The sequence below is a fragment of the Schistocerca serialis genome, chromosome 9 (genome assembly GCF_023864345.2).
Source record: "Schistocerca serialis cubense isolate TAMUIC-IGC-003099 chromosome 9, iqSchSeri2.2, whole genome shotgun sequence".
Taxonomy (NCBI): Eukaryota; Metazoa; Arthropoda; class Insecta; order Orthoptera; family Acrididae; genus Schistocerca; species Schistocerca serialis.
In genome coordinates this window covers 209,645,957-209,697,149 of record NC_064646.1, presented here as the reverse complement: position 1 = coordinate 209,697,149, position 51,193 = coordinate 209,645,957, and the positions used below count along the sequence as shown (strand labels likewise).

Genomic DNA, 51,193 nt, shown 5'->3' with positions numbered 1-51,193 from the left:
GCAAAATTACCAATGACGGACAGAGCAAGGAGGACTTCAAAAGCAGACTAGCAATGGCAGAAAGGAATTTCTGACCAAGAGAAGTCTACTAGTATGAAACGTAGACCTTAATTTGAGGAAGAAATTTCCGCGAATGTACGTCTGGAGCACAGCATTGCATGTTAATGAAACATGGACTGTGGGAAAACAGGAACAGAAGAGAATCGAAGCATTTGAGATGCTGCGCTACACACGAATGCTGGGAATTAGACGGACTGTAAGGTAAGGAAAGAGGAGATTCTGCGTAGAATCGAAGAGGAAAGGAATATGTGGGAAACAGACTGACAACGAGAAGGGACAGGATAATAGGACATCTGTTAAGACACCAGGGAGGTACTTGCATGGTATTAGAGGGAGCTGCAGAGGCCGAAAACTGTAGAGGGAGACAGAGATTGTATTACATCCAGCAAATAATTGATGACGTAGGCTTTAAATACTACTCTGAGATAAAGAAAAATAGAAGTGCGTGCTAGTATTTTGCAGCCCTAACTTATTAAAATGATAGTTCGGTAACTTTCACACTTGTCGGCAAGTGCTTTCTTTGCAATTGAATTTGTTACATGTTTTTGTACTCCGTGGGTATTTCGCCTGTCTCATATATCTTGCACACCAGATGGAAGAGTTTTATCATGGCTGGTTCGCCCAAGGAAAAAAATAGTTCTGACGCTGTGTCGCCTATTCCCTGGGCCTTGCTTCGAATTATGTCTTTCAGTGCTCTGTCAGATCTTCCTTGCAGCATCATATCGCATATCTCATCTTCATCTACATCCTCTTCTATCTCTATGATACTGTCTTTAAGTTCATCTCTCTCGTATAGACCCGCTATATACGCCTTCCATCTTTCAGTTTTCCCTTCTTTGCTTAGGATTGGGTTTCCATCTGAGCTCTTGATATTCATACAGATGCTTTTCTTTCACCAGAGGCCTTTATAATTTTCCTGAAGGTGGTATCTATCTTTTCCCTAGCGAAATATGCCTCTAAGTCCTTGCGTTTGTCCTCTATCCACTCGTGATTGGCCATTTTGCCCTTCCTGTCAATCTACTTTTTTAGACTTTTGTATTCCGTTTCCCTTGCTTCACATGCAGCATTTTAGTGTTTTCTCCTTACTTCATTTAAATTCAATACATCGTTTGTTATCCAAGGGTTTGTACTAGTTCTTGTCTTTTTACCTATTTGATCCTCTGCTGCCTTCATCTCCTACAGCTACCCATCGGTCTTGTAATGTATTGATTTCCCCTGCTCTTGTCAAATGTTGCTTAATGTTCCTTCTAAAACTCTCAACAGCCTCTGGTTCTTTCAATTTATCCAGATCCCATCTCCTCGATTCCAGGCCTTTTCGCAGCCTTAAACTACAATTCGTAAACAATAAATTGCGCTCAGTCACCTTACGGTGCGTGCCGGTTGGTACCCCGTATCACTACTAGTCATTTCCTTTCCTGTTTCACTCGCATATAGGATGAGGAAAAAACGACTGTCTATGTGCCTCCATATGAGCCCTAATTTCTTGTATCATATTTTCGTGGTCATTATGTGCAATGTACGTTAGAGGCAACAGTTCTTGCATCAGTACTGTAATTCAGCTTCAAATGTCGGTTCTCTAAATTTTCTCAATGGTGTTCCTCGAGAAGAACCTCGCCTTCCGTCCAGGGATTCCCATTTGAGTTTACAAAGCATCTCCGTAAGATTTGCATGTTGTTCGAAGCTACCAGTAACAAATGTAGCAGATCACCTCTGAATCGTTTCGGTGTCTTCTTTTAATCTGGCGAACAACACTCAAGAATAGATCGCACTAGTATCCTATAAGCGGTCTCCTTTACAGATGATCGACACTTTCCTAGAATTCTCCCAATTAACGGAAGTCACCCATTCGCCTTTCCTACTACAATTGTCACATGCTCATTCCATTTCATGTCGCTTTGCGACGCTACGCCCAGATATTTAAATGAGGTGACTGTGTCAAGCACGACACTACTAACGCTGTATCCGAACATTGCTGGTTTATTTTTCCTATTAATTCCCATCAACATATTCTCCTACACTCACTTAACTTCGATACCTCACCTTAGACCACAGAATCATCAGCAAACAACCATGGGTTTCTGCCCATCCTCTCTGCCGACTCGTTTGTGTATATGGGGAATAATAACGGTCCAGTCACACTGTCATGGGGTACTCCTGACGATTCCCTTGTATCTGTCTCTGTCCAACACTGTATAATCTATCTGAAACTTCCCGGTGTCTCCAGATCTCTTGCACGTTTACGATCGTCTTTCATGATTCCTACACCAAGTGTTAGCGATGATTAAATTACGCCCTGTGCAAAATGATACCAGGTGGCTTGCTCTTTCATACGTTTCCCCCAGACCATCTTCGCCTACCGTTTTTCTTTCTCTTCATTTTCCTACTATCGAATTACAGACTCCGATCACAGTTAAATTTTCGTCTCCCTCATCTGACTATTTTTATGTCATATATTTCTTCAGCTAGTTCCAACATAAAATTGTGCTAATGCGGAAGATGTTTGCTTTGTGTCTATTTTGACTTAATAGTGTGTTCACTATGATGTTAGCTGTTAGCTTCCTCGCACACATATTTTTTATTCATTATTAAACCCACTCCTGCGTTACCTCTATTTTGTATTTATAACCCAATATTCACCTGATCGGAAGTCCTGTTCTACCCACCACCGAATTTCACTGACTCCCGCTATACCTAACTTCAATCTATCAATTTTCCTTTTAAAATTTTCTAATGTACCTGGTCGATTAAGGGATCCAATATCCCACTCTCCGATCCGTAGAACGCCAGTTTTTTTTCTCCTATGACGACACCTCCTGACTAGTCCACACCCGGAGATCCGAATAGGGGACTATTTTACCTCCATAATATGTTACCCAAGAGGACGCCATCATCATTTAACCACACAGTAGAGCTACATGCTCTCGGGAAAAATTACGGCTGTAGTTTCCCCTTGCTTTCAGCCGTTCCCAGTACCACCACAAGAGTGCCATTTTGGTTGATGTTACAAGGCCGCAGACTGTACCCCCTGGAAATATTGAAACTGCTGCTACTCACCTTCAGGAACCACACGTTTGTCTGGCCTCTCAACATATACACTCCACTGCGGTTGCCCCTACTACACGGCTGTCTGTATCACCGAGGCACGCAAACCATACCACTGACAGGTAGGTCCATGGTTCGATCCTTTGTAATGTAATAAGCCTTAACATTAATATCATCCAAAGATTTACACCGAATATCAAGAAGCTAGAGGAGGAAATTATAAAGGATTCATACACCGATAAACAGCAACATTACAGGAAGGGAAGAAGTGGCAGAAACTAAATTCACAATGCTGAATAAAATTTCGATAATTCTTCAAATCGCTGACTACCTAGTGTTCTGGCTTGCAAGTATTCATAACGATCAAGAATTTATGTACAAAAGATTTGTATGATACAGTAGTGGGTGGTCCGTCACATTAAATGGGGATCAGCTAGAAAAACTGGTACAAATCACCATGCTGAAATTTAGATATCGATCCCTATAGTCGCACTACTCAGTTGGGGCGCTATGATAAACTTCTGTGATGATGATTTGATCGATAGGATCGCATTTCTATTGCACAAAAACGAAAGCTACGCATCTCAGAAAATTCAAAACCTTACACACCACCACAAATCACATACACTGATCAACCACCGACCAACTATCGATATAAATCCATCCAAGCACCATCATCGTCACCTAGCGAGGAATTACTGCAAGTCAGACACACGCACGGTCCATGTGTATCAGTGAGAGTGCTGTCTGTGTGTCGAATGGGCCAGGTGTGCTATCTATCTGAGTTTGATCGAGGACAGTTGGTGATGACCCGGAGGCTCAGCTTGAGCATTTGGGAAACTGCACGAATTGTCGTGTGCTTGAAGAATTCTGTGGTGAATGTCTTCAACACGTGGCAGAACGGAGGTGAATTCACGTCCGGGCATCATGGGACTGGGCAGTCACCCCCCCCCCCCCCCAAAATTACAGATGTCAGACGTCATAGGCTGGGCAAATGGTAAAACAGAGCAGGTGGCGAAGTGTGGCGTATCTGTCGGCACTGGACGTTGGCGCAGTGGCAGAGCATTTGCATGGTCTGATGAATCCCGTTACCTTCTTCATCACCCCAATGGTAGGGCGCGTATCCATTGTCTTCCAGGGGAACAGCTCCTTGACACCTGTACAGCATGATGGAGAAAAGCTGGCACCGGCTCTGTTATGGTCTGGGGAACATTGACATGGGCATCCATGGATCCAGTGGAGCTCGTGCAAGTCACCATGACGGCCAAGTAATATCGTACTTTGGCTACAGACCACGTACACTCCTTGATGACGATCGTGTTTCCCGATGGCAGTATCATTTCTCAACAAGATAACGAGCCATGCCTCAAGGCCTTGAGTGTGATGGAGTGGTTCGAGGAACTGATATGCTGCTCCCCCCTCCCCCCCCCCCCCCTCCACCATCCACCCCAAATGCACCAGATCTGAACCCGGTGGAACATGTCTGGGATGTGATAGAACGTGGCGTCAGAGCTGATCGCCACACACCCCGGAATTTTGGGGAATTAGATGAGTCGTGTCTGCAGATGTGGTGCCAACTTCCTCCAGCGACCTACCAAGGCCTCACTGCTTCCATGTCATGACACGTAACTACTGTTACCCATACCAAAGGTGAACATTCCGGCTATTAGTGTCTGGTAATAAAGTTCTGGCAGATCAGTGTATTCTCCTGTTGACTGAATTTAAGTAACGTAATGGCCACTTACAATCGAGTACGAATTAATTATTGGATCATAACTGAGAAAAAACTTATACAAGACGAACTTAACAGCACATCTATTCATCACGATGTACAGATAGCGTGCTGCCTACCAAAATTTTGAAATCTACCGTAGGCACCATGTGACCAACGCATCTTGCAGAGTGGGGCATACGCCAACTAATCGGCCAAATGCCCAGGAAGTGCCAGATAGCTACACAATTAGATGGAGCTTCAGATCATCGAAAATGTAGTTTCCTTTGTCCCGCAAAAGCAATGGAAATTCCCACAGCTCCCCGCGCTGGTTTTTACTTGATCAAACACGAGCCGCACTATAAAAAGAGAGGGATACAATTGTTCCTTGTTACCTCAGGCAACAAGCCAGGTTTTGAAATAAAATTCAGCGTTAAGTTATCCAGCCTCTACAAAGAGACAATGAGATAAAACTGCCCTGAATGTCAAGTTAGAAGTGCACATCCAATTAGTCACTAATCCACACTATATAGAAGTGAGACTAACTGAATGTGAATTAAGGATTCCAGATTACAATTACTTGAAAGGGTCTGAGATTGGATCATTTGGGATGCAAGTAGTAATATTACGAACAGAAAGAGCGCAGGTTACCTATAGCACAAACGGTAGATTCCAATTTTGAAACTAGCCACTTTCTTTAGAATATGATAAACTGCACGCAATATAATCGAATCATCCTGTGGTATTACAAATGAATTAAAGCACAGAACTTCAGCTTCCACAAACGTACCATCTATTAGGCAGAGCAATTCTACATGTAGTACATGCTATGTAATACGTGAAGACATACTAGAGCGTTGTTTGTAAACAGTAGAAACCAACAAAGAAAATGTGCCTGGTCTTAGCATGAAAAGTCTCTTCTAGGCACGTTGAAAAACGGAGTAGTGTACACAAGCCGCGCTGTTCCATTCACGATAGGAGACACAGACCTGTCTATTGAACACGTCGGAGAATGTAGTTCTACTTATATTTCCGTAACACAGGATTTGAAAAGAATGTTGAGAGAAAAGAAAAGTCGTGCAAATCTTTAGGACGAGGGAAAACTTCTTTTAAGTTACTTAGAACACTTGTTTTCGATATTAGAACCTACAAGAAACCGTCACTAAAATGGTAATAGTGAAATTGTGATTTAAATGCACCATATGAAGAGTCGGAAGCGGAAACAAAGGCACGGTGCAGCGCTCACACTAGTATTGGCACATAACAGTGTAGGGAAGAGATGGAGCATACGGCGTGGGCAAAGATAACTGCAGATAGCACTGCAGATAGCACATTGGCTCTAAAGCTACGAGTGTACCCCGAAAAGAAGCGCGTGGGGAGGAAGCACACCAATATCAGCAGAGGAAACATGGGAGACGTGCTTTAAAGTCATGGTGTCAAAGAAAGTTCCAAATTGCATCTGCTGAAGGAGGGCAATATCAACGACCACCGGAGCATACAGCATGTCATGGAGTAACGCATCGCTGATGCAGTTGCCTGTCTACAGGTAAGGCTCTCACGTTTGGTGTTGTCAGGATCATCAAAGTCTATGCGCTATGTGGTTCGGCTCACCGCCGTACTATTTCCACTTTCTTCTCTAAGGGGGCCATGCATCACTTCCTGAGTCAGCAGGATCCCTTGATCATGAGTGGTAACTTTCGATAAACCCAGGCGCCCAAAGACCATCTGTCGCATCATCTCTATGCGTGTCACTACCTGCAGTTGAGCTGCACTTCAACTTTGTGGACTCTTGGGAGAGTGATCATGGTGAGCGTCCTGGGTTTTCGCATTTCGCTAGCCACTATTCTTGTAGTCTCAGTCGTGTTTGTATCTCCCACAGGCTGTTGAAACCTGGCCCATTGCTTTCTCTGATCATGACGTCTATATCAGTGTCGTCAGTCTCTGCGGCCGAAGGGTGTGGCGCAGCTGGGGACCATGGAAGGTGAACATGAACCATCTTTCATCACCTGACTTTCGGCAGCTCCTTGATACCCCTTGGACAGCCTTTCGTTCACGCAGCCATATGGATCAGTCTGCCCTGACATGGTGGGTCCTCTGCACAAAGCCTGTCCTGTGCAAGGCCTTGATTGGTTACGGAAGGGTGGTCACAGTGTGACCGTGATGGACACAATTATGAGCGTCAGGTGGTGAAAATCATGTGAAGACACGGTTCACTGCCCACTCTCGATCTCACCCTGAATGAGCTATGGTCACACACATAAGGCGTTAGCGCAGGAGTATCCAATCTATGTGCCACTTGTTAGCAGATTGGCTACACTGGTGAAGAACTTTGATTAATATTCTTATGACAACTGATGGCTGGTAATTAGATACCTAATGCGATACTGGGTCGACCACCTAGGTACAGTATTTTAGCCAAGCAACATTACAGTGCCTTCCCAGTCACCTTTGGCTCGATTCCTTGGATCTGTTTGTTGACGTCTTGGAGGACGAAGTTATCCAGGCAGGTTCTACAAATAGGGCGCCAGGTCGTGACGGCCTCCCATTGGAGTTTTATTGGACTTTTCGTCCTCTGTTGGCACCAGTGTCGAACGAAATTTGTCTAGTCCTAATGTCGCCTATCGCCTATCGTGCAGATCCCAGACGGCTTCCTCGACGCTCTCCTTATTCTCATCTACTTGCCTTGGGGTAGATCAGGGATATGTAGTAATCGCCCATTCAAGTTGCTCAGCTGTAAAAGGCCATTGGCTACATGGCTTAAACAGATGACCTGGTACGTGATTTCCCCTTATCAAACCTCTTGGTGGAACGTGTCAATAACATCTGAATCACCCTCCTTTTCTATTAGAGCATAATCACTATTATTCACACTCATCTTGTGCCTGGACTTTTGGCCGCTCTTGACTTCAGCCAGGCGATTGATCGAGAGGATCACGACAATTTGGAAGGGGTGCTCCGTAATATGGGGTACCCTGACAGTATCATCGACGTCATAATAAGCTTCCTTCGCGGAGCGGCGACCTATGTACTCTGCAATGGCCATCTCACTCCTCCCATCTTGATCCATCGTTCAGTGCATCAAGGCTACTCACTCTCTCCATCATTGTATGCTTTCGCTACGGAACTGTTGATCTGCAGCCTCTGTCAACGCCTGTCTCTTGGTGGCCATTTATTTTGCTGCACTGCTTATGTGGACGATCGCGTTCTTCATAGTGGTGCTAAGGTTAGGGAGTCGCTGGCACGAGCTACCTCCTACGGCGAAGCTTCTCGTAGCTGCCTTAATGTCCACAAATGGAGCCTATCACTATGGTCGCAGAACTTCTGAGGACTAGGCTGCTCCACTGCATGTGGCTGCTCCTACCAAATGCTTAGGACTCTGCAAGTGATCTGCGGCACACCACTATCCTCAACGGCCGTCGCCTGCTTTCCCATTACGAGCTGGGACAACGCTGCCTCGATCTGCTGCAACGGGAACAATAAATATGTAGCGGTATGTAAGGCGTCAAGCATCCACCATGTAATATAGATACTACGCATTCGCCATCCAGGACCTGTGCATGATAGCGGCATTAGGTTGTTACATTTGCCATGGTTTACTGTTCGAGATAAGGTACGAGATCCTCGCCCTTCCACGGTGCAGGTCTGATTAGAGTCTCTGTCATGTCCTTGACAGAGCGACAGCCGCATTCGTCAGCTCTCGAATGATACTGTGGCGCTGTCGTTTGGACAGAATTCACAGCCTATTGCTGGTGGCTCTTGTACCAAGGTCTCTCTCAGCCTGTATTCAGCTTTCGGACGTTCCCTCGCTCACCTTTTACGTCATCGCTTTTTCGCCGAATTGAGCTATGTCCATACTGCAATACTGCCGACGTGGTTGATGACCACGAAGATCCTGTATGCCTTTCTTCAGTAGGAAAGACTATCGAGTATGGTTCAGGAGAAGTATCCCCACGTCAACTACTGTGCCATCTGGCGATCGGTGTGTGTTCCTTATCTTGCCACTGACGTCTAGTCTGCGTGGTACCTTACATTCATTGGGATGCAAGTATGCCTCTCACACCTCCTCAGGATTCACCTTGGAGGTACCCCGTTTTGTGTGGACAGAGACGAGCATCGCCTGGTATGCGGACCGGCGAGAAATGTCTGGTTCTTGGTGAGACGGATCCTGGCCGTAATTATCTGTACCACTCCTCATCAGATACCTCCTCACCTGCTCCTCTATCCGTAGTCGCGATACTTCCGACAAGCGAAGACGAAACCCGTGATGTGGATTTATAGATACACAGTTCGCCACTTATTACCTAACGGCACTTTCTTAATGAACAACTTCATGCAGTTGTCCACAATTCCAAATACAGACAATTTTTTTCTAATTTTCTTTGTAGTGTCTGTCTTAATTCGCTCCAGATTTGGGGTATTCCTCCAATGAATAATTGATCCAAACACTTTCCACTATTTGTACCGGTTATTCTCTGGTCATGGGCATGTACATCTCCGAAAATCTATGCATCAGGTCTAATCGCGGTGCAGAACAGTACACTCTATATTCCAGTTTTCCGTTTTGCTCAAAGGAGCTACAAATTGCCACAAGAAATTCATTAAGAAAATGTGAAGAAAACAAAATGGCTCTGAGCACTATGGGACTTAACTACTGAGGTCATCAGTCCCCTAGAACTTAGACCTACTTAAACCTAACTAACCTATGGACATCACACACATCCATGCGCGAGGCACGATTCGAACCTGCGACCGTAGCGGTCACGCGGTTCCAAACTGACGCGCTTAGAACCGCACGGCCACACCGGCCGGCTGAAGAAAACATTTACACACTAACTCTTCTCACAAGATCGACTCAGTAACCTGCGTTAATGATCATAGACGTCAGCTGAGTGAATATCAAGTTTCTCCGCAACACAAACGTCTATGAAGAACTGTCAACGAAACGAATTTCATTCTTTTCGTCACGTAGGCCCTATGTGTCAGGAGCATAGCTACGAAATAGGTACCGCTAAAGACGTTTAGCAACTTCCACTCAGCGTAATTAAAAAAAAATTGGTGCTTTTGTTGGTTTGAATGTAATTCAATAATTTAAATATCACTTTCGTTCAGGGGTAAGTTCTGCATGAATCGATACGTGGACTTCCAAATGAGCGATGTACTAGCGTTACTATAGAGAATGGAGTGCAATGTATTCACACACTTTAGCACATTCGTTTACTGTAAGAAATAAAGCAACGACACTAAATCTCATTACACCACAGTTATGCACTGTGCTTGAGGAAAACATACTAGTTCCTGACGAGAAATTTTACCAGGAAAGACGTGTCTGTCCGCCGCTCGTGGTATCACGGTAGCGTTCTCGCTTCCCGAGCACGGGTCCCGGGTTCCACTCCCGGGGGATTTTCAACTGCCCCGAGATGACTGGGTATTGTTGTGTCGTCTTCAACATAATCATTCATCCCCATTACGGTCGGAGGAAGGCAACGGCGAACCACCTCCATTAGGACCTTGCCTAGTACGGCAGTGCGGGTCTCCCCTAGGCTCTGTCAAGAAGTATGGGACTTCATTTCCATTTCATTTCCAAAGATGTGTCTGGAGACGCTCCGCACAGCAGTGGGATACCAACCTGATTGTCGCCTGCCGTACGGCCCGACAACCAGGGCTGATGGTCTGGGGCGCCATTCATTTTCATAGCAGGACTCTTTTGGTTGGCATCCGAGTCATCGTTACAACAGAGTAGTACTTCGAAAGTCAACCTGAGCTTACATTGCAGTAAGATAATGCCCTTCCACTCTCGGCGAAAGTGTGTATTGCTTGCCTTCGCGATTGCCAAACCCGACCTTGGCCAGCAAGGTGGCTGGATCTCCCCCCAATGTTGATCGTTTGGAGCACTGTGGGTAGGGCCTTCCAACCAGCTTGGGATTTTGACGAGCTAACGCGCCAATTGCATGAATTTGGCACGATATCCCTCAGAAATACATTCAACAACTTTATCAATTAGTGCCAAGCCGAATAACTGCTTGCGTAAGTGCCACATTTGGAGTAACGCGTTACTTTAGAGTTCCTACTCTTTAATAGATCATCTAATTTTTCTGAAATTGTGATCATTTGCTTGTTTGTTGAAGTACATCACATTTACCGATTTCCGTTCTATTTGGATGATTCCTTCATGGCGCGGTTTCCTTTTTTAGTGTGTTTTGGATTACTCATCTCCCAGCTGCTGAATGCTGATGACTCTGTCTCTTCATATGCGCATTTAAGAAATCGACGCCTCAGTCCAGAAGTTATTGTACTCTAGAAGATGATCCACGGCAAAGCCGTCCCGAAACTAAAACTGGAGGTCGATAAATTATACAATATTTTATTAGGCGCTAGGTGATTAAAGCTGCTTGAAACATTTGACGCTGTAGTCATATATTAATTAATTGTATGATACATTTTACGTGTAGATCTGACCATGAGGTACCGTTGAGTAAAATGGTTGCCACATTTTTTTTTTTTTTTTGTACGTGGGAGAGAGGCATCGACTATTCTTTTGAAATTTGCAAAAGGGTTTTCTTATACTGGTGAGCTTACGTAAGATAAAATGTTATCTCGGGAATACTACTCTCATTTTCTGATACAAATGAATGAAAAAATTCAGAGAACTAGCCTTGACAAAAAAAAAGAAGTACGTTTATCAGACACCTGTTCACAATAGAGATTACGGGTGTGTAGCATGGGCTCGTGTTATTTATACTGCGTTGTACTGTGACTGTGGTGATCGAGCAGTACTCCCGTACAGTTCTCGAACCATAATACACCACAAAAGACTTGTTTACCCAGTCTACTTAAACCACCAGATTGGAGTTCTTGTTGACAAATTAACTTATTCTCTGTCGTGATCACACATAGTATGATGTCCCAGAAGATGCTTTCGTGAGGGGTCTATCCAGAGGCTTCAGGCAAGAGACTGGCGAAAACATACATCCATATTTGATATTCTCTTCTTCGAAATTGCACATCTTGGCTTCATGAAATTCTTCCATCTGTCGTACTCCTTGGAGCTGCGGCCGGCATTTGCTGTGACGCCGTTACATTGGCTGCTGCGCCCCACTGCGTAACACAACGAATATCTCAAGCAGAAGCTGTTCAGCACCAAGCCGAAAAAATACCGTGTTATACATGGGTTTACAAAACAGCATCTTACCTAACATTAATCATACCCGACATCAAGGGAACAGCAATTTTGGATGGGTAACAGTCGTCTATATTTTAAAGTTTCTCTAGTCTCAAAATATCTGTACCCTTTCAGCATGTCTACAATAGGGAAATTGAGGATTTCAAGTATGAATTGGGGGTTATCACTATATTTCTCAGGTTCGTCACCCTCACCCTCCTACAGAACTTCGAAATCTAGACAAACCTGTATCTGGGTAAGTTTTGGGTCCACTGAATATGTTAAAACGGCTGTGGTTGTGTATTTTGTAGACTTCGCAATCTAGACAAACCTGTATCTGGGTAAGTTTTGGGTCCACTGAATATGTTAAAACGGCTGTGGTTGTGTATTTTGTTGACTTTCTGCTATAATACATGAAGGATGTGGCATGAAAAATAGGGAAGATTGCCAAAATCTATTTATCCAGAAAGGGATTATGTGGAAAGAGAAAAACATTGTTAGAATAAAAATGTTGTCTCACACCAGCAAGCAGAAACATTTTTGCTTTGCCATCGTATCTGGTCGTGGAAAGAGACACACAACTGAAAACTGTTGTAAATGTTACTGGTATCTCTAGAGTAAATTAATGGAGTAAAATAATGATAAAATTTCTGTTAAAACTGCTAGTGAGTTACGGTTTTAACAAATTTTTAACTGGGGATCCACCATTATGATGAGAAGATAATTTTCATTTATTTAGCTGGCGTGATAGACAAATGTCTATACGTTTCATTCAAACTACATAAGTACAAATTGTAGCAGTGCTGTTCTGAAAGTGATTTAAGTGTGAACAATGCATTTCCATACTCATTAAACACACGGATACTGGTAACGCAGCATTATTGAGCATCGGAACTTACAGTTAACTGCTAAGTGAATGTATGGGTAGCTGGTACATTTGTGTACAGATGCGGATAGACTATTCAGAATTATTGCTTTACACTGATAACTTGAAATTAGCATTTAGGCAGAAGTCTGCTATTTGTAAGAGATGTATAGACTTTTGGCCCATAACAACCACCAAAGAAACTGATACCCATGCCGGTAAATTCTATTGCTTCAAGAGGCTGTTGTGCGATGCAGCAGATGAGCTTATACGTACTGACCGAAAGAAACGCTTCCCTGTTGATCGGATAGATGTATCCGGCTGTGAGAATGAGCGGTTTCTGGGCGCGGCTGATGAGGATCCTCAGAGCGTGCTTGAAGCGTGTTCCCGCGTCCACCCACGAACAGCCGTACGCTGCTGTCGAAACCGCCTCCGCCTATTGACAACGGAAAAATGAAAACTGTAAATCCCGTAACTTGTTTTACTTCTCCGACTTAAGAGACTAATTTTCTTCCTGCAGATGGTTATCCAAGTAATCAGTTTACCTTAGTGACTAAAATATTGCATCATCTGCGAAGCCTACGTTAATAGAAACAAGGAATGTAAGCAATAAGAACTTGCACGCTAGTTGCATCGTTAGTCATTAAATGTTTCGTTCATCGGACAATAGCAGACGCCAAGTAGTGAACCTAACCAACTCTGCAGATAGTGAGTGTTATTCTCTTCATGATGAATATGTGTCATTCGTGATATACTTGTCTTGAGGTGATTTTTGTTTATGTAAGCTCACTATTAGCGTCCATGTGTAGGGGAGGGACTGGAAAAGTGGTCATTTGGGTTTGGGGGCTATAGGGTGTTGGCATGCTGTGGGAAATGATTTAACTTATTCTCCCTTGAGGGTCGAGTCAGCCCGTGAAGTCTAACCTGTCTTTAAAATTTTGTAATTGTGGGGATAAACACCCTACAGATGCTTAATAAACTTAAACATGGTCGGCATATGCTGTAATGCTATGTTTATTTAATCGTGCGATTAGCTAATTTCGACTAAGCGTCATTGTCAAGCACATTTTTAACATCTGTATTTAGCCTGCATTTGAAAATGACATGAAATACGGATGTTACAATGACACTTTGTCGAATTCTGCTAATCGCACGATTAAATAAATTTCACGTTACAGCTTACTACGGATCATGTTTACGTTTACCTAACCTGTCTAGCATGCTACTCGTCAGATATATTTTTTTTAATTTAGCTACCCAAATGGAAGGTAAGCGGTCATTTGTTGTATTTATTGTGGAGTGGGAAAGTCACTTACGTCTTTTTAATGAAATTGTGTTGAAATTGTCACATCTGGACTCCAGAATTCTACTTTAGTTGATGAAATTCTGGTAATGGTATGCAGCTTCTGTGTAACGGCGTCAGTCCTGGAAACGTGGCCATCTCGATGGCGGCTTCTGGCCACCTTGTGCAGGGAGGTAAACGTTAACAGCAGTGGTCGTAAGAAGGACTACACTTACATCAAGTACTTACAACAATGACATACGAGCGACAAATAAGGAAAGAGGAGGAAAAAGAAACTAAGAAGAAGGAGAAACGCAAAGAAATCGAAGAGATTAAGGGTCATAAAAAGAAGAGTGCCAGGAACAGGAAAGGGCTCTATTTGACGACAAGGATGCAGACAATGAGTGAACTTATTGCTAAGAAAAATTTACAGGTCCAAGGACAGAAGGGCAGTGGATTTAATGCCAACTCTGCTCGCTATGGGCCCACGAACTCTGCAAAGAAATTGAGGAACACAGTTTGACATTTATTTGTGAAAAGTGGAAATATTTTAAATCTATTCATATTTTAGAATAAAATGTATTTTGTTCTTTGTTAACATACCTTTTTATCCCTTGTTTTTAAGTTTAATATTAAGTGGCCACTTTCCTCGCTCATGTCAGGGAAAGTGGCCACTTTAACACTTTGTAAAAATGGAATTGCTTAAGGCACTTAATTTGGCCCTAAGGTAATGTAGCTGTTCGATATTATACTTCAATAAGACCAGATTGTAATCACTTCTTTCTGTGCATTACCTACTAAGGTCATGGACCTTAAAAAATATGACTACCTGAGACTGGCCTCTTTGCCCAGCTCTCCTCTACTAGATCAATAAATTTGTTTTGAAGATTTTACTTTGAGGAAACACCAGTCCTTCTTTTTCTCTCGTCATTCATACATGTTTTGGTGATATCATACAGCTCTCAGGCGGTTTTCCTATATTTTACTGTCAGACGCTAAGTAAATCTTGATGAGACCTTATATTTGCGCTTATCCACTTTATTCTGTTGCTGACTGTTTACAAAAAGAAACAAAATCAACTGCTTTGCTTCTTGATGCGAAGAATTATGTCTGACAATGTGTGAAGTAATTGTAGCTCGGAACTACCTGTGTGATTTGTTTGAACCAAATACATCCAAAAAAGAAAGCAGTAGTATTTATTCAGGCCTTACAATTACTATCACGTCTATAATTTTAGGTAGGTAACCAAGCGAATCGTGAGCAGAGTTCTAGTAGGTAAAACTTCTTTGTGCATCTGATTAATCACACTTATCACACTATGATTATTTTAACATTATGTTTCTTGGGCTAGTAGGTGGGTTACGAAATTACTGCGTTTTGTCATGTGTGAAATTTATCAACAAAATTTAAAGCGAAAGGTATCAGTTCCCAACCATCCATTACCACTCAGGACACACAACGTACTCATGTTGAATCTGTATACCTGGATAAAAAGTATTCCGTAGTGAAAAATGTCATTCCACTCAGGTTTTTACCTGGCGGGGTTCTGTGCAATATCTGTGTTAGTATCACCGTCACTTTTATTGAAGAGCCAGGTACCATATGTAAATGAACACTTATAGGGGGAGTATGTGGGATGTTTCACAAAGAAGAGAAGGAAAAAAGTGAAAGTAAATAGTAATAGAAAGCAATTTAATGTAGCATAGTTCTCACCTGTTCTGTTACATGGTGAGCAGCCCAACAATAGAGATACACCTGACCTCCAGGAATGGGAAGAAAAGAGACGCATCTAATAACTGCCGTGATGTCAGCGCTCTGTAGAAGGAAATCACGAAAATTCAGAATCAGAAACAAATTCTTTAATATTGCTAGCTACCATATCTACCATACTCATTTGTGTGCTCAGTCAAAAACGTGAATCGGTAGTAAGTGCAAGTACACAATGAAGGAGCCCAAGGTGCCAGAAAAAAAAGCCAATAGTTAGTATGGGAACTGTAAGGCAGAGATATTCATCATGCAGAAGGTCCCACATAAACAGAATACCATTAACATAACTTATTTGTCATAGTATATCAAAAAGAAATTGTCGGAATTGGTAGTAAGCAATCCAGCCATAATTTTATAGGAGTAAGAAACTGTTTTATGTTTTGAAAGTTTAATAATGCATTAGGTTAAATGTCTTCTATCCCTTACTTGGCTGTGGTTCTATATTGGCTTCCGCGATTTCTAGCGTGTATTTGATAATTTCATTGCTACATATTGAAGAGGTAAATTTTTTGTGTGGCATGTCTGTCGTATTCATCAATAGTTGTTTTTTGGCATGTTAGCTTTGTTGGAGCTATGTTACTGACGACGGAGAGCCACGCTATCAGTGTAGACATTAACGTACCGGCAATTTTACTCTAGATTCATGGAAATGCACGCCTACCTCGCCGGTATGGTAACTTTCTAGCCAGATTGGGATGCAATATTCTGAAACGGTGAAGACTTGTGATCTTGCTGCTGTTCTAAGTGTGGATGCATTTGCTCCCCACGATCAAAAACTAAATTTTCTAATAATATTATTTCCTGTCTCTAGTTTCTGACCAACATTTTTAAAATACTCTTCATAGGTTGAGTAGCTATCCATCGCAATGCTCAGATATTTATGATGGAAGCCAACTTTCAACTTCTGTTCGTTAAAGAATACTTTCAGCTGTTTACTTGCACAAACTTCACTCTTAGATGGATTTGGGCAGAAACGCCAACGTCTACGGCTATTAATTGTCTCACGTTCATTACCCTTTTCCCAAGAGGTTCATTTTCCACCGCTATGGTCAGATCATCAGCTTATACGAATTTTTTTTCGACGCTAGTGTAAAGGTTGAAGACTAATGATGCTAGAAGTAAATCTTGGGGTAGTCCATTCTTGATCTTAAATGACTTACCGACATTCATTTCACTAGCCACTTTAAAACTGATGTCCAGTGGGGGCCGAACAGCATAATAACCCTGGGTTCGATGTGGGGCGCAGGTGGGGTGAGTGGACTGCTGTGTCCTGTTGTGGGTTGTGAACCACTGAGGGCTACGGCGGGGACGAAGCCCCTCTGTCGTTTATACGTCCCCGGTTCATCTACCAGGGATGGTCTGATGAAATGAAAATTGGGTCTTAGAATGACATATATACTGCAGAAAAAGCAACATGGCCTGAGATGCACATGATAACCAGAGATGATAGCTGTCATAGATAAAACTTAACTGTCGATTGTCGTCTTGTCAACGATAAAAACTGTTTAGCGATTCTGCAGAGCTCGTGTCCATATGTCGGTAAGTTTCATGATCTCTTCTCTCCCACTAAAACTATCCCTATATTTATATATTTCAATAGCGTCTCTACATAGCCGTGGATAATAGTTCGTTGAAGTAATAAAAGTTTTGTTTCAGAAAACTTCACTCCATGACTCTCTGACTGAAGTCCATGCTCTGCAATATAAGCATCGTATTTCACCTATTTCCATGTTGAACTGTATTTTGGATTTATTTTACGTAGACAACCAAACGATTCGTCCAATCTTTAGCACCGTGTATCCAGACCACAAATGTGTCATTCAGAGACCGATACCAGTGAGATGATTCGTTATTTGGTTTTTCTAAAGCTGACTGTTCGAATTTCTCCACATAGTAATCAGCTATTGCAGGACCTAGTGGGTTACCAACAACTATACCGTAAAGTTGCTCATAAAATTTATCATCCTACTAGTACTCACTGAAAATAAGGCAATACCTTAAAAGAGCAGACAAACCTGCAGTAAAAATAACTGTTATAAAAATCATAATTTCTTTGACTGGTATCGTAGTGAACAGAAGCAGTACGTCGAAACTTACAATATATCTTCAGGAGACAGAATTAACCAATCAGTCTTCTCTATAAAATGACGCGAGTCTGTTGTATATGAGTCACTGCTCTCAATATATGGCTGTAAATGAGGTGCCAGGTACTTTGATATTTCATACGTGGGAGAATTGACAGCCCTAACCATGGGTCTCAGAGATTAATTTCATGAATTTTGGGTAGACCATTAAGCTTAGGACACAAAGCTTCTGTCTTCAATAAAGCTCTTTTTTCTTCTTTTTGAGTGGAAGTAGATGACTTTATCAGATTATTTGTTTTCCTCAATACGCTGGCGGTAAGATTTTTCATAAGTTTTTTGCACTATCCTGACGTTAAAAGATTCAAAATTTTGCTCCGATAATCCTCTTTGTTCATAAGACCAGTAGCATTCCCCTAATCAGCAGAAATAATCACTATCTCTTCCCCCGCATTTAAATCTCTAAGAGCCTTTCCAAAGGCTTACTGAGGCACAACACTTTGAAGTTTTCAGTCCGGATTGCATTAGCCGTTTCTTTGAGGAGAATACGTATAGATGCTTCTACATTCGTTGTAATATCTTCAACTGGTACTTTCGTCGGTTTTATAGTGTAGTTTTCTCGTTTTGCAAGGGCAGTCGTGAGATAACACTGTCCCTGACTTGTTAATAACAGTATCAGAAATCACTGTATTGTCTGCATTTTCTATATAAGTTTGTAAATTTTCGAACTTCTTCTTATATCAAAAATTTGTTATTTCTGTCACAGATCTCATAGATCTAAACACAAGGTAATCTGTTTTGTTCCATAGATCTGTATGTACATTACGTTAAAAATAAATACAGTTGCAGTAACTCACGGTCAAGACAATCCATCTCTAGTCTTGTATAATGTATCCTTACTCGAAGTAGTGCTGCTTCCGTATAATTATAAAGCCGATGATCCCGGGCTGTCCTGAAAATCCTCTTCAGAATTAGGTATTGAGGACGATTTACAACGCTACGAGAGAGTTAAAGTACAAATTAAATATGCTCTCTGCTTACGGAAAGATTCCAACACCTGAATGATTTTGAGAAAGGCGCCCCGTAGAGGCCTCTGATGACAGAATAAAGGCTTTCACGACCAGATGAATTTATGCTGGTAAACCTCTCGGGCTATAAGGCCGTGGCTTACGAAACTCTTCTGACTCTAACGTTTCGTCCAAAATTGCGCAGTACATCTTCAGAGGCGTTGTTCCTTCGTTGTCTGTTGCCGACTGACACGTCTGAAGTCTGAGAGCGAAATGTATATTGCAGATAGAGTACGTGGCCGGAGTTATACGTGATAAGCAGTGACAATACTTGTCAAAGATAAACATTAATTACCGATTGTCGTTCTGTTAACGATACAAAACTGTTTAGCGATTCTGCAGAGGTACTGTCCTTATGTCGCTAAGTTTCATGGTCTCTTCTTTCCTATTAAAATTATCCCTATATTTGTATATTTCAATGGCTTCTCTACACAGCCGTAGATAATAGTTCGTCGCCGTAGATAAAGTTGTGGTTTCAGAAAACTTCACTCCATGACTTCCTGACTGAAGCGCATTGTCTGCTACAGCCTACTTTTCTATTTTCCGTAGTGGTATCTTTTGTATTCCTTTGCCGTGTGTTCACACTTCTCTCGATTGATCCTATTCTGGGAGCTAGGAATATAAGAGTTTCTACGACCACGACTTTATGCGCCGAAAACTTTACCAGAAGGAATGTCACCCGATCGTGAAAGCCTTCACTCTGTCGTATGTTAGACGAGTTTAAAGAGAACTACATATACTTACAAATGCCTATTTGAGCGTCCATGCCACCTGACCTCTGTCATACTAAGCACATGCGAGACTCCACTCAGCGAGATGTGTTTGCTGTTTACACAGCTTTGACTATTTTTTTCTATGTTACAATATACGTGTGATGTTCGGCTCTTAAAGGTTACGATACAATCCCTCTTCTACCAAACAATTAGAAAAAAATTCAAACATAGCAAAAAATTTTAAACTATTAAAAAGCGAATGTTTCACAGAAATGAAACGTGGAAAATGTTTTGTTCGTTAAAACATTTTTTGACTGTAGCAGGTATTTACACAGAGGAGAATAAGAATTGAATAATTTACCTAGACTACAGAGGTAAAGTATTACGGATCTGTAGATTTTTGGCAACCACCAAGTCTGGGTTTTATATGAGAGGATGTTTTGTTGACGGGTGTGGAAGTGTGATGAGGGAGAGGTCGCAACAAAGTCTCTGGATGTGGATGGAGGTGAGTAGGGAGAACAGGAGCCCTGACAAAGAAACGAAAGGCAGGCACTGCTAGATTTGGTGGGGTGGGTATATAAGTGGCCAGATTTAACCGCCGAATAAGAGGAGGTGACTGTAGTTTTGTTGGGAGAGGATGTGGAGAAAATAGAAATATAGCATTGAGGGAATGTTTTGGTAGGAGGCGCGGTCCCCGACCTATCTCTGTAATCATGTTTCCTGTCTTGTCAAATAGCCTCAACGAACACACTAGAGGTGACTATGGAAGTTATCAGTGATGCTGACAATATTATTTACTGGCTACATCGGTATCTATACATACGTCATTCTCAATAGACAATATCGATATTAAAGATTTATCAATTCAGTCACCTTTTAAAATTTACCACAAACACATCTAGTATACTACCTGCACAGTGATGCTGCATACTGACCAAAATGTGTTGTGCCTAGTCGCTGGGCATACAAGACCGCGAGACCGTTGAGAATTTGGCGGGGAGTCGTTCAAGTTCATTTTGTCCTATGAGGAACTAGATACCCGTTTGTGAAGCTGTCAAAGTGTATACTTACTGATGCTTAGAGAGATAATTTATAGTCAGTGATGTGAATAAATCGAAAAAGAAATGATTGTTGTAAGGACTGACTCAGAATATAGGAAAACCAATATAACCTTCGGTGAAATTAAGAGCAAGGGTGATAACATTAAGGGTAGATCGAGAATTATACTGTTAAATGCAGAGGAGAGAGCGATTAGGGGGTGCTGATGTCTATGAGGGGGAAGATATGTCTGTTTTGATAGAAGAAGAAATAGGAGTCGATGTAGATGAGATAGGGGATCCAGCATTAGAATCAGAATTTAAGAGAGCCTTGGAAGACTTAAAATCAAATAAGGCAGAAGGGATAGATAACATTCCATCAGAATTTCTAAAATCTTTGACGGAAGTTACAAGAAAATGACTATTCACGTTGGTGTGTGGAATGTATGAGTCTGGCGACATACTATCTGACTGTTGGAAACACAGTGTATCATCCACACGATTTCGAAGACTGCATGAGCGGAGATGTGCGCAAATGATCGCACAACCAGCTTAACAGCTCATGCATCAAAGTTACCGACAAGAATAATATAAAGAGGAATGGCAAATAAAACTGAGGATATGTTGAATGATCTATAGTTTGGCCTTGGGAAAAGTAAAGGCGCCAGAGAAGCAATTCTGACGTTGCGACCGATAATGGAAGAAAGACTGAAGAAAAATCAAGACACATTCATAGGATCTGTCGACCTGGAAAAAGTGATCGACAATGTAAAGTCTTGCAAGATGTTCGAAAGTCTGAGAAAAATAGAAGTAACCTACAGGGAGAGACGGGTAATAACATATACAAGAGTGAAGAGGGGCTAATAAGAGTGGACAACCAAGAGCGAAGTGCTCTTATTAAAAAGGTATGTAGTCTTTCGTCCCTACCGTTCAATCTGAATATCGAAGGAAGAATGATGGAAATAAAAGAAAGGTTCAGAAGTGGTATTAATATTCAAGGTGAAAGGATATCAATGATACGATTCGCTCATGACATTGCTATAATGAGTGAAAGTGAAGAATAATTACATGATATGCTGAATGGAATGAGCAGTCTAATGTATACAGAATATAGATTGAGAGTAAATCGAAGGAAGACAAAAGTAACGAAAAGCAGCGGAATTGAGAACGGCAAGAAACTTAACATTACGACTGATGGTCACGAAGTAGTTGAAGTTAAGCAATTCTGTTACCCAGCCATCAAAATAACGAATGACGGATGGAGCAAGGAGGGAATGAAATGCAGACTAGCACTGGCAAAAAGGGCACCCCAAGAGAAGTCTACAAGTATCTAGCCTTAATTTGAGGAAGAAATTCCTGAGACTGTACATATGGAGCACAGCATTGTGTGGTAGTGAAATATGGGCTGTGGGAAAACCGGAACAGAAGAGAATCGAAGAAGCATTTGAGATGTGGTGCTACAGACGAATGTTGAAAATTTGGTGGACTGATAAGGTAGGGACTGAGGAGGTTCTGCGCAGAATCGGAGAGGAAGGTAACATGTGGAAAACACTGTTAAGCAGAAGGTGCAGGATGATAGAATATCTGTTAAGACATCTGGGAACGACTTCCATAGTACTGGAAGGAGCTGTAGAGTTCAAAAACTGTGAAGGAAGACAGAGATTCTAATACATCCAAGAAACAATTGAGGTCGTAGGTGGCAAGTGATACTCTGAGATGATGTGGTCGCCACGGGAGAGGAATTCGAAAAGGAAAACAAGAAAAACAGGTAGTGATAAATAGCACAGGAACATTTTAAATCGCTCTTACTTCTGTGAAATAAAAAGTAAGTTTAAAAAGTATTGGGTCGTCTTATAAACTCTACAACCTCTTTTCTCATAAACTGCAACGGTACATTTTAAAATAATATTCACTATACACGTGTAAACAATTGATTTCATCTATTAGTCCTTCTAACGTCTGTACGTCCCATATGTGTTGCTGCTATAACTTTAGCTAGAGATAATGGTACAGACATGCTTTGCCTGCCTCCATACACCACTCACAGACTATAGCCACTAGACGTTGCTTACTACAACCAACCCCCTGACAATGCTTTCGTCCAGATTGTGACAGCTGTATTAGTAAGACATGGATTGATCAGCAGTTAGAAGAGTCATATGGCAGAACAGGGATGAACAAAATTCTATAAGTGGCTTTTCAAAATCTGGTATCTGTTCATTGGATCCATACGTTTTTCGGGAGTCAGACTTCTTTGTGACTAAATCCCATCCACAGTCAGATGCGAGTGACAAGGCAAGTCAGGAACTGGCTAGCATATCAAGACTAACTTTAAACTGTGCATTCCTGAAGTCTTCAACTCGCACAAAAAAAGATTGTTGGAGAGTGTCAGTAGATCCACAAGATATCTCCCTTACCCCAGCTGTATGAATAAGATTAAGAAGCAGAGCAACATCTCCTGCTGTTGAAATCGCCAGTAGTGTTTACAGGTGGCTTTTCTTTGAGAAAGGATCTGAGAAAGACAAAAGAAAGCCTATCAAAGTTAAAACTGACATAATCAAACGTGACAATACCAGACGTGGCAATACGTCTTCAAACTTGTCTGCAAGATCTGCGAAGTTGACAAGGAACAAGAAATAATTAAGGTCCTCAAATGCAGTGTATCGGTCTATACCCGTTATGTGATGGTGAGCCTGAAGAAAAGCTAATTTATTGTGATACTTGCACATCGGAATGAGTATCTAAAATTGTTTAGCTTAAGTCCAATAGTGGACTAATATTTTAGATAATGAATGTGTGTAAAGAGCTCAAATTAGTCTGCTAATATCTTCAAAATTAGAATAGATAGTCAAACACCAACTTTCTGTATCTCTTGCTATTGTTAAATTTTTAGTTGTACAACTTGTAATACAAGTTGTCCAAATCAGAAGACCTGCTTATAAATTATACCGCTTTGCACCTTTTCTCTCGTTGTGTAATATCTATTAAATCGCAGAAAATTTATTTTCGGAACTTTTGGCTTATCTGTCTGGGAAATCAGTACACATTATTAGTATTGCTTTTACATAATGTTTATTAGATTTCAGTAAAATCAGAAAAATTTATGAGGCATCGCCCTCTTTCACAGGCAATGACAGTGTCAGTATGTAGTACGAGCCTCCACAACGCCAGGTCTTCCACTAACGCTCCTACTTCATACTGATAATGTCATCGCTTAAGATGTAATATGGCCTACAGAGAATGACCTAAGTGTCGAAACAACCAATGAACAGTATTTTTTAGTACCTCTGTAGTCTGTCTGCTTGAGTAGTGGGCAGGAATTGGATTGTCCTGGGTGAGGGTGACTGTCCCAAGTTTAATGACGGGTAGCAGCCGTCATCAAGGAGAAACGGATCGCTACTTCCTCTACAACAGCTGCTCATGAGTGTAGCCATAGATACAAGGCGACAATTATTGAACTATATGAAATAAAATCGTCGTAACTTCTAAACAGTTTGCATTAGGACGTTCAAACTGTACGGTTGGCCACGTGGAATGATGGGAATTAGTATGGTTTGGTGACAAAACCCATTTTCATTTGAATGGATTCGTCAATAAGCTATAAGCAGTAAGCAAAACTGGGGCACTTGGGGGACTGTGTGGTGTGCAATATTCAGTCACGGAATAATCGGTGCGATATTCCTTGATGGCACGGTAGCTGTCAAACGGTACGTGAAGGTTTTAGAAGATGATTTCATCCCCGTTATTCAAGGTAACCCTGATTTCCACAAGATGAGGTTCATACAAAACGGAGCTCGACTCCATTGAAGCAGGAGTGTTTGATGTCATGAATAAGCACTCTGGGGACCGCATTCTGGCTATGGGGTACCCAGAAGCCACTGGCATGAATCTTGATTGGCCGCCATATTCTCCAGATCTGAATACATGAGATTCCTTTTTGTGGGGCTATATTTAAAGACAAGGTGTACAGCAATAACTGGAAAAAAATTTCTGAGCTGAAAAAAAACCATTCACGAGGTCGTCGACAGCATCGATGTTCCGAAACTTCAGCGGGTCATGTAGAATTCCGCTGTTGTCTGCCCACATCATCGATTGGCTATGATATGACGCAGGCACGTGGCAGGCATATCGAACATGCCATAATCTAAATCCGAATATCTGTAGTAAAGTTTACATGCTGAATAAAGTGTGTGCACTCCGTAGTTTGTAATTAATTTACGTTTTCTTCACCTAGTTCAACAATTGTCGCCCTGTATAACGAAACATAATGAAAGACCTTACGTATGTAGCCTGGAACAGCGCCAAACAGGCGACGAGGACGCTGAAGACAAACTGCGTCATTGCTATTGGGTTCATGGTGCCATTTAGATGCCTGACGAACCTGGAACATGAAAATGAATTCAATGAATTATTGAACTAAAAAGTTCTCATCATCCTTCATATGAAACACATAAACTTTTAAACCCAAGGACTCTCTTAAGCTATCCGAAATGATCAACCGCACAATTTTTTTTTGCCACCAATCGTTAACACCACTTGAATTACGCAAGCCAAATCTCAGCTGTCCATACAGGGAAGTTATCTACAAACTTTAGCGAAAACCTATTTTCTGGCAGCTGTAAATAAGAGATAGGTACTCCTGAATATCGTCGCCTTTGCGGCGATTTCTGCGAGTGATCAGAGAAATGCTGTCGTCTTACTTTCGGCGGAATGTCGCTTGAAGAGTTGTCTGGATTCAAGGGTTTGTTAAAAACGCAGACTCAACAATATTCATTTTTAGTACTTTCTTCTAATTTTTGGCGTATGTTTGGTTCCACACCGTTGTAACTATACTTTTAACTTCAAAAACTGTTGAAACTATGCAAGTGATGTTTCGTCGTTTGCTAATATGATGTACAATAGATGACTACTGGACCATCAACAGAAAATGCGTGAAGTTATGTTATGTGCGAAATGATTGCTATAACTGTAGATAAACATTTAAGTAGTATAGACATATGGTTAGAAACGACTGAAATACTCAATGGCGGCCAAGAAAGTATAGTTACATCGCTGAAGAATTAGTGAGTGGTATTGCCACATTTGATTTTCAGTCGCCTTCGCGACTGATGTCGGAAAGTACCATTACCGTGTTAGACAAAGCGATTGTGCATTAGATGAACTGAGATGGTTGTTTCAGATGCAAAGAATAAGATCACTAATTTTAGTGAATTGTACATAGCAATGCGTTGCAGGCCAGCCTAACGTTGAAAATGACTTGAAAGACACAACAACGCTTTTTTCATATGTGAAAAACAAACAAATGTGATTGCAGAGACCTATGCCTGCACCCAGACATTTATAATAAAGCCAATGGTCAGAGTAGATAGTTCAGAAAGCAAAAAGTTGTGCTGAGTAGCACAAATAATGTTGAGATGGTGGTAAATTCTAGTGTATGGGGAGGTATCACAAAGGGAGTCCCACAGGGTTCAATTTTAGGTCCTCTGCTGTTCCTTATTCGTGTGAATGGCCTCCCACTTAACGTTCAGCAAGCGGAACTACTACTTATTGCAGATGACTCGAGTGTTATAATAAATCCTATTCCAGAAAAAACAGCTGAAGATATTGTTAAGGATGTCTTTCAAAGAATTATTAAGTGGTTCTCAGAAAATGGACTCTTTCTTAATTTTGAAAAAAAACGCACTATATCCAGTTCTGTACACTGAATAGAGTCACATCGACAATTGATGTAGCGTATGAACTGGGCTCAGTCAGCAGGGTAGATTTCTCCACATTTTTGGCTGTTGTGAGGGTACTGGTGTGTAGTATCTGTAAGTTGTTGTTGTTTGGAGGGCGACAATGCCCATTGGCGCAGAGAGTCGCAAGCAGAAGCAGTTGTTGAGAGGCGGTGGACGGTGTAGGCTGTGAGAGCCAAAGGCGGTTGCGTAGCGAAGGATTTATCTCTATATTTAATAGTAGTGGCACACAGTTTGAATAATAGTGTGTTTATGTTTGTGCAGAGTGATAAAGGAAATAAATTAAATTTTACCAGTTCTTAATGTGTCTCCATCAGTTAGTACCACACCACTGCATTTAACAATGAACGAAGTCTCGATATACACGGCCAACTAGAACAAGAGGATTGTAACAAAATAAGCATTAATTAACCCATATAATCTCAAAGGAGACGGGAACTTACAGTGTTCACATTGATGACAACTTGAACTGGAAGAAGCATATTAGTGAGCTTCTCAAACAACTAAGTTCAGCTTCTTTCACTCTTCATATAATCGAGAGTCTTGGTAATAAACAGATCAGCCTCCTAAAGTACTTTGCATATTCCCACTCAATAATGTCTTATGGAATAGTTTTCGGGGTACCTCAGCACTTAGACATAAAGTATTGACTGCACAAAAGAGAGCAGTGAGAATAATTAGTGGTGGTCAACCAAGGACGTCATGTAGGCACCTTTTCAAGGGGGTAGGTGCTTTAACTGCACGATCACTGTACATATATTTGCTAATGAAATTCGTAACAAATAATCCATCTCAATTCGCGAAGAACAGTGATGTACATACGTACAGCAGTAGAGGGAAAAAATGATCTTTCCTATCCGTTATTGAAGCTGTCAGTTACTTAAAAAGAGTGCATTATTCAGCCACAAAAATCTTTGATCATTTGCCCAACAACATAAAGTGTCTGGCAACTAGCAGATCAAGTTTTAAATCTAGCTTAAAATCATTTCATTTGGACAACTCCTTCTACTCCAGGGACTAGTTTCTGTTTCAGAAATGGAAAAAAATTTTGTTGTTGTGTAGAACTAAAACTTTCAGTAATATTAATATTAGCACTATTCATGTGTGTATATATCACATCATATCGATAAAATAGTCGGAAAAATGATCTACGGAACATGACATAACTATAACTATCATTGCTACCTACGTTATTTTCGAACACAGGTTGACAGTATGTACAAACTCTTCGATTCTCTCTGGTACGACGGGTGTAGTCCAACTCCAATATGCAAAGTCAAAATTTTTTCCGACAGTGACCCTCATTTTAGAAAGCATTAACAGAGAAACTTATTATGGACAGATTACCGCAGTTTTATGTCTGCCACAGTAACAACATTCTTAAATTTCAGTTACTAGTACACTGTTTTGCTCCTCTCCTAGCTTTCAAAATCGTATTAATATGCAGAGCACTCTTCAGTTTATACTGATACCAGGCAAGGCTAATTCCTAGCTATAATCCATGTTTCCGTGAAAACGTAGGTCCTCTCTGCTATTCCCAGGATTTTCAGTTGTCTTATTTATGTTCATGGTGCACACTGAATGCAACTTTGGAGCATTTCATCAACATTTCACATATTTTCAATAAGTAGAAGAAGCTAAATTAATATAAACATGATGCAAATGTCGTATTTATGTAGCAACCCGGCCTGGCTTCACTGAGGTAGCGTTGACTTTCTTCAGCTGAGCGGTTTTACTGGCGTCGCGTATTTCGTTTGCTGGTCACGAACAAACTTCAGGTAACAACGGTAAGTAAGTGAATATTGTCACTTCCATACAACATACCCAACGTTTACAGGGCATGGCGACAAAGTTGCGTGGAGGCACGAAAGTTATGTGTAACGTACACAATTGACGTTTAGACTGACATCTCACGGCAAAGATGGGAGCACGTCGTGGTCTGAGCAGAAACCGTACAGAACATGGCGTCCGATAAGCAGTGACAAGTTTTCGTCCAAAGAGCTGGGCGAGTTCATGCGTTTGTTTGGATAGGGAGGTCGACAAGCGTTTGTCACTACCTTTCAGCTACTCCTCGATAACAGAACCGAGGCGCGCGCCCTGCAGTCTTTCTTAAACGATTTTACCGATAGTGTTCAGTAAAAAATTTCGGTTTTGCATTACTTGCAGATTTATATGTCACGGTAATTATGATATGCCCTTCATTTCGTTAAAAGTCATAGTTATTGTGATACGAGGATTGTCCGGAAGTAAGTTCCGATCGGTCGCGAAATGGAAGCCACAGTGAAAACCAGAAACATTTCATTTCTAACAGTTAGGTACACCTTCCACCTACTTCTCTTCATAGTCGCCGCTCCAACTTCGGGTTTTGTCGTAGTGTTGTATCAAATTTCCAATATCCTCGTCACAGAAAGCAGCTGCCTATGTTTTCGGTCAGTTATCTGCACTGGTCTGGAGCTCGTTTTCTGTGAAAAAATTTTGTCTTCGTTGTCAGTGGTTCTTGTGAGCAGAGATGAGACTCAGGTGGAGCCAACTACGGAATGTATTGTGGTTGATCAAACACTTCTCATCGTAAACGCTGCAGAAGCGTCTACATTGCCCCTGCAATGTATGGCCGAGAATTGGCATGAAGAAGGAACTGCTCGACAGTTGATGTGGGCTGCATAACACAGGCGAAATCTCTAACCAGGCTCTCATACTTGGCTGGAGACGCTATTCCCTATGCATCTTTACGTGCTCGCTGTTCACTCAAAACTGAAAAGAGCGACGCGACACGATCTACGGGCATACTAGAGACACTGCCCACCATATCTGTTCAGAGATTTACCGGATTTTCTCAGTGGTTTCCATTTCGCGACCGATCGGAACTTACTTTCTGGACAACCCTCGTATTTACGTGGCAGTAAGACACTGCTCGAAATTCGAAAACGTTTGCAATGAAAAATAGGGGTCGCTATGACTTTGCGTTTGGCGCATATTAACGTATGCTGTGTATGAAATTTAGAAAACATATTGAACATTTCTTCAGACTTGGGTGGAGGTCTCTATCTGTCACCAATCTCAAGAAAACTGATCAGGCGTTGCACAGTCATTGCGACCGCTCCGCGCCAGCGATACAGCCAGAGTGAAATACGCACAACGTTCCTCATATTTAACATGCGGTTTGAGGTACCGAAATGAGATTTTGGCGAATGATAGCACGCATAGAGGACAGTGTTTTGACGTATGGTTATTATGTTAAGCTTCATTATCTACCGTGGTATTCCACTAACTACAGACTTTTTCGATGAAAGAAATTCATTTTTAAGGGCCATCGATAGCTGGTGAAGTGCTAAGGGTTTTTGAAAAAAACGGTTATCTTGTACCGAGAAGGTGTTTTTCATAAGACACTGACCATATTTGCCCTCACTTCCACACTTTATCAACTTAACAAACCATTGTTTCAGAATTCACTCGCAATTGCTTCTGCTCTGTAAACTCCGCTGACTTTTGGCAAAAGAAACAAATTTTAACGTCGCAAAAAGAAAAATGAGTAGGTTTTACCCAAAATTCGCCACTCATGACATTTCTCTGAATGTTACAAATGGTTAAGAAACCAGGCGAAAATAAATAGCTGCATTTTCGGCGAAATTCTTTTTAAATACAAACGAAAGCAGAGGTGACAGATCTTTGTGAATGATCACCACGCAGGTGTGGGCGCGAAAGGGTCCCGCTTAATTCTTACAAAAAATTTGAGTGTAGGCTTCAGTTTAGATCGGCACTTCTCCTCCAGAGTTCACCATTTCCTCCTCAGCGCCAGCCTGCAACTTCTATCACAATCGTTCTCCCTACGCATGCCCTACCCTCTGCCCATCTAAAAGCCATGGTATTCTGCGCGCTCTATAATAGATTTACAACCATTGTAAATATTGTAGAGAATCGTAGATGCACGAGTGTGTGTGTGTGAGTGATTCAATATGTACCAGTGGTGACACAAGTAAAACAAAACATAAAAAATTCGCACATGCTGAACATGCTTAGATCGTGTTACAGCACGCCTCTTGTGAAGTTTAGTACACATTGTGATACATTGTTGAGAGCTTTGTCACGATTCTGTTTTGGACACGTTTTCAGCACACTTCTTTGCAGTCCCGCATAGAGAATCATGTCTATATCTACATTGGATTAAAGGAAAGCAGAAAGCTAAAAGCAGAGTAATATGCTGCGCTGTTGTAATCCATTCATTATATAAACGAAGCTAACCTGTGTACCATATTATGTTTACTTTGTGCATACAGAATTGGAACGATTGCAAACACATAGGTGTCACTTAAGCATCTAGCATCCCACTAACCAGTTATCCAAGAAAAAAAAAATGGGCTATAGGGTAACACGGAATGCAGGCCATGTTCCGTTTTCTGTGAATCTTCACATTGGCAGGTGAATACTACATGAAAAAGTTGGTTGATAAATATTGACCGAGCAGGGAATCGATGACTCGATGTCACAACCTTCAATGTCCAGCCTTATAGTTAGCGAGAGACCAGCACTTCACATGCGAGCTGTGGCTTCTTACTGTCTCAAGCGCTGCTGCTCTCTCTCGAGTTATGGCGGCTTTTCGCTAAGTGGCTAAGGCGTCGCTTTCACATCTTAACATTCATTCGTCATAATTCAGACAATCTGTACCAAGTGTTTATAAACTGTGTATAAAAACCTTCCCCGCAAATCAGTTTATCTGTTAGTCAAAAACGGATCAATATCCCTACAGCAGTTCCTGAGATTAACCTGCACATATAGATGGACGCGAGTAGATGACTTCAGTTTATACATACTAGTATATAAATATGTCATACCAATTCGGAAAGAGAGTTGTAGATAAAATATAACTTGTAAATCCCTAACAATATTTAATTAACTTTCGAGTCTCTTCACTTGGTGAATCCGCACTCGCATTGCTGTGGCAAGAGAGAGGCGAGAAACGTAGTCAGAGAATTCTGGGCTACACACTAGGCAGTTTCAAGTGCAAAAACCACACGAAAAATGCCACATCTAATTTTCTACACTGACTTCCGGTTCACATCGGTGGCTAATGTTTGCGTACAGATTTTCTTCAAAGTTAACCAACAGTGAGAAACAAATTAACAATGGTTTCTACATGACACATCTGATCATTGCCTTGTAAGCGCGTTGTCTCCGGAACCGTTTAATATTTTGGTGCTACATGTCAATAATTTTTCATTGTACACAACTAGTAAAGTTGTAGGAGGAAAACATCATTTAATTAAACAAAAATTAAGAATGTAGACATTTGGGTCACAATGAATGTACACTGAAGTGAAGAGAGCTAAGCAAAAGCGGAAGCTCCAGACGGACATGTTCACTGTAATATGCTTGAAAGACTACTTGTTGCCGTTTTCATGCCGTCTTGTCTTCAATCCATGGTTCACACCTGATTTAATCCTTTCTTGTGGAAAATAATCAGGCCATGGTCTTCATTGGATGTAGTGAAAAGTTTCATAAGACCATATTTGTAATAGGAATGAGAACGAGGACACTATGTATTTGGATAACCGCATTACTAGTCAAAAAGACTGGTTATTGGGCACATGAAGTAATCTAGCACCAGAAAAATCAATAGTGGAGGAAAGATTATTTGGACGGAAAGAGACTACAGTGTACACAACAGTTTGTGATGAACGTAAAAATGTACGACTTGGATTAGCCGTAAATGGGACCAAATTAGTCGAAAAACCTATGGTTTATGAAGAGTGCTAATTAAGGTAGGATGGTGAATTTTCATTCCTGTAGTTAGGTATGTTCAGACGTAAAGATGGTTATAGTTACCCATGCTGAATAAACCAGAGAAATCACTAAATGACGTGATGCACCACAAGGTGGCTCAATAGTGTGAGAAATTTTCTCTAAGTTTGATCTAAAAGAAGGATGAAAGAAGCACAATTAGCGCATACATCTGTGCGTAAACTACGCTACTGGCCATTAAAATTCTTACACCACGAATATGATGTGCTACAGACGCGAAATTTAACCGACAGGAAGAAGACGCTGTGATATGCAAATGATTAGCTTTTCAGACCATTCACACAAGGTTGGCGCCGGTGGCGACACCTACAACTTGCTGGCATGAGGAAAGTTTCCAACTGATTTCTCATACACAAACAGCAGTTGACCGGCGTTTCCTGGTGAAACGTTGTTGTGATGCCTCGTGTAAGAAGGAGATATGCGTACCATCACGTTTCCGACTTTGATAAAGGTCGGATTGTAGCCCATCGCGATTGCGGTTTATCGTATCGCGACACTGCTGCTCGCGTTGGTCGAGATGGGGACGTTTGCAAGACAACAACCATCTGCACCAACAGTTCGACGACGTTTGCAGCAGCATGGACTATCAGCTCGGAGACCATGGCTGCGGTTACCCTTGACGCTACATCACAGACAGGAGCGCCTCCGATGGTGTACTCAACGACGAACCTGGGTGCACAAATGGCAAAACGACATTTTTTTCGGATGAATCGAGGTTCTGTTTACAGCATCATGATGGTCGCATCCGTGTTTGGCGACATCGCGGTGAACGCACATTGGAAGCGTTTATTCGTCATCGCCATACAGGCGTATCACCCGGTGTGATGGTATGGGGTGCCATTGGTTACGTGTCTCGGTCACCTCTTGTTCGCATTGACGGCACTTTGAACAGTCGACGTTACATTTCGGATGTGTTACGATCCGTGGCTCTACCCTTCATTCGGTCGCTGCGAAACCCTACATTTCAGCAGGGTAATACACGATCGCATGTTGCAGGTCCTGTACGGGCCTTTCTGGATACAGAAAATGTTCGACTGCTGCCCTGGCCAGCACATTCTCCAGATCTCTCACCAACTGAAAACGTCTCGTCAATGGTGACCGAGCAACTGGTTCGTCATAATACGCCCGTCACTACTCTTGATGAACTGTGGTATCGTGTTGAAGCTGCATGGGCAGCTGTACCTGTACACGCCATCCAAGCTCTGTTTGACTCAATTCCCAGGCGTATCAAGGCCGTCACTACGGACAGAGGTGGTTGTTCAGGGTACGGATTTCTCAGGATCTATGCACCCAAATTGCGTGAAAATGCAATCACATGTCAGTTCTAGTGTAATATATTTGTCCAATGAGTACGCGTTTATCATCTGAATTTCTTCTTGGTGTAGCAATTTTAATGGCCAGTAGTATGTATTTACGACTATAGCTAATTTTATGGCATGAGCAGTTCCCAGCAGGACTATCACTTGGTAAAGCTCCTCAAAGAATAACGTCTTTAATGCTTGTTAATAAGATGAAACAACTGAAAAGCAATACAGACACGAATATCTCACGAAACAAATATTATCAAATGCACAATGCTATGCTTCTGTAGGTACATTTGCAATTTGGTGCTAGAAGCAGGACATTGTGTAGGGTATTCGTGTATTGAAGAGTTAGCTATAGCGTTTTTAATGTGAAATGTCACTGCCTCATCCACAGTACACAGCAAATAAATAGGACAGAAATCTTTTTACATTAATGGATAGCTAGGTGTTGTAGGCTGTTAGCGTTGTGTAAAGAGCTAAATTTCATCCACTGTAATGCTCCATGTTGGATAGAATGTGGATTACCTGACGCATACACCAACTGACTGGAAGTCTCCAGACACCTATTAACGGACATTAATCTGAATGTGTCCACCCTTTCCTCTATGATTGCTTGGACACTGCTAACGACATTTCCAGTGAGATGTCTTTGGAGGAATGACAGCCGGTTCTTCCAGAAGAGGCGAAACCAGAGACGACAGTGACTTTGGACGTTGGTGACTGGAGTTAAGGCGACTCTCTAATGGATTCCAAAGTATTACATTATTTCATATCCGGCCTCTGGGCATTCCATCTCATTTGACTATCGTTATTATTCTCAGACCACTGTCTCAATGCTGCTGCTTTACGACAGGCTGCATTAGTATTCTCACAGAAACAGTCATCGCCGCTGAACTGCTCGTCGACTGTACACAGTAGACCATGCAGTAAATTCTGTGCATATCGTGCTGCATTCAGCGTTTTCTTGTGCGCAATAGCAGGACAACCCGCTAATTTTGAAAAACGCCCCATCCATTACATTATCTCTTACACATTTCACTTTTGGCACTACACATTATTGCAGATAATGTTATCCAGTATTCTGACAAATCGAAGTCCTGCGATTGGATTCCCAAAGGGTGCAGTGTGACTCACAACTCAAAATCACTCCTTTTCAGTCCTTCCTCATCCTGTGGCGTCGCTCTTTAGATCACGTACAGTGATGCTTAGCATTCGCTACAGGAATGTGTTTATTCTGAGGAGCTTTTCTACCATTGCACCCCATTCTTTTTAACTCCTGTGTACAGTAACTGTGCTAGCTGGTAGTACTTTGTAACTCACGAGTGATTCACTCTACTGATTTATTGTGACTTTTGAGAACCACATTCAGTAACGCTAGATTGTCCCTGTCTGATGATTAGTGATCGAACATTGCAGAGTGTGGTTTTACAATATTGCATGAAGTCTGCCTGCTCTTATTTTAGCTGTGGTTGTTACTTTGCATTTCCACTTCACAGTCACATCGCCAGCAGTCGTTTTGGGCAGCTTTACGAAGACTGAAATGTTTGTAATGAAATAAAGAGCAAACGAATACAATGGGTGGGCTATGTAGCCCGTATGCTAGATGGAAGACAGGCAAAGGTGGCACTAGAGGGGAAACCAAACACCACACGCCCCATTGGACGTCCAAGGCAGCGCTAGAGGGATGACCTGACGAAGGACTTAACAGCCCTGGGGATTGAAGACATTTGGAGGAACCGGGCACAAAACAGGAAGGAATCGAGGCAGTTTGTGGAAGCAGCGTGCGGTCTGCAGGACCTGTGATCGCTGGATATCTATCGATATCTATCTATTTCTTAGTCAGGTGACATCCAATGACTGTTGCATGTCCGAAGTCACTGAGCCCTCCTGTCTAACCCATTCGGCTATTACTCCTTCTCTACTGATAACACAATACTCTGCACATCCTTTTATACTTCTGAATCCACCTAATCCACCTGTTGTGACATCTAGTGCTCGATTCCACATTATGTAGCAGAGTATTGATACGTTTGATATGATAATGTATCAACACTCTTTCAGGTGGGGAGTTTGGTGCAGGAGCTCTTCAGATAGAACGAAGAGGAAAATGGTAAACGAGGTGAGTAGGAGGGTAAGGAAATTTCTGGATAAGAAAGACCATGAATGAGGTTGAACCGATTATGCTTAGTGATATTATCATTGTCAGTGGGGAGCCATGGGCCCTCCCCTCTACCGCTATCGCCAACCAGTCAAGTATTAAAAATGATATCACCAGTAAAACATCGAAGATGATGGAACAAAACAACACTCATGCTCATAAATTAAGGATAATGCTGATACATGGTGAGACAACGCTCTGATGGGCGGTTTCCGGGTTTAAATCACCTCGGATTATGACCATGCGGTGCAATTGACCTGCGGTCGTCACACGGTGGCGCTGACAGCAGTCCATATGTACAGAGGTGTGTTGGTGCATGTCAGAGTACGGTGCAGTGAGTAAGTGTGCAGGCGTTTTCAGACTTTCTAGTGGTCACTGTGTGCTGAAAATGGCTCAAAAAACACATGTTGATGACGTTATGATAGTTAGAATACTAGGGCGCCTGGAGGCTGGTCAAACACAGCAGGTCGTAGCATGGGCCCTCCATGTGACACAAAGTGTGATCTCAAGATTATGGCAACGATTCCAGCAGACAAGAAACGTGTCCAGGCGCTACACTACGGGACGTCTACAGTGTACAACACCACAAGAAGACCGATATTTCACCATCAGTGGCCGCAGACGGCCACGGAGTACTGCAGGTAACCTTGCTCGGGACCTTACCGCAGCCACTAGAAGAGTTATCTCCAAACACACAGTTTACAGACGACTAAAAAGACATGGCTTATTCGCCCGGACACCTGCAAGGTGCATTCCACTGACCCCTGGTCACAGGACAGCCCTTAAATCCAGGTGTCAAGAACACAGTACATGGTCACTGGAACAGTGGTCCCAGGTTCTGTTCAGAGACGAGTCCAGCTATGGTCTGAACAGTGATTCTAGCCGGGATTTCATCTGGTGTGAACCAGGAACCAGATACCAACCCCTTAATATCCTTGAAAGGGACCTGTATAGAGGTCGTGGTTTGATGGTGTGGGGTGGGATTATGAATGGTGCACGTACACCCCTGCATGTCTTTGAAAGAGGAACTGTAAGAGGTCAGGTGTATTGGGACGTCATTTTGCACCAGTGTGTCCGCCTTTTCAGGGGTGCAGTGGGTCCCACCTTCCTCTTGATGGATGATAATGCACGGCCCCACTGAGCTGCCATCGTGGAGGAGTATCTGGAAACAGAAGATATCAGGTGAATGGAGTCGACTACCTGTTCTCCAGACCTAAACCCCATCGAGCTCATCTGGGATGCTCTCTGTGGACGTATCGCTGCACGTCTTCAAACCCCTAGGACACTTCAGGAGCTCCGACAGGCACTGATGCAAGAATGGGAGGCTATACCCCATCAGCTGCTCGACCACTTGATCCAGAGTATGCCAACCCGTTGTGCGGCCTGTGTACGTGTGCATAGTGATCATAGCCCATATTGATGTCGGGATACATGCGCAGGAAACAGTGGCGTTTTGTAGCACATGTGTTTCGGGACGGTTTTCTCAACTTTTCACCAATACCGTGGACTTACAGATCTGTGTCGTGTGTGTCGTGTGTCTATTCTATTAGCGCCAGTTTTGTGTAGTGCCACGTTGAGTGGCACCATATTCTGCAGTTATCCTTAATTGATGAGGATCAGTGTTTTTGTGTTAATGCGAAATTCAAAATTCTCTTCCTCTCCCCTTTCCTCCCTCCTATCTCCAACAAATCATAGTGCAGTATTAAAATGAAAGAGCGAATGGCACAAAATCGTTGATGATGGAAACAGAACTACCTGTTTTGTGAGAACTAGTTATCAATAATTATAAAAAATTTCCGTGATCTTGACAAGTAAAAGATCGCTTATAAGAATCCAATAACTTCCATTTTTAATTGTTTCAAAGATATTTTTATCTACCTCTGTATATAATCAGTGCAATATTATTATTTTAAAACATAATAACGGGACAAATAACATATTTTTTTCTGACAGTAGAAGATGATTGTGCACATAGACAGTACACCTCTGTCACAATATTAAACTGAACTGAAATCTTTCCAGGCCCCAATGGAAACCTGTCAAATTCTGCAATGAATGTGTTGCTGTGTTAGACCCTCTTCTAACTACAATCTGTCGTTGATATCTTGAACAAAGAAACGTGCCCAGTTCAAGAAAAAAGGCACAGGTCGCAACCTGCCGCAAGAAATGTGGTAGAAGTGAACCACAAAACTACCGTCCAAATCATTTACATCTATTTGTTGTAGAATCTTAGAACATATTCTGATCTCAAACATAATGAGATGTTTTGAACATAATGATCTCCTCAAGGCCAATCACCATGCATTTCGAAAACATCGATCATGTAAAACCTAACTCGCACTTTTCTCACGTGACATGCTGAAAGCTTTGGATCAAGGCAACCAGGTAGATGCAGTGTTTCTTGATTTCGGGAAAGCATTTAACTCAGTACCGCACCTACGCTTATTGTAAAATGTAAGATGATATAGGGTATCAAGAGAAATTTTAACTGAGGACTTTTTGGTAGAAAAGACACAGCATGTTATCTTGGATCAGGGCCATCGTCACAGGTACAAGTAACTTTAGGTGTGCCCCAGAAGAAATGTACTGGGACCCTTGCTGTTCATGTTGTATACTAACGACCTTGCAGATGATGCAGTTATCTATAATGAAGTACTATATGAGAGAAACTGCACGAATGGTTACAGGTTTGCTTAATTCATGGGAGAGTGTCACAGGGGAAGGGAACGATAACTATCTACAAAAAAAGTTGTTTATGGAGTGACTCACCTATCACATCAGCATTTTCATTAGGAGCTACGTGTCATTTGCTATCGAATACTGACTGCATATATAATAGACTCTCTGTAAACAACTGAAAATCAGGATTCCTTTGTAAACTGTAACTAACAAATTAGTAATACATAGTTCTCGGATATGAGTTTTTTTAATACTATTCTTTAAACCCTGAAAAGTCTAAATGAAATCAACTGCTGATTTATGTTCAGTTCCTTAGTGTCCCCACCATATCGCTGCACTTTTAAAAACATTCAAAATATGGTGTTGGTGCAAGACAAAAGAGAGCTTTAAATTACTAACTTTTCACATATGTGATGCTTACTAATTTGCAATATTCTAAAATGTCTGCAAAATTCATCACCAATGAAAAAGGAGCAATGTGTATGCCTATGATCACAATGTTAACAGCAGGCATCACAATGTTATTTTCCCCTTACATCTGTCAATTTGGTGTCTATGAAAGATGATTTGAACTCTTAAGTACGTGTAGAGGGAGTAGACAGTGAAGATAATGCAACACTAGGAAAACTTAGTGATAACTATCATTTCAAATGATTGGGACCTAGTTTAGGTATAAAACATAGTATCATAGGTGAAAACTCAAATTAATTATTTAAATCATCTCTGATGCCTGTCAAATGCCACAATATTCTAAAATGTCTGAAAAATGTGTCACCAATGCAGGTGTAATGTTTATGTTACAACTACGTCTAAATATGTCAATTTATTCAATCTGACGATGTGTAGCTACATTAGATAATGTCTTTTGTGGCCAATTTAGGAGGGGAGTGAAGATAATGCATTACTATAAGGAATACAGCAGATGGCAAGAGTGACAACCGACTGAACAAACTGCTGCACTGAGAACTATGGCTAGCTGAAATTGCAATCAACTACTCAAACATATAATAAATCTGGCACCACATGGACAATACGATTAATGCCAGGCAGGAAGAAAGAAGGTGTTCGATTTTAGAAAGGGAGAAGGTGTTTTCTGATAACACATCACTTCATCTGCAGAACGACATGCTTTGTTTACACCCATTCATGGGGCGACCAAATACGATGATAGAGAGATGTGACATCTCAAAATAAAGTGCCTGAAGCGATATCTCGAAAATAAAAAAAATCTTTATCATTTATTGTGTAGTATGTAGTATTTGACACACTTTGAAAGCAAATAAAATATCTCTGCATCTAAAATGTTTTTGCATATTGGTACTAGTGATAAAAACTGCTGTTAAGCATCATTCTGTTTCGTCACAATTTCCATTTGACTACCACACATACAAACTCTATGGACCATCAAACTAAATGTTTGTGAAGTGTCTGTATAAGTTATATGCGCAGTTGGAAAACTTCTCATGATGTGCAAGATCTCCATAAAAATTCCCATGAAAATAAAATTGTAATATATGTGACATCTAGCACACTTTAACAGCAAATGGTTCTTCAAATTAAATACTTCCACATCTAAATTACCTGTATTACTTATCATAATAGAACCAGCTCACATATTGGTACTACTTAAATGGATTATGGGTTAGCATATGACTGCATTAAATTCATCTAAATATGTAAGAATTTTTTACATATTAGCTCTACTGCTGTTCTAGCTTACATTTGTAAATAGACCACGTCTAAAAGTCAGCGAAGCTCGGCACACATTGCAAGCAAATTAAATGTTTCCATACTTAATTTGTCTCTAAATAACTGCACCAAGATTTGACAAAGTAAACACTAACAACATTGCAAAAAAAGTTAAATAGTACCCTCATTATTTTACCCAATATAGGTAAAATATGATGTTTTTTTATGAATCAGACAGGTCTCACACTTGATTTATTTTAGCTCATCTTCATGCGATAATCGATGCCTCTTGAAGTTCCTCTTCAGTATATAGTGTTTCATTACCGTGTGAATTAGTCCCCACCACTTTCGAAGACAAGAATACTAACCCCTCTACCAGTTCATTCAGGTCGATAAATGCAGGCAATTGTCGGAGACCATCTTGAACGCAATCTTTATTCGTTCCTGTAAGTATCATCATCATTATCATCTTCATCATCTTCGTCTTCTTTCTCTCCTTACGTTTCATATTCCTCATCAGATCTTCCTCGTCTTCTCCACCTTCTACTTTCATGAATGCATTGTTTCTAATGTCTTCATCTGCCTTCTTTCGGAGAAAGTGTCCCAGCCTCTGAGAAGTGGGTCTGATGATAATTTAAACTAAATTCTTCTTGAATTATATCTTTCTCTCCTATGACAAAACCAGATGAAATTTTTTGTACCCAACATTAGCGACAGCTTCACGCGTATCTGAAATTGAAAATAATGTTAATAACTCTGTAAAGCCATGATAGGAAACTATATAACTGCTGTTATTTTACATTTTCACTCATTAATTCTCATGGGAAGTTGACGAGCATGGTTCCTGAATCGCATCTTCATGTCGAATTTCAAAACCTGGTGAGATTAGTTGTAAACAACACAAAAAGAAAGTCGGAAACCAAGAATAAGATAATACAACATACCTAATGTTGTATTTATCATACTCATTCACTGTGTTACTTGTGAAAAACTGAAAATTAAATATATATTCACATACATAATTCATACAAAATTAGCTATATCCAGCCATGTGTTGGTGTGTGCCATTCTTATTAAATGAGATGTAATGAAAGGAGGAAGCACACATTCTAACTTGGTTAACAGCAAAACGCTAGCTGGTGTGGTAGTATGTTATCCTTAGATGTTAGTGATTTTCTGAATCTAGGCAGTGTTTTGCCACACTTAAATAAGTAAGTGTATTTAATATACATTATAGCTCCTGCCACACTCTCTCTCTGCCTTTCTGCTCCCCCTATCTTTCTCCATCTCTTCCTCCTCTCTCTCTCTCTCCCTCTCTCTCTCTCTCTCTCTCTCTCTCTCTGCGTTTCTCCTCCTCCCCCCTCTCTATATCCATTTCCTCACTTCCTCCTTTTTTGTCTTGTGTCCCTCTTACTGACCTAGAGCATTATTTATTATTGTGGCAAACGAGACTTTGACTGGAAATTGAAATCCCTTAAAATGACTGAGTAAATCGATTGGGATAATATGTATATGGGATATGAGACAGACGTCTCCAACTGCTGGATGTCTGAGGATAGTACTTTCAATGACAGTATTTCACATAGTTTTAATCTCTGAATAGGTGGTATTAGAAAATTTGGGACTATTGACACTCTGTAGTAACATTATAAACACAACACGGCCATTTAAAAATTATACAGCCTATGCCTGTCTTCAATTTGGGTGTTTATTGTGTAAATATTTGAAGTGCATTGTTCAAGATTTTTTTGAGATTTTTCGTTACAAAGTTTCCTCTTTATATATTGCACTTCTTTATGTACATCGGTTTGTTTCTTTTGTCGTCTTTCTTAAAGTTCTCCAACGTTCCTTCTCTACCCCCATGTAACCACCGATTTTACTTCACCCATAACTGTCTCTTGAATTTCTTTCGTATTAGGTACCTCAAACACGAGTATGGTGTCTGAATTCGGTTTCAGCCGTTGCGCCTTCTATATCTAACATTCTGGAGGAAGAATATGTGTGTTTTGCGTTTCTTCATGGGCTTCCGTTTGATTTATTGCTAGGATCTTATTTCAACGCTTTTTTAAGATCGTTAATTCTCGTCTCATTTCCTCATTCACCTCCCCCTCCTGAAATGAACTCTTACAAAACCAGCTATAGGTAACTGCTTATTTTCTGATGATGTTACTAAGCTCTTCCTTTCATTTTCTTTATTTTCGTTAATTCTCTGTCTCGCTTTCTCGTTGACCACCCCATCCTTAATAGATTTTATCTAAGCTTCCCTGTATTATTTCCACTTCTCCTCATCATATCCCTTTACTGACGACATTTCTATACTTGAAAGTCAAAAGTACAAAACACAAGGCTAAGTAACTGCCTCCACGGAAAATTTACAAAACAACTCAAAAGTTTCGCGTACAACAGAAATTTCAAACTACGCTCAACTGGCATTGTTTCAACACTTACGTTTATTACTGTGACCGTTGGTGTCATGCCGCAGACTGTGCAGCACCCTTTGCCGTCGAGATGTTCGCCTCGAACGACCGTGATCAAAAATTGTGTAGAACACTTCGTCTTGTGTCTTACCACTGCAATTCGAGATGCTGTAGATTAGTGTTTCACACACGCACTGTTGGTGATAGGGCACTCTTATTATTCTCTCCACATGTAGACACATAGCTCTATTGTTCAATAGTCATTATGGAATTTCAGTTACTGTCCTCCACCGAAGAGCAGTCTTCCTTTTACGCATAGCCAGATGTAAAGCTCCTCATTCCTCTCTTCATTAATGTCCTTGCAAGTTTAATTTTTCGGCTATCGGATTATCGGAATCAAGGATGGCAGCTTAAAATACAGATCACACTTGGTTACAAAAAATTAACCTGGCTATAGGCCTAGCAACAATACGTGGCTCTTATAAAATGTAAATATTGAATTTATTTGATTATAAAATGAAAAACGTCACTTTGAAATTATAAAAGTACAACTCAAATTACTTCGATTTATTTTTCCTGCACGTGACACACTTCCCTAACAATACTTTCGCTCATCTAGTCTCAACTGACATTTATGTTTCACATTTATTAAACAGGTGACCGCTGATCCCGCAAGCCCTTTCATATATGTTGTACTCTTGATATGTTTCTTCGCGACAAAGACTGATTCTCAAACGCGGCTCAGTATCAAACATAATTCTCTTAATAAACTCCGCACGTCTTTCCCCGAGATAATTGAAATTATTTAATAATCATGGTCCGTGATCGCATTTAAGTCGTTAATTTTTATTTTTTAGATGAACGGTTTCGATCCTCTATGGGATCATCAGTTCTACATTCCTTTGATGACAATAGGAATCGCTGGCGTGGAGCAAGTCCGTCCTTGCTGGCGTGGAGAACTCTACAGCATAGATCTGATGATGAACTGACAGAAGATCAAAATCGGTCATCTAAATAATAAAAATTAACAACTTAAATCCTATCACAACAGTTTCCACACAATCAGTTTCCACACAATCCGTTTCCACACAATCAATCAGTTTCCACACAATCAGTTTCCACACAACCAGTTTCCACACAAACAACAAAATACAAAACAAAATAATTCACAACATTAAAACAAACAGCCCACTATATCACAAATCAGGCATATACAAATTAACTTGTGACAGCTGTTCTTGCTACTACATAGGACAGACAGGAAGAAATTTTGAAATCCGATACAAAGAGCACACTGACGCACTCCGTTTAAATAATTGAAATAAATCCAGTTTTGCAGCCCATCTAGCCCAAAATAGTCATTCAATCACAGATATAAAAACCAACCTCCACATTATACACATTGTAGACGAAGGAATAAAAATTGACCTCTTGGAACAACTGGAAATTTTCATGGATAGCAATAAAACAACCCACACTATCTTAAATGAACAAATTGATTTAGTAAATAACCCATTCTTCCAAAATTTTAAAGAGTCCTTAAATTTGAAAAACTAATAAATACTGTTCTCATACACTTCCATACCCGTTCCCCACCTCGCTCATACCACACCTAAACACCTTCTTCTCTACCTTTTTTTACTCTCTCTCTCTCTCTCTCTCTCTCTCTCTCTCTCTCTCTCTCTCACACACACACACACACACACACACGCACACACACACAATCTTCTCTCTCTCTCCCTCCCTCCCTCCCTCCGCATCCCTCCCTCTTCTCCCCCCCCCCCCTCTGCCATCCCCATACGTATACTTCCCTCTTTACTGAGCTATGAGAAACATGCCAAACATAACTTCACTACCATAAATATTGTCCTGAACACTTTGTTGTGAATTTTGTAAATAGCATAAGGAAACATTGCAGTGTAAAAACATAATACTAGTTTTTATAAAGGAAGTAATGTAATAAATATGTATTTTATTACGAATGCCAAACAAAACGAAAAATGAACTCTTTGGGGACAACAACAGCCACACTCTTTGGTTTCTTTATATTTTGTAAGGTATGTGGGAGTCACCATCGGTGGAAAAGTGCTTGTTTCACTTGATATTTAACGATACTGGAAAGCATTCATCATGTTTTCGAGAGCAGTGCCTGCCACAAGAATAAAAACAGTGATTAATACCATCAAATTAATGTTACAGTCTTAATATTCTTCCCACATACAGTGCTCACTTTTTCGTCTCTATATTTGCCACAGATCCACGACCCCCACAATACTCCAAACTAAATTGTATCATCTGGTGATGAATCGCCAACCGATGCGAAACCGGTCATGAACAAATAAAAATTGACGAAAAAACGGCGATTGTTTACAGTAATTCCTGAAACCGCAGTGTTCCAAATCCAGAATGGATAAAAGGTTTATCACAACTGTGTTTATTACATAAATGATAACTGAACTACTTTTGTTCCACAAATTGTCGTAATACTTTTAACTATTGATTCCATTTCTTCTACAAACTGACGAAACACTTTTAACAATTTTGTATTTTTCACATTGTGTAACTGCTGAGGGTGATCTGAATTGTTATACTATCCCAAAATATCATCTATGCCAAAACTGCTTCTAGCGCTTTTTATTGATTACTGGTTTCGATAGATCTGTGCTGTTATCATCGGAACTTGTAACACATTAGCAGACGTTCTTGATCGTCACAAACTTTCATGACACGTAGTGATTTTCATTATGTGACTTGCAAGTCCCACAATGATATCAGGCAATAGGTGAGAAAAAACAGAGCTCTACGCCCTAAACAGTCTATAAAAATGACATGTAGAAGTTGTGCGACAGTAGTAGCTATTACATAATATCCTCGGGCACGAAATGTTCTCAGTAAATAACTTGATTATTGCAGTGCTTTACTTGTTCTCTTTAGTGTGGTCATAATGGAAATATAACAAGCCCAAAGGATCTGGATTTAAGGAACTGGACACTTATTCGTGAAGAGCGGAGTTCAAGTCCCAGTCATACTGTTATATTTACACGTTCACGCTTCCCACTTCACTTAGAACAGATGAAGAAATGCTTCCTTCGACCTCAGCGGCCCGTTCCTTCCGTCATACACAATCAACAGCAGTGGCATTCTGTCTGTGTCGAACTCATTGTCTAACCGTACTGTTAATTGTAATCTGTTATTTTTAGCAAAAGTGCTGTCCCTAAACGCCCTTCCCTCAGCCCATCTCATCCTCCAGAAAAGCTCGTGCAAAAGAAGGAGGAGGGCTACATTTTGACGTGCGAGGTGTAATTCGAATCACACAAAAACTTAGAGGTTTTCATATGCATAAACCATTGACACAAGTGAATGTAATCAGAAGATTCGCGCTTATATTCAAGAACAAATGAGGAATCAAATCAGAGGCTAAGTAAGTACCGCAATGCTGCATCAAAGTTACAATTTAGTGCTCTGCACGGCCACTCGTAAGTAATCAACGTCGGAAGTGCAGACAGGTAAGGCTAAAGAATAATATTTCGGCGAAATTTGTGTTACGCGTAAGTGACTACTTGATGGTACAATACACTTCATTACGTATGCGAAGCCTGAGAAAAGAGACATCTTACAACACTGCGAATTTTTATGGCACACCATATTAGCAGGTAACTGCACTCTGACTTTAAACTGATTCATTACCGTCGGTCAAGTCAGCGGATGTGGGCATGAGGTTTACTACAGAAGTCCCCATGTCCCCCTGCGAAAGAGAAAGTAGGCGGAGCTCCGATGCAGCGTCACGGAATACAACATGCTCAAACTTTTTAAGAAACGAATGCAAAATTCTATGGACTCACAGGTTCCCTATGCTGGAAGCGACACCCACTGATTGAACATATTTGCCAAGTGCATAAGTTTCCAGCTTAAGTCTTAAATCTTTTGTGTCAGATCACGTACTCTGTACTTTGCAGCACCGGTTATGGACATTTACATAGTAAACCACTCAGCTGATGGTTTAAATTGAAATTAGGTCACTGCATTAGCACACACTACGGGGACTTGAAACAGATGGGCAATAATGCGCTTCGACTAATGATTTGTCAGTGATTCCAGCGCTCTTGTAGGTAACCGTTCACCTTAGGGCCCTATATTACTATCTGTTGTGTATTCATCTATTTATCCGTTTGTGTCGGTTTTCTCTGTCACTAATTAAAGTGGTGCAGTGAGAAGCATCTGGGTTAGTATTCAAGAAGACAAATGTTCTTATTTCTGTTCGGACATTCAGATTTAAGTTTTTCCAGTTTCCCTAAATAGCTTAAGGCAAATGCTGGGATGAATTCTTCGAAAAAGACATGCCATATTCCCTTTCTCTTACTTTTAAAATCAAATCTAGTGCTCCGTGTCTAATGACTTCGTCATTGACAGGCCATTAAACATAATATTCTTTCTTCCTTACTCTCAGTGTCGTGTACATTTTAAGTTCCACCTCTGAGTAACCGTTATTACGTAAGGAGTCTTTGCTTATCACTTGATAGTTTTGTGCCCTAGGAGCACAAACGCAAAGTCGGGTACAACTCGACGGCGAAGAAGATTAGCTGTGCTGTTTTCCAAAGTGAACCTCCTCAGCATTTATTTTAAATGATCTGGATGACTGAATACGGAACTGCGATTTACCTTTCTCGAATCTGTGTACAGTTCCTTAACCACTAACTGGTCATCATTTGAGTCCTGTTTCGAAGAGATGATGCAGAAAATGGAGAAGAAAGCACCACTTCCTCCTGTTAGTGATGTGAGACGTGGTACGTAGTGGGGGACAAACTCGAGGTATGTTACAGAGTGTTGTCTGCAACAGCAACAGAGTTGTAGAAGTCGGCATAGAATTTCTGTCTTTGGTAATAAAACTAAAATCCTCTGTCTTCAGCTACTGTAACTTGTTCTTCAGCTCCAACTCTGTGTTTCAGTTTCCATCACTGGGATGTTCCTCTGAAATACCTCATGATGCTTATGCATAATTTAGCAAAAATTATGCCTAATTTTATGGTACCTGTGAAGCACCTCTCAGGATTGAGGAGTAGTAGCGGAACAGAGTCAATCAAACTGTGGGAAATGCAATACTCAGGAATGACCGTACATTAACTGACAACAGAAACAGACCACGCAAGGCAGAGGAGCTGTACAGCTACACAGGTACTCGTATTATTCAACGATCGCACCATCTTTTTAAAAATCAACTGCTTTTCGAATCCTAACTGAATTTTAAGGTTACCTACTCAAATGTCACTTTTTTCCTACTAATGGCGCATGCTTTACGATGTCGTTGATTCTAAACATTGTCTACATTTTTGTTTGCCTCTACTCCACTTTAGTTTATTTTTAGCTCAGTCTGATATAGCACACAATACTGAAGGCTACGATAGCGTCCACACCGTGCGTGGGACGAAAACAGTTGAACCTAACGTACCTGAGAATTTCCTGATGACTTTCGATGCAAAGGCAAAGGTCGCTGTACATTTTGTCGTGAGCCACGGAAGATGCACTCCGCCATGGGCGACCTTCACCTGCTCCACTCTCGCTCATCCTCAGCTTCCCAATCCTCAGCGCGAGCACCTCTAGCTGTGCGGCTACCAGTATCATGATCGTCGCGAACAGGCAGTCCATGCCGAAGCTAACTTCGGCCATCCACATGCCTGTCAAACACTGAACGGCGTACGAGAGCTCGTAGTAGCTGGTAGTGTTGTCCCAGGGGTGCTGCACGAAGGGCAGGCGCCGCTCACCGGGGTGGGCGATTAACGGCATCGGGAACCACACGAGGCCTTGCGAAGCCATGAACAGCAACATTCCCAGCGTGAGGCGGCCCGCTCGCCTGCGGGACCTGTGGACAATGTTCTCCAGCGCAGGATCGCTGGAGCTGGGATCCTTCTGAGTCAACATCAGCGAGTCGACACGGCGGGCCATCGAATTGTACCGCCATCGGTCCCGCGTGAAGAAGGCCATCTTCACCATACCGCTGCACATGGTGAAGGTGTTGGTCAGCACTAGCGTTGTGGCTTCGAGGTCTCGCCAGCTGAAGGAGACAGCCAGCGAACCTTCGACGAAGTTCCAGATGCCCAGTGCGAAAACGAAGATGACGTACAGTTCGAAAAGACGGAAATTACCTAAGGGCCACACTCCGAAGAGCCACAGGTGACGTATGTTGAGCTTGAGTACAGATCGTCCGCTCGAGGACCAGGAGAAAGGCATTTCCACATCCCCTCGTCGTCCACTGTCCATTGACTTAATTATGCGTATCTACTGCACAGCACCCTATTGCTCCCTCTTGCGCTTCTGTGGGTTCGGTGCCAGCCTTGGACTGAATAAGCTCTGACTCAGCCACTTTCTTCCCAACGCGAGACGGAGGAGTGGGGAGTGCGAAATACTGTTGAAAACTTCAGATCACTCATTGTCCTGATCCAGACGAGTTGAAAGAGCCCTGTGTACATATATACATGACTGAGAGTGGCACAAATTACACAGAGATGAGGTTTAAATTATCCAGCATGACAATAGCATCTGTATCTGACTTATTTAATTTCTTCGACTTTTACCCTTCCCTTGGTTACATAATGCAAAACAGTGTAGTACGACAGTGGAAATAAGTAATAAGAGTTTCCAAGTATCAGTTGTTGCATTTATAACGCGATAAATCGACATGTTTGAAAATTACATGTCCCTCTTTCGATAAAGTACAGTTACCTCTGTCTGTTTATTGCTACGAGACAGAAGGCAATAAGCTGCTGAATTAACTGCACGTCGCCAGTAAAACAAAAATTAAATAAATAAAATATAGTGCTTAAGATTTTTCTTCAAAAGAAAAGTGCCAGTACTATATGAAGGACTTACAAGTAATGTGATGATATGTACGTACAGACAACAGTATGCACTATCCATGCTGATGATAAGATATGGTTACCGATTACTTCGTTGCGAGCATAGACTTACACCTCTTGTGAACGTCGCCAGCGAAATTGGTCGACTATTTGGCTGTTCTCATGAACTGAATATCGTCATTGCACAAATCGAACTGAATAAGTTCAATTAACACTACGTTTACATTTGCCTTTGCTTGAGGCTTTAAATTTCGTAACAAATTTATTTATGTAGAGAAAACTTGTATGCAAATAGTGACAAATTTTCTTGATTGTCTTTCAAAGTTACTGGATGCATAGTGTTTTCGTATACCGCCGTTCACAATATGGATTTAAAGCTTGATATATCCAACATCAAGTGCGAATGAAGTCTTTCTTCAATAAGAGTTTGCAGGAATAGGCACATATAATCATCTTACATCATCAGTTCCACGTCTCATATCTATATACTGCAATGTCTAGGAGAAATAAAATATTCAGATACTTTCGGAAACCTGCAGGCTTCAATACGAACGAAAAGTTCGTAGAGAAATAATATTTATTTAGTGTAGAAGATCATATTATTTTCCAGCATTTCCCCTCTCAGTTGAATCTATGTTTCCACTTTTTCTTGTGCGCACATTTCATCCCTCAAGTGTGAATACGAAAGATCTACGAGATACTCATCTACGACTATCATAGCATCGTGACAAGGTTCAAAGGATTTTTCAATTACAATTTTTTTTAGATGAGGAGATAAATAAGTAATTAATCTACATCCACATTTACTTGGACACTCTGCAAATTACACTTAAGTGCCTGGCCGAGGGTTCACCGAACCACCTTCACAATAATTCTCTATTATTCCGCTCTCGAACAGCGCGAAAGAAACAAACAACTATATCTTTCCGTGCGCGCTGTCATTTCCCTTGTTTTATTATGACGATCGTTTCTTCCTATGTAGGTAGGTGTCAACAAAATATTTTCACATTCGGAGGTGAGAAGATCCCGCCGCATTGAGAAATGCCTTTGTTTAAATGAAGTCCGCCCTATTTCCTGTATCATTTCCGTGACTCTCCCCTACTTCTCGATAGTGCAAAACGTGCTGCTATCCTATGAACTTTCTCAATGAACTCCCTTAATCCTATCTAGTACGGATCCCATGCCGTGCAGCAGCACTCCAAAAGAAGACGGACAGGCGTAGTTAGACAGTCCCTTTAGTAGATCTGTTGCATCTTCTAAGCGTTCTGCCAATAAAAAACAGTCTTTGGTTCGGCTTCCCCATAACATTTTCTATGAGTTATTTCCAATTTACGTTGTTAATAATTGTATTTCCCAGGTATTTAGTAGAATAAACTGCTTTTAGATTCGATAATTTATCGCCTATCCGAAGTTTGATTCCTTTCAGCACTCATGTGGGTGACCTCACACTTTTCATTATTTATGGTCAATTGCCAATTTACGCACCCTTTAGACATCTTTTCTAAGTATATTCGCAATTTGTTTTGATCTCATGACGACTTTACTGAACGATAAATGGCAGCATCACCTACAAATCACCTAAGACGACTGCTCAGATAGTTTCCTAAATCGTTTACATGGAGAAGGAACAGCTGAGGGCCTGTAACACTACGCCAGAAATAACTTCTGTTCTACTCGATGACTTCACGTCAGCTGCTACGAACTGCCTTCTCTCTTACAGGAAACGACGAATCTAGTCGCATAACTGACACGATATTCCACAAGCACGCAGTCTAATTAC

General features: G+C 41.2%; 1 protein-coding gene across 1 annotated transcript; it reads right to left on the bottom strand.

Moving 5' to 3' along the window:
• Positions 1-12,967: 12,967 nt before the first annotated feature.
• Positions 12,968-48,787, bottom strand: LOC126419489 (odorant receptor Or2-like). Its single transcript, XM_050086678.1, has 4 exons — positions 48,009-48,787; positions 25,066-25,165; positions 15,833-15,934; positions 12,968-13,273 (listed from the first exon to the last, which is right to left on the bottom strand). The coding sequence occupies exons 1-4, from the start codon at positions 48,785-48,787 to the stop codon at positions 12,968-12,970; spliced, it is 1,287 nt and encodes a 428-aa protein (XP_049942635.1).
• Positions 48,788-51,193: the final 2,406 nt, after the last annotated feature.

Excerpts from the sequence above, each read along its gene's own strand:
- LOC126419489 (XM_050086678.1), bottom strand. The coding sequence starts at position 48,787 with ATGCCTTTCTCCTGGTCCTCGAGCGGACGATCTGTACTCAAGCTCAAC. Across the intron at positions 25,166-48,008 it reads AGTCATCAGGAAATTCTCAG|GTTCGTCAGGCATCTAAATG; the intron begins GTACGTTAGGTT and ends TTCATGTTCCAG. Across the intron at positions 13,274-15,832 it reads CTCACCATGTAACAGAACAG|GCGGAGGCGGTTTCGACAGC; the intron begins GTGAGAACTATG and ends CGTTGTCAATAG.